The following is a 63978-nucleotide window of genomic DNA, read 5'->3' on the forward strand; positions in this document are numbered from 1 at the left end:
TATGAGCAGAATCACTGCCAGTCTAGACTAAAAGGAGCAAACTGAAGGAACAATGGGAAAATGAATGTGGACATACTTTCCTTCAACAGCATTTCAAATGATATTTAGCATATTCCATATAACTTTTGGTCAATTTTTTCAAATAGGTGTCAAGAAAATTTTACTTATACCTTAATTGCAAAGTTCAAGGAACAACCTTTTTAACATAACTGACTTTGACTTATATTCTTAAATGATACATATTTGACTTTAATATCTGAGACTTTTATATGAACTGAAAACTTAGCTAAAGAACAATATGTCATAGGGTAAGAATTGAGTTTGATGTGAAGGATCATGTTATTCTAGAACTTGATTCCTTACTTTTCTTGATAAATGTCAACTTGTTTGCCACTCTTTTTCCATTCAAAGACATTGACTGACATTAGCCCACATTGCTAGTGTGTTCTTTGTCTTTTAATTATTAATTTGGAGAACTTCTTTGGATATTTTTGATTCTACTTCTCTACTTGGAATGATTATTGATTTTTTCCCCCCAAATTTACACTGTCTTGTTTTCTGGATGTCTTCTTTCAACATAATTAAAACTATATCAGGCAGGCCATGGTGGCTCAGCAGGCAGAGTTCTTGCCTGCCATGCGGGAGACCCGGGTTCGATTCTGCATGCCTACCCAGGCAAAAAATAAATAAATAAATAAAATAACTATATCAATTTAATGTTTAGTTTTCCTCCTCCTTGTTTAAAACCCTTTGCTAAGTTGGAAATATTTATAATCTCATTTATGTTTTCCATAATCATTTTCTATTTATTCTAGAAATTTTAAGGTTGTACTTTTCACTGTCTTGTCATTTACTGAATATGGGAATATACTTTAAAATGTTAAAAATGAATATTATTCTTTACATAAGTAAGTATTTAAAAAATTCTTGGGAGAAGGACTCACAAAGCATTGCATACATCAAGTTTTAAGAACGAAAGCAATTATAAAAAATATGTTAAATAAGTATACCATCAGTTATATATAGAATTCACATCTATATTTACTAAGTTAAAGTAGAGACACTCAATATGGAGTGAAAATATAAGTAGAAAAGTGTGGGAGAGGGGAAGAGAATAAATTGATTGGATGGAAAAGGAATAGGCAACAGGCAGTTGCTTGAAGTTTTAAGAGCATATATTTATAGTTGAAAAATACAGACATTGAAAGATTACAAAATGTTTACCCATACATTTAAAGAAACTATAGATATAGATATAGATATAGATATAAGCACTAAAATATGTAGAGACAGAGCCACAATATGTAAAGATAAGTAGAACAAGTAGGGAAAACATGAAGCAAGAAAATCTAAAGTCAATTGCAAAGGCAACAGAAATTTTTAACAGCTCAGAGGGGCTGGGCTTGTGTAACAAATCTGCCATTCATTCAATCTAGAACATAAGGCTGGGTTATTTGGAGTGATCACATGGATGAAAGGAATAGTTTAGAAAATGCTTCCTTACTATGAAATAGTTCCTTTTCAAATTGCAAAGCTTATTCTTTAAGTAAGTATTATTTTAGAATAATGGCATATATTTCCACAAAGGTAAAGGCTTTGAACACATGTTAACTCATGGCTAAGATTTTAGGAATTAGACCAATTTACTATAAATTTAGATAGCAAATCCCTGTGCTATGCAAAACAAAATACAAGCAAAGCAAAAAAAATCTTCATTTTTTTTATTGGCTTATTTTTACAAACTCTATACAGTTTATGATATCTGGATGTTGAACTTAAGCATCAAATGTGATTTCTTTTTTCTGAAAGTCATTTTTTCCCCAAAATCATGCTATTGTTTTCAAATGTGGATATTAATAATAATGTTTAGGAAATGCAGCAACAATAAAACATACGATTGGAAAATTTAAACAAGTCAAGCAGTATAAAAAGCTCTAGCATTCTCAGTGTGGCTAGAAAACAGATTTATAGTTACTATTTTTTTTTGAACACTGGTCTCCAGCATGGCAGGTGAGAACTCTGCCTGCTGAGCCACCTTGACCCACCCCTATAATTATTCTTATTCTTATTATTCTAAGGATGTTTTCTTTAGAATAGTGATTTTCAGACTTTTTGGTCTCAGGACCCCTTAATCATCTAGAAAATTATCAAGGACTCCAAAGGGCTTTATTTATGTCAGTAATAGCTGGTAATATTTACCATTTTGAAATTAAACTGAGAAAAAATGTCTATTTACACATTCATTTTTAATTATCAATAATTAATTATACATTAACATAAATTATGAATATTTAAAAAATAACTTTTCTAGTTAAACAAGAAAAATTAGTGAGAAGAGTTGCCTTTATTTATATTTTGTGTAACTCTTTAATATGGCTTAATAGAAAATTTCATTTCTACATTCAGTTTGCTGCAATACCACACCTCATATAATCTAGAAATCTCCATTTAACTATCAAGAAAAAATGAGAATGAAGAAAACATATAGTAAATTCATGTTATTATGAAAATAGTTGAGACCTCTGATCCCAGAAAGATCCTCAAAGGCCATTAGGGGTGCACACCAGACTTTGAGAACCACTATTCAAGAATATCAGATTTGAGTATATTTCATTTGCCTCACAAAATTCACCTGAGAGTTGAAAGTTCCAGCCTCCACGTTAATCACACAGTGCTGCAGAGCCTTTTTGAATCTTATCCCATGTCTTTCATATTTATGAATTTTATTTAAATAGTACACTAATGATAATGATAAACACTAGTATTTTAACTTGAACTATAATGTTTGAGAAGCAATGTAGGCAAAATATTCCAAACAAAATTTATCATTATAAACTGAAATAAAAAGTGTTGAATTTTCTCTCTATAAGCTTACAAATAAGAGACACACCTATTGTCTTTGCTGATACAAATTCTTTAATCAATATCTCTTGACATCCTATGTAACACCCCAAAAATTTCATAGAGTGAATATTTTAAACAAATATGTACAGTAGTTATAAGAGAATATTTTGAATAAAGAAAGGAGTTGAGTGTGAAATCTTCTAATAAAGACTCATACATTCTCTCAGTCTTTAGACTTAGAAGACATAAAATAGCAGCCCTAAGAATTCCTCCTTCCCTGGTACAATTTTAGTTGCAGTGGCCACCAAATATATAATTTATATGCATAGAATGGTAAGATCAATTTGCTGGTGGTCAGCGGTAGCTCAATGCTAATATTCAAGGATGTTTGGAACCATGGTAATGAATGCTGGCCATGAAGAAGAAGAAGTGGTCAGTGAGGTTAATATGCTGTTTAAGGTAAAAAAAAAAAAAAAAAGTGTTGTCCAAGCAAACTAAAACATGTTACTGGGTGGTCCAACAGTGGCTCAGTGGCAGAATTCTTTGCCTACCATGCTGGAGAGCCGGGTTCAATTCCAGGTACCTGTCTATGCCAAACCCCCCCCAAAAAAAAACACGTTACCCACAATACTAATAGATGGATTGTCCTCTTCCACTTGGTTACACAACCAAGTACTAGGGGATATGACAGATCCCTCAGTGAGGGAGGATCTTGGCTCCTCTGAAATCAAATTTTTTTCTTGTTTCTTGGTAGCTGAAAGCCCAGTGCCATGAAGGAAGGATGCAGGCAAATGTGCTTGCAAGTCTCAGACTTTTGGCATGCTTTCTACCCCATCCTTTATATTTTTTTTTAATTGCTCCTAAGTTTACTAAAGCCTTACCTAAATTTCATAGATCATTAAATTTTTCAAGCTTATGTATTTAATGCAAATTATATATTGTTTAATTATGTATGTGGTTGCCATCTTGTTTGATTTCTGTATTCATCTCTAGAATGTATGTTCTGTGGCAGTGGTTGGGAAACTCTGGCCTAATGGACAAAATAGGTCCCAAAGTCTGTTTCTCCAAGGCCCAATCATTAAGAATCATTTCTCCACTTTTAAAAGTAATACAAAATAAACCAAGGCAGAACAGCAACTATAAACAGAAAAATGTGCAGCAGAGACTCATGGAGGTGAAATATTAACTATCTGGCATTTACAAAAAATTTGCCAATCCTTTTTAAGTAAACAGGGATCTAGAATGTTAAATAAACAGCTCTATAGATGGTCTCAAGAACAGTGTTTTTCATATAATAGGTGCTCAGTGAAATATTAATGGGTAGGAGTATGTGTGTGTGCAACAGTTGAGTTCAAGACAAGTGACTCTACTCCAAGGTTGTACTACTTAAAAATAGAAAACATAAATATTGATAGAGCACACCATTTATGAGTCTGCTTGGTCCTCTGCTAGAGGGGAAAAATAAACCATATTGGATTAACAAATAAAACTTGTTTACATGTCCTCAGAGGTCTGTCTCATGCCTGTGTTCTACCCACCGAGGAGAGTGTTAGAGTAATACTAAAAGAGTTTCCTCAAGCTCACACTACAAAAAGTAGAGCTAGAGTACAAAGGTTAAGAAAAACTTTTGCTTGCCAGACTGTCTGGGCTCACCATCAAGTCTCTGTGACCATTGGCAAGTTATTTCATCTCTCTGGGCTCCAATCTCCTCCTCTGTAAAGATGTGTGGTGATTGCACCAGTCCATAAAGTTATTGAGAGCATTAGATGAGTCACTGTATATAAGATTGCTTTTTTTTTTTTGCATGGGCAGGCACCAGGAATCGAATTCTCATCTCCAGCATGGAAGTCAAGAGTTCTACCACTGAGCCACCATCGCACTGCTCATGAGTCATTGTATATAAAGTACACAGAACTGGAACTTGGAAACTGCCTGACACATGTCAGTGATATATGGGTGTTCTCATGTTTAATGTCATCATCAAAATCAAATAAGTCCCATAGCAAAATAAAACTTTCTGAGACTAATTTATATTCACAATAATAACAAGTTTTAAATTCTTAGTTTATTTACCTTATAAATGTACAATATACTTTTTACCAGTCACCTGTCCACATGTTGTATGATTAATTTTACAAGAATCTAGAAGAGCCTCTAGAGTCCAAATCCTAGAGTTGTTTCTGGTTTTTCCATATTATTAGTAGGAGAGAGTGTGTGAGAGGTTAAGCAGAGTATCAAGTTTTCTGCAAAGATCAGAACCTACTCTACACTAGGTAATAATTCGTTCTAAAAATGTGTCCTTCTGGGACAACAACTTGCCAAAAATCCAAATACAGCAAAACCAGGAATAAGAAAGGCACTCTGCCATTTTCAAACTTTTAAAAATTTCTCAATTTCCTTAACTTTATTCATATAATATATAAATGAACAGAATAAATATTTCATTGAGAGAATTTCAAAAGTAAAGCCCTAACCCACTAAAAGCTTTACTACGTTGTTTTTGTGCACTATTAAAAAATTGAAACTAGCTAAAAACAAAAGTGACCTATGATGAATTCTATATACCATATTGGAAAAAATGTATAGAATTGGGGGTTATTTTATTATTATGTGAATCTGAGTATATAGATATAGACTAGTACATGCTTATTTTTATGTCTTTTTTTATAAATTGAATAATATGGTACCTTTTGTTTCACAAATTAAAATATATATATTGTTTTTTTTTTTTAGTCAATGAAATTATAGATTCCCTTTAGGGGATTCTGGGGAGTGGGATCTAGAAAAGAGTCAGGTAACATTATTCAGATTGAAATTAAGAAGCAGGAGAAAATACAGAAAAATTCTTGAATAAGACATGAGGGAAATCCTAAAATATCATACAGTGGGAATTCTAAGAAATGTCAGTCTCATATGATCTTGGAGGTATAATTTCACTGCTATCACAAAGGTCTAGTAATGGGGCTCTATCATCATTTGGGTCTACATTAGGCAATTTAAAGTGTATTTTAACTAAAAGCCCACATAGAAAAATAGTCACTTCTAATGGTATCAATCTAAAAAGTACTTTCTTTAATGAAGATAGAGATGGTTAATTCCTAGATGGAGAAGCGGTTTATGCCAGAATTCAGGTACAAATCCTCATGGAAAAGCATGATAGAAAAGAAAAATTCATCTCTAAAATAACCCAGATAAATTTATTATGGATTCAAAAATACAACCATAAGTAAATACAAAAGACAATGGTGAATAAATTTATGCAATATGGTTGTTATCCAGGAACAAATTTATTAAGTACTCACTTTGACCAAGGATTTCTGAAAAGCACTCTTTAATGCATATGCTTGTTGCTGGAAAACTATTACATATAGTATTTCACTAACACTATTGTCATAAAACAAGGAATTGTCTTCATGTGCTGCCACTTACCTAATGCTAGGTTATGTGTTCTCATCTAGGTACATCATGTAACCTATATCACATGCCACCTACAATATATCATAAATATCTATTACCTCTGTGTTACAAATATAAGTCTATTATCACTCTAAATTTGGAGTCAAAATGTTAATCTATTCGAGAAAGAAGAGGAAATTTTTTTTCACATTCATACTTAATTGACATTCTCCCATGGTCTCTTAAGCAAAAAATCCTATATCTTAAAAAAGATTTTATTTAAAAAATTTAAAGAAGGAGACATAAATAAAAGAGTAAAACATCAATGTTTGAAGAAAGAAAATGTTAAACTAATAGCATATATTCTGTATTTTTTATTATCATCATTATATTTTCATTCCTATTTCCCAATCAATACTTTCCTTTAGGCAAATTGGTTTGCGTTATGACAGACAGATTCCATTTGTGACAATCAGCCAACAATACTAAAGTGGCAACAACGCATTAGTTTAATTTATTCCCAGGAAAAGAATATTTCTTAAGACAACAGAAACCTGGCTAGGCTTCAGGTATGTGCTCTTCAGTTTTGACATAGCTGCCTTCACCTCTTTGTTTCTTAGAGTGTAGATAACAGGATTTAAAATGGGAGTAAAAACAGCATAGAATACAGCAAGGACCTTGTCAGCTGAATTACTACTGAAGGGCCATGCATAGATGAAGATGCACGGACCAAAGAATAACGTGACCACCATGATGTGGGCGGTCAGTGTGGAGCGAGCCTTTGCCATGCTGGCTGAGGAGCGTTTCCTGACTGTGATAAGTATCACAGTGTAGGAGATGACCAGCAGGACAAAGGAACCCATAGAGAGAAAGCCACTATTTGCGACCACTACTAGGCTGACGACATACGTGTCTATGCAGGCCAGCTTGGTCACTAGAGGGAGGTCGCAGAAAAAACTATCCACCTGATTGGGACCACAGAAAGGCAGGTTCACAGTAAAGGCCAATTGGCTAAGAGTATGGATGAGGCCTATACACCATTCTATGACAACCAACATGATACACACACGGCGACTCATGATTGTCATGTAGTGGAGAGGTTTGCAAATAGCAACATAACGGTCATAGGCCATGGATACAAGGAGCACCATCTCACCACCACCAAATAGGTGAAGGAAGAAAATCTGAGCCAGGCAGCCTTCAAAAGAAATAGTCTTGTGCTCTAATAGAAGGTCCGAAATCATTTTGGGGTTAGTCAAGGAAGCTAGACACATATCTGTAAAAGAGAGGTTTGCAAGTAGGAAGTACATGGGGGTGTGAAGGTGGGCATCTGAGGTCACAGTGAGGATGATGAGAAAGTTTCCCAGCAGGATTCCAGTGTAAAGTAGTAAAAATATGACAAACAAGAAAGGCTGGAGCTCCTTAGAACTAGAGAGTCCCAGCAACACAAATTCTGTCACCAGAGAATGATTTGTCTCATACATCGACTTTGGAAGGGATTTACCTTCACTCACCTGTGTAGGAGAAAATAAAATATTAATAAAAATAGGGATTATTACCTATTTTATTACCCATTTCTACTTCAATTCTTAGAGATTTGGTTTCTCCTAAGATATTTATTTGGATCTTTAGGCACCTCTAATTGTTATAGAGATAGCTGCAAGTCAATCAAAATGAGACAAACATACTGTTTATAACTTACTGGCTCACAAATTCTTCTAATAAAGTGGAGAAATGGTTAAATGGTCAGTAGAGAGAGTTTCAACCAATTGATTCATTCAGAAAGATGACTATTAGAGATCAAAACAACTAATTTACAAATGGAAGTCTATTTCTGAAAAGTTGTTTTTACATCACAGAAATCCTGTCTTAGAATCTAAAAAAAAGCATCATTTTTCTAACATAATTTAAATAATAATTCTTAAAAAAAGAAAAAGTATGCATTGGTAAGAGAGAATTAGAATTTCACAAATTAATCTTGACTGAGCGATGTTAAACTCAAGGAATTCTAGTTCTATTTTTCTATTTATCTACCTTTCAAATACAAGCAGGACTAATCTATGGCATAAAAAGCTTCAATACTGGATTTCCTTGAAAGAGGAAAAGGATAAGAAGCAGGTTTGGGAAAGGCTTCTGGGGTGCTGGTAATATTCCTTATCTTTATTTAGGTTCACAGTTGGCTCCATGTGTGTGTCAAGAAAGGGATGGGACTTCCTTGCCTTGTCCTGGGTTCTAATGACCTATTCCTGTAAAACCTGAAGTTCTTTCTCACTGCAAAGAAGATAATTTTTGGAACTGACTTAAAAAACATCTCCTTCCAGAACTCAGTATTTATGCAAAGAAAAATTTTACATTTTTATCCCAAACTTTTGGGATTATCTTAATCACTGAGACTTTAATTTTATTTGTAAGTGTTTCTCTGTCTCACACTAAAGGGTTTATGGGTAAAACGGAGACAGTTTCAGCTCACTTCTTGCTTCAGGGAAAATATTGTCCGAACAATAAGTTGATGGATGTGTTTATTCAATCTTCGGTCACTAACTTGATATATTTTGACAAAACTCTTAAATCAAGACTTCACTTTCTAGAATATAAGAGAAAAATGTTGGCCAACACAAACTCTAAGTTTCTTTCAAATAAAAGTCCATTCTTTTCTGTTCTTCCCTCTGAAGACTTTAAGTGCCTACATTACCCTGGGCACCGAGCAGTACATTTATGAGAAGGGAAATTTGCTTTATGCCTTGCCAAATGAAAGCCATTTCCTGATACAATCCTTTGTTCATTTAGGGAAGATCATGTACCTCCATTCCCTTCATCCCTGGGATCTCCTTTCCCAGCAGAAGCAACAATATTTTATGACTTAATAATAGGACTTTTTTTTAACCAAGTAAATTCCTTCTAGTTGGGAAATAAAAAAACCCTGCAAGAATAACATTGTTATAGGATAAAATCACTGCTGTATCTTCAGCCTGCTGTGAAACACTGGAAAGATTTTTTTTAGGGCTCATCATCCTCAAGAACAAAATACATTACTCTCAAAGAAACACTAAAACTATTTCTTAAAAGATTCTGTAAGTGAGAGCTCTTGAATCAATTCTAACGACTATGTATGTAAAACATTAATATTTTTTTCATAGCTGTAATTTGTATTTTTCCTGGTAATTAAAAGTGCACAAAGTAGGGGCGGGCCGCGGTGGCTCAGCGGGCAAAGTGCTTGCCTGCTATGCCGGAGGACCTCGGTTCGATTCCCGGCCCCAGCCCATGTAACAAAAACGGAGAAACAGAATACAATAAAACAAGAAAATGTTTAAAAGATGTTTCCCTTTCTTCCTTCCTTCCTTCCTTCTATCCTTCCTTCCTTCTCTCTGTCTTTAAAAAAAAAAAAAAAAAAAAAAAAAAGTGCACAAAGTAGGTGTGACCTTCCTTATACAGAAATAATTTTTCCATTGCTGGATGTGCTTAAGGAAAGCCAATTCTACTTGTAATATTTTAGAGTGAATTAATGAACACTTAGAGAGATTAGTTAGACAGCTCTTAAATCTCTCCTAAAAAGGTATCCTCTAAAGTTCCCCTCTGCCCCATACCTACCTTTCTGAAATATTGTGAGTGGTAGAAAAAGTGAAGTAGGTGCTAGGTACAATTTGCAGATGTCATCAAACATTAAGAATTCGTAGTGAAGGTCTTCAGAATCTTTCCTTCATTGCTGTCACCTCCTTTGTTACTTCCCTTGTTCTTCCCTGCCTTTCAATGCATACAAGAGGACACTGGCTATGCCCCCTCCTTAGAAATATATTAATGAATTTCTTTCCCTTACCCAAGATGAAATGAGAGAGTGGACACATTGTTTATAATCAGAGAGTCTTGGAAAGTGGTTGACAGCTTTCTGGGAATAACACTGATTGGGCACAGAGAAGATGAGTCATAAAGCAGGTTAGTTTTTAAAAGACATAGATTCAGGATGTCTGTAGTTAGGTTGTGCTCTCTTGCACGTAGTGGGACAGGCCTGGGTGCATTATCCTAGTGGAATCTGCACACGTTAGGGGGGCACTGGAAAATCTCAGGAATCTAACACAAGAAAGGAGATTGGGTGAAAAGAAAAGAAGCAAATTAACACTGCAAATATATTTGCTTATTTCATATGTTTGGAATTTGGCGCAATTGTTGCAACATTGCTTTTGTTTATAGGAAGCAATTATGAAAAGCATTAGCAATCGAGATAACTGGCAAAGACCTCTTTGAAATTAAAGCTAATCATACCTCACTAAGGAGCACATGAAGAGACCTGATTCCTGCTCTCCGTCCTGTGTATATTAGTAAAGTGCACCTTCCAATTAAACCTCCTGAAATATGAATGGAAACCTTCAAGGAATTAAGCAGCGATCTCAAGGGAGGGATCAGCAATTTCAGCTATAGAATGGGTTGCTCATAATGAACGATCTCCAATCAATGGATCATGGGGTGGGGACACTGGGTAACAGAAACTTTACAGTAGAAAAATCTTGCAAACACAACTTGAACCCGCCCCAAATATTTGTGAACTTTAGTTTAATAATGGGCATTTATAACAACTTAAAGAAATATGTTATTCAATAAATGGACTTTGTGGGAAAATAATTATATTTGTACAACAGTCCTATAAACAAGTGAATTTGAGTTGGAGCAGAATTTTTAACAAAATGTGACTAGACATCAGTAAGATGAAAGAGTAAGATATTCTTAGAAGATACCAACCCACAGAAATTAAAAAAGAAAAAAAGATCATGCAGACTGTGTCAGAATCAACTTTCCTGACTTTCCCAGAATAATGGAAAGCAGTCCATTTAAAAACAGCCTAGTAAACACTATAATAAAAATATGTAAAAATTAGATAGAACTAATAAGAAAAAATAATATTTAAACATTTGTTTAAAAACTTGTCTTAAGTAATTCTGTGCAAATAGGTAAAATTTATATATATTTTTCAGTTGTTTGAGCAAAAAGTTAGATTTTTGCATTCTGCACCATTCTGAATATCATCTTCGATAGATTAAATTTATGTACATTTATTTATAGAAATTATTTTATTTCTGCAGTTCTTTGATGTTATATGTATACTGTATATTAGTAAATATAGAACATTTCTTACACAATGTGACCTGTTTTTTCTGCTCTTTAGTTTTCACTTTTTCTTGATATTTTGAAAGTTTATGTTTTTGTTCTTGCTATTAACCATCTTAATCACTTTTGTCACACTTAAGCTTTTATAAGTCACTGTAATTTTAAAATGAAAATTTTTCCTACTTCATATTATGCTGGTTGTAATCAATTCGATTTACCTGCTTTCAATTTTTTATTTCTTTTTTCTCCCAAGGTTGCCCACTGTTTAGATATTGCTATACATTCATACATACATACATATACGTAAAAAACATATATATATATATATACTAGCTTTTCCAGCATGTTTTATTATATGATAATTTTATTATATGATATAATAAGTTTTCAAATTACACAGAAAGATAGGAGACCCAGAGAGTGGACAGGCTTATGTGTGCTGAGAGCGCAGCTGTCAATGCCCCTACATTGCTCACATAGAATCGCCCGCCAATGTTGGCTGAACACCTGCCAGAGAGCAGGGGCGCAGGGATGCCCCATGAGGTTCAGGAAGTGGAAGGAAGGCAGGGCTTTGAGGACAGGCAGAGACAGTCCCATGGTGGAGGGTCTGGGGTGCTGAGGGGTCCTGCATAAGGGAAATCCCTTTGCACACTCCCAGGCTTGCAGGTGGGTGCCTGCATGGGGAGTAGCACCCCGCAGGGAGAGCTCCTGGGCAAAACAGGTGGTGAAAGCATGGGCGGGTGGGAGTGAGGATGATCGTCTCCAAGGGTCTCCGCAGCATTGGGACGCTAGGGCGCGAACTGGGCGAAGGAAGCAAATTGGGCAAGGGGACCAGGCCTTGGGCTGCCGGATAAAATGCCAGCAATGTGCTCAGGCCGATTCTTGTGCTATACGTATAAAAAATTAAAGATTAAATTTACACGGAATTCTTTCAACTACTCTCTCCCTTTAGACTTTAATTTAAGATTTTATATATTACATTCATATCACTAGTCAAACGATTCCCTGGCTCGTATTAAAAATAAAAACAGCATTTGTTTCAATCATCTTCATGCCACATTGCTTAATTGTGCTTTCATAGATGTTATGTTTTTCACAAATAGGTTTGTGGCAAAATGTTTTATTTCAAGCAAGTCTACCAGCACCATTTTTCCAACACGTGCTCACATTGTGTATCTTGCCTCGCATTTTAATTAAGGCATCTACATTGCCTATCTTTTTAGAAATAATGCTACCGCACACTCAATAAACTACTGGATAGTATAAACATAAGTTTTATAAACACTAGGAAACAAAAAAATTCATATGACTCATTTTATTATGTTTAACAATTTATTAGAGTGGTCTGGAAATCAAAGCTGCAGCACCTCTGAGGAATGATTGTATAACAGGGTCTGTAAGGTCAGATACCATTACTATGGTACATGTTAGAGTTGGGTATTTAGAGAAAGCTTTCTCTGGTCAAAATCTAGCCCTTTCAAAACATAAATATATTGGGGTTTTTTCATTCCTGTAAGCTTTTTTACTTAATGATTTTCAGTATTATTTCTGTCATTATTATCTCACATACCCCTCCTTTTCTTCCAGAGAAGAAACACAAAATTTGTACAAAATACAAAGGTATTGTCCGGAGAAGATGGCGGCTTAGTAAGACGCGCGGGTCTTAGTTCCTCCTCCAGAAAAGCAACTAAAGAAACAGAAACAATACGAAACAGCTCCCGGAGTCACGACAGAGACCAAAAAGACAGCGTACCCCATTCTGGAACAGCTGAATGGGCAGGGAGAATCTGCTGCGGTGAGCTACCCGAGGGGCGCGCGTTTTCCCGGCCGGGCGGCTGGCGACTGGGGTCCCCTCCACGCACGTGGCTCCCCGGCCTGACTGGGAACGTTGGATAGCGGGGCCCTCCCGTCACGCTTGGCGTTTCGGGCCAGCTGGGCAATTAGGACCGGCACTCTCCCAAGCCGCGGCAGCCAGCGACCCCCGCCTCCACACGCGGTTTCCCGGGCCGACTGCCGTGCAGACAGACGAGCGCCACGAGCGCCACCTACTGGGCAGGAAAAGAAAAACAGAGCCCAGAGATTTCACAGAAAAAGCTTTCAACCAGCTGGGTAACACACCCAGGGAAATCTGATCAAATGCCCAGACACCAGCAGAAAATAATGGATGACGCTCGGAAAATTAAAGATATGGCCCAGTCAAAGGAACAAACCAATAGTTCAAATGAGATACAGGAGCTGAGACAACTAATGCTGAATATACGAACAGAAATGGAAAAATTCTTCAAAAACCAAATCAATAAATTGAGGGAGGACATGAAGAAGACATGGGCTGAACAAAAAGAAGAAATAGAAAATCTGAAAAAACAAATCACAGAACTTATGGGAGTGAAGGACAAAGAAGAAAAAATGGAAAAAACAATGGATACCTACCATGGTAGATCTAAAGAGGCAGAAGCTACAATTAGTGAACTGGAGGATGGAACATCTGAATTCCAAAAAGAAACAGAAACTATCGGGAAAAGAATGGAAAAACTTGAGCAGGGGATCAGGGAACTCAAGGACAATATGAACCGCACAAATATACGTGTTGTGGGTGTCCCAGAAGGAGAAGAGAAGGGAAAAGGAGGAGAAAAACTAATGGAAGAAATTATCACTGAAAATTTCCCAACTCTTATGAAAGACCTAAATTTACAGATCCAAGAAGTGCAGCACACACCAAAGAGATTAGACCCAAATAGGCGTTCTCCAAGACACTTACTAGTTAGAATGTCAGAGGTCAAAGAGAAAGAGAGGATCTTGAAAGCAGCAAGAGAAAAACAATCTGTCACATACAAGGGAAACCCAATAAGACTATGTGTAGATTTCTCAGCAGAAACCATGGAAGCTAGAAGACAGTGGGATGATATATTTAAATTACTAAAAGAGAAAAACTGCCAACCAAGACTCCTATATCCAGCAAAATTGTCCTTCAAAAATGAAGGAGAAATTAAAACATTTATAGACAAAAAGTCACTGAGAGAATTTGTGACCAAGAGACCAGCTCTGCAAGAAATACTAAAGGGAGCACTAGAGTCAGATACAAAAAGACAGAAGAGAGAGGTATGGAGTAAAGTGTAGAAAGAAGGAAAATCAGATATGATATATATAATACAAAAGCCAAAATGGTAGAGGAAAATATTATCCAAACAGTAATAGTACTAAAAGTTAATGAACTGAATTTCCCAATCAAAAGACATAGAATGGCAGAATGGATTACGACCCAGCAATACCACTGCTAGGTATCTACTCAAGGGACTTAAGGGCAAAGACACAGACGGACATTTGCACACCAGTGTTTATAGCAGCATTATCTACAATTGCAAAGAGATGGAAACAGCCAAAATGTTCATCAACAGACGAGTGGCTAAACAAACTGGCGTATACCTATGATGGAATATTATGCAGCTTTAAGACAGACTAAACTTATGAAGCATGTAATAACATGGATGGACCTAGAGAACATTATGCTGAGTGAGTCTAGCCCAAAACTAAAGGACAAATACTGTAAGGTCCCACTGATGTGAACCGACATTTGAGAATCAGCTTGGAATATATCATTGGTAACAGAGACCAGCAGGAGTTAGAAACAGGGTAAGATAATGGGTAATTGGAGCTGAAAGGATACAGACTGTGCAACAGGACTAGATACAAAAACTCAAAAATGGACAGCACAATAATACCTAAGTGTAATGTAACTAGGTTGGAACACTGAATGAAGCTGCACCTGAAATATGGTTTTTTGTTTGTTTGTTCGTGTGTTTGTATCTTTTGTTTTTGTTTTTTTTCTTTTTCCTTTATATATATATATATATATATATATATATATTATTAGTATTATTATTTTAATTCTCTTCTCTATATTAACATTCTATATTTTTTTCTGCTGTTTTGCTAGTTCTTTTCCTAAATCGATGCAAATGTACTAAGAAATGATGATCATACATCTATGTGATGATACTAAGAATTACTGAGTGCATTTGTAGAATGGAATGATTTCTAAATGTTGTGTTAATTTCTTTTCTTTTTTTTGATTAATAAAAAAATTTAAAAAAAAAATACAAAGGTATTTTGGATACCTTTGTCTTATTCCTTAGTCATTAATTTTCTCCAATTCTTTCATACTTTTTAATATGCTTTATAAGGATTTTAGAGCCTTAATTTTTGTTATTTTTCTTCCTATACTACCATTGTATGAATGTTGAGTACTTTTTAACATTTATTAGAAAGTCTGTGTACTTTTCCTATTAACAATACAATTTGACTCCAGGAACTAGTGAAGAGTTTTCAGGTGTAACCAGAGATTAGCTTCAGAGCACTCCCTCAGTTTGAGAGACTCTTAATGCATGTAAAAACCATCAGTTTGCTTAAACAATGGGAATTTCTTGGATCATGATGTGACAGTACAGAAGTCTCAAACAAGGCATTGACTAGACAGCTTTCTTCTTCCTGAATCAGCAGTCTCCTCCCGGGAGGCAATCCTTGGTTACTTCGACTTTCATGTCACATTGTGTTCCCAGCTCAACTGACATCTGGCTACCAACTTCTGTCTGTGGCATTCTCTCTCCTACTCCATCTGAATTTCTTCTGCTTATCAAGGACTCCAGTAATCCAAATTAAGGACCACCCTCATTCACTGAGGACACATCCTAACTAAAGATAACAACTTCATGAAGTCTTATTTACAATAGGTTCATCATACCCACAAGCAGGTGGATTAAGATTAAGAATATGTCTAAATTGGAGTACACGATTCAACCTAACCCAAGCATCATCTTCTCTTGGTAATGAAGTACAGTTTCTTTACTAAAAAGAACACAGGGCCTTCTGAGGCTGTGTCCTCTATCGCAGCACCTTACAGGTATTTTATTTTGATTCTTCTAAACAGTGCTCTGATGCTCCAAAGTCAGAGTTCTGTCTCCTTGTCTTTCTTCACCTGGATGGGCCCTCTCATTCTGTCTGTACACTTCTTTTCCACCAACCTCTCCCTACTTCTCAGCCACAGAGTGGACTGCAGATCTAACATTGCCGGCCTCAAATATTTTTTTTTCTCCAGTAGATGTGATTTGAAATTTAGAGCATTAGCTTTATTATTTTCTAATTATATTTTGTGCAGATATCAAGGTTGATTTCATTGATCCTGTTATGGATCTTCATTGTTTTTGGATATGTGTAGAATATTCAGATTTGCATACTAATATTATCTATAATACCAGGAATGACAGACAGAATATAGCCGCCTGCTCCAAATCTATCATGCCCTCAATTATATCACCTGATGAGGTCAAGGAGACTTTGTAATTGTGATTAATTTAAGAATCTTGAGATAGAAGATTAAATTGGATTATCCATGGGTGTCCAGTGTAATCACAGAAGGATCAGATGCAGTAAAGGAAGATGTGATGATCAAGTAAAGAAGCTGGGGTGATCTGAAGAAGGGACCACAAGCTGAGATAAACAGGTGTCCTTGTGAATCTGGAAAAGGTAAAGAAATAATTTTTATCCTGAACCTTCTAAATGAAGAGTGCCTACAAAACCCTGTTTTTATACTTCAGGATCCAAGCTATAAATCTCGATAGTTTTAAGCCTCTAAAATTGTGATTTATTAAAACACCAATAATACATTAATATACCATGACATCCAACATCAATATGGTCTCTGGAAATTGTAAGACTTCTTAAAGTAGGCTTTCCTCCTACAAGGATTTGTAATTGTTTTTTCAAGGAGCCAGGATTACATACCTAGGACTATGACTGAATTTTCCATGAACTCTCTGCAGAAAACTTGCCATCTGTGGTTCTAGTGCTTACTTACAGTTTTCCTTTATGCTTAGACATTTTATTTTATTGCCAATAATTGCATATCCCTTAAACTTAGCTCCATTTGCTCTTTATAGCCAATTTTCTTTACAATCTCTTTTGATTTTGGTTAAATAGTATATTATTATGTTTTATTTGCACTCATTTTTATGATTTTATTTTCCTTTCATGATGGGTGTCTTAGAGACTTTTTTTTCTGCCTTCAAACCCTGGTTTGTAATAATTTTTTTCAATTGATGATATGACTGTTTTTTGTAGGATGATGGTATCCCGGATTTTTAGCCTGCAGAGAAGAAAACGATAGTCAAGGTCTCCTTGAATTAAAAAATGGATATCTTATCTTAAATTATCCATGTTAGCTAGACACTAGATGCTCCTATCTTCAACTTCATTAGTTTAGAACCTAAGTCACCATATTCTAACTCCACTACATGTCTTTGATTCTGGAATACTCCAGATTCATGCCCCAGTGACTTTTGTTTGGACTTTTCCTTTGCCTTTGAGCTTCCTGTGATTCAGTCTTTCACTTCATCAGATATCTGTTCAAAATTCTCTTTCTCAGAAAAACCTTCTTCATAAACTTATCTAAAATAGCAGTTCCTGGGTATTTTTTCTCTTTTCCTGATTTTATTTTAGTTTCAGTCCTAAATAAACATAACAGTAATGTTATGCTATTTACTTCTGTGGACAGAAAATGTTGATCACAAGTGGTCTGTGGGAGCATAGCGCTTATCTTCAGGGATGGGTGGAATTATGGTGCTGATTCCTGGCCAAGAGGAAAATAAGATGTAGAGGCCCACCATTAAAATGTGCAGATTCAAGTCCAAATCTAATATATAGGCGTACTTAACTATATTGTCAACATGTGTAGATTGATGGTTAACACTGGATTACTTGGTTTCACAACCAAGGTATAAATGATCACCAGTAAAGGACTTTCTTGGTTCTTATTGGGGATGAATCATTTACCCCACAAAAGACATGATTTGTTTTAAATCTGCTTTCCGTTGGTGTGAAGACTCTGTAAATGGGACCTTTTGAACTTGTTGTTATTAGTTAAGTTGCAACAATACTAAATCAGGGTGGGTCTTAATCCAAATGAATGCAGGTCTTCTAAAGACAAGGAATCGAGGCTCAGTTAATTAGATGCAACACAATATATTGAAGCAACACAACCTTGGAATAAAGTTGACTTTGTTCTCCTTCTCATCCAGTGCCCAGAACACATACATAAAAACCTTAAAACTTTATTGATCATATATTTTATGTCAAACATTGTACTTGAGGTTATCTATACATCTGTGAAAATAAGCAATTAGAGCTGTTCACAGAGAACAGTGACTGGGAAGCTCTTCCTGCAATTGCCAGTTAGTTAATCTGTAGATTCTGAGATCCACATATGTCACATATGTCAGTAGAAATCGGAGGCTGGCAGGAATCAGAAGTCTGAAGAAGCCAGAGAGACAGAGATGGCCATGAGCTGGAGGCCCTCCATCAGCACAACACCATCGACTCTGAGAGAAAGCATGGCATTGGTGACATACTGATTTTCGACTTCTTGACTACAAGGACTGTGTCTATAAATGCTAGGTTTTTAAGCCAAACCAATAGATGGTATCTGTCATATCAGTTCTAGAAAACTAAAACAGCTCCCCAGAGATTAAGGTACGTTAATTCTATCTGGGTGGTTTCTAAATCCCAGGAAAGATGCTGGAATCTGTGTTTGGAAGTTTTTGACTCTAACATGAGCCTTCTCTTTTCCCTTAGTGTACTTTCACTTTTATACTGTATTTATTTTAATTTAACCGTTAAATAAATAAATCTAAAGATACTTTCAATATTTTCAACCACAGTAATTGATGCAATTTGCATAATGTTTACTTGTTTGTGTGTTTGTTTCCCCTCTCTGTCCCCAACCAGAATTATTCACTATAAGAGGAATTAGAAAACTATGACTCCAGGGCTCAAATCTAGTACACACTCTATTTTTGTATAACCCACTGGATAAAACTATTTCTACAGTACTGAGGGTTGTAAATTAAATAAAATGAGAAGAATATGCACCAAAATCATATGTGGCTCTCAGAATCTAAAGATTAACTAACTGGCAATTCCAGAAAAAGCTTCCCAGTCACTGTTCTCTGTGAGCAGCTCTAGTTGCTTATTTTCACAGATGTATGGATAACCTCAAGTACAATGCTTGATATAAAATGTATGCTCAATAAAATTTTAAGGTGTTTGTGTAAGTGTTTTTGGCACAGGATGAGAAGGAGAACAAAGTAAACTATCTTACAAGGTACAATATAGACTATGTAAACATGATTGTGAACACACCTGATGAATATTCATTGTCCATTCCTATGAAAAAATTCACAGTGGTCTAAGAAAAATAAAATTGATTTGCACATCTATTTACTCTGGTTCCTCTCCTGCTATAATTTCTATCCAAAAGATATATATTAGGTTATATTTCAATACTTATCATCTCTCTGTGCTGTACCAACAACTAGGATTATTTGTTAATTAAATGAGTTATTGTATATGAAGGCTGTGGAATGGGGCATTGAAAAGTACTTGATACATATTTAGTATTTTTCAGTGTGTTTGTGATTAATACCATCATCAAAAACAAACAAACAAAACAAAACAGAAAAACCAGACCTGCAGAAGAGTAAAGAGTGCCGAGGCTAAACTAGTTATAATATACAAAAGTCTTGAAATTCTTCCTCCACTTTGTGTGAGTATTCTTAGCAATTACATATCACTGTGGCTTCTTTTTATCTGTTTTCTTACTTTCCTTGCCATTTGAATATACTATAATACTTTCTAGCTGTCTCTTGTGCTCCTGCTCTGTGAAAAAACTTCCCAAGCATTGTCAAGATCCTCTTGAGTCCAAATCCTAAACTTAGTGTTCATAATGGATCTAAGCCTTTTGCATATTATTAGTAGGAGAGAGTAAGAGAGAAGGTTAGGAGAGATTCAACCTTTTTCCAAGGGTCACAACCTACTCCACACCAGACAGTGGTCTATTCTAAAGTGCATCTCTCTGGGTCAAAAAAGACACCAAAAACCCAATGCAGCAAAAACCTGCATATGAAATTCTCTGTGCCATTTTCTAATATTATAAAGTTACTCAATTCCTTAACTTTTTTAAACTCACTTGTATCATGTATAGAATGAATAGAATAAATATGTCATGGAGATGTTTTAAAACTTGAAAGAAACCATACTTGTAACATCCTTGTTGTATTATTTCTTGTGTATTGTTGCTACTTAAAATGCAACTAATACCACTAACACAATATCATGTAATTAATATATCACGTGGTAAAAGTGTTCAAAAATACAGAATTCTGGCATATTTCATTATTTTAAAAAGCATCAGAACATAAGTAAACAAATGATTATGCATACTATTTTTATTTTATTCTTTGTGCTGACCAATTTGGTACCTTTTAACTCAGAAAAAAACTTACTTTTCGATAATAGGAATTATGGAATCCCATTTGGAAACTACAGATGGTCGATCTAGAAAAATGTCATTTTGTATTATACCACATTATGAAACCAAAATGCAGTAGAAAATAACAGGAAATGCATGAATTCAATAAGACAGGGAAAGTCTAAAATAGCCAGTACCAGGGATCCAAAGGAATCATGGTCTCCTAAGTTATTATGGAAAGGTAAGTCCACATGTATTCCCAAACACTTTTGCAAGAGGTCTCTGTCAACATCTGGACCTGAATTAGGCATTTTAATAAGAGTATTTTAACTGAATAAAAGCTTACATGGAACAATGATCATTCTGCCAGGTATCAGTCTGAAACTCTGCCTTCTCTGAGAGTACAGGGATCATGAGGACCTAAGAAGAGAGAGGATGTTCAGGCACGAAACTTCATGAAAATCTCATTTGTGAAAAATACAGTTCAAACAGACAAAATCAGATAAGCAAAAAAACACTTTGGTAAAGAGGATTGTACAGTAAGTTGCTATTCATCAACAATGTTTATTAAGTAGGCTCTTTGAACAAGAATATGTGAAAAGAATATGGTGTATGTAATTGTCTTTTGCTGAAGAGCCATTACATTTTCTTCTATCACTGAGATCATTAAAACAAGAATTATATGCAAGTGCAATGCTCTTTATAGGTCCATCATATATTATAAGTCATCTATGGTATGTATCATATAGATTATTTATAAATAGATCTATTGAGACTGCAGTATAGACATAAACACCTATATTTACTCCAAAGTGTGGATCAAAACAGGTATTTTTAGAGGTGGAAAGGTACAATTCTTACCATTTATAAATAAGTGAGTTTTCCTTTCCTCTTCAAAACCAATAGTAAGCCTACCTCTTGAAAAGTTTCCAAATAAGGAACAACTAGAGGAAACAGAACCAAAAAGGAAGAAAACACTCAATGGATAAGAAGAAGGTTAAAATTGTTAATGTTAATTCTGCAGCTTTGTATTGTCATCAGGACACTTTCATTCAACTTATTCAATCAACCCTCCCCACAGGTCAAAATGTTTCACTTTTAGACGACAGTGGTTGCATTTGTTACATTCGTAACAGTGTAAAAAGACAGAAATAAATTAGTGACAGTCCTGTAAGTTCACTTTGCTTTCAGGAAGGGAACCATTTTTGTGGCTGCAGATAACTGGCCTAGTTTCAGATAACTGCTCTTCAGTTTTGACACAGCTGCCTTCATTTCTTTGTTCCTCAGAGTGTAGATAACTGGGTTTAAAATGGGAGGAAAGATGGCGTAAAACTCAGCAAGGACCTTGTAAACCTAATAACTGCTGAAGGGCCACAGGTAGATGAAGATGCAGGGACCAAAGACTGATGTGACCACAGGGATGTGGGCAGTCCACGGGATGTGGGCTTGTGCTATCCATGCTGGCAGAGGAGAAACCCACCATCTCAGCACCCCTAACCCACACTGTTTATCAGAAATAAGTAGACTGATGGCTTGTCCTGGTCTACGTGTTTACACAGCCACGTACTAGTGAGGGATAAAAGATTCCTCAGTGAGGGAGTCCCTTGGATACCCTGACATAAAGAACCGTTGCTTTGGGTGGGGGCCCGAGCTGAGCACCCGCATGCTCGCGTGGAGAAGCCGGGCACCCACGCGGCGGAGGAGGCATCGCGGACACCTGGAAGCACATGGCCATGCTAGACACTCCCGGCCTAGGTCACCCACTCAGCTCCCTGCCCCGGGAGATGAGGCCGCCCTGCAGGGTCGAGTGGCCAGAGCTGCAGGCACGAAGTGCTCAAGATGACGCGTTGGTGTCAGTGGTCAGGCTGGCCTCAGCACGTGGTGAAGATGAAAGTCCAGGTGGAGTTGGGAGATGCACAATATTAAACGGCTGAAGAGAGTAAACCAAGTTATCTTTCCAGGAATGACAAGTTCTACAAGGATGTGCTGGAGGTTGGAGAGCTAGCAAAACGTGCCTGTTTCACTGATATTGCAGTATGTGCAGTATGCTGTAGGGTGGATCCTTCACAGAAGCAGAAGAGACTTTATGTCGTGATGCTAAGGATGTCTGGCACCTTACCAGAGGCTAGGAATAGGAACTAAAATGTTAGTTCATGTCTTAAACTTCTGTGAAAAAAATGGCACTCCTGACAGCATCTATCTACATGTCCAGACCAGCAATGAGTCAGCAATGGACTTCTACAGGAACTTGATTTTGAGATTATTGAGGCAAGGAAGAATTGCTACAAGAAGATAGAACCTACAGATGCTCATGTGCTACAGAAAAACCTCAAAGTCCCTCCTGGCCAGAATGCAGATGTGCAAAAAACAGATACCTGAACAAATCACAAATGACCTTTCTTGCACTTGTTTGTCACCAAATAAAAGAGAGGCCCATTGATTTTTCCCCTTTTTCTGTTAAAGTTTCCTCCATGGCTATCTTGTTTCTCTCTCTTTCTTCTCTCTTTCCTTCCTTTTTCCCTAAAATTTTAATACTTTCAAGGACTTTAAACATTAATCATATTTGAATTGTTTTAGTTTTCTGACTTTTGTGAGGTGGTTTCATTGAAGGAAGGAGAAGGTATAGGTATGTTTAGTTTCATAGTTAAGATATATGGTCTCAAAGATCAGGATGTCAAATAATGTCAAAAGTTTTAGCTAATTTTTTTAATGAACTGCTTTCACATTAAAGGGCAGAGCCTATAAAATATTGTATATTCAAAAGACAAAAGAAGCAGCAACAATATCTTATTAGTAATTCATAGACAAGTTAGTGTGTTTGAGTTTATTTTATTTATTTATTTATTTTACTTTAATATGGGTGGGCACCAGGAATTGAACCCTGGTCTCCAGCATGTCAGGCAAGTGAGAACTCCGTGAGCCACTGTGGCCCGCACAGTACTTTGGGTTTTTAATACTATTTGTGGAATACTAATCCCTAAACTCTGCCTGCATTCCACCTTTAGTCCTTCTGAGCGCTGTCTCAGGAGCTGGACCATTACTATTATCCTTGTAAGAAATACTTAAGCTTTTGTTGCTTCTTTAAGCAGTTTTTCCTCCCTTCCTTGCTGGTGGTTGAGGTAGATGGGGCAGTTTGGTGAGGTAGTGTTTATACTTCAGTCTCAGCGTTTGGGTTAAACTGCTTTTTCCTGGTGGGTGGGCTGGTTGTTCGCAGCTTTATTTTTCCTGCTGTTGATTGTTCCTAGTAGCATTAAATTTAGAGTATGGGCTGGTTAGATCAATTTATTTTAATATCCCAGCTATAGACATGGCCTTTAACTGGCTGAAAAACATTTGTTGTGATTTACCTTTCTTCCTCCTGTCCTTTTCCTTCAGTGAACCCCAACAGTAGTTTTAGTCCGCATTGTTAAAAATGGAGTCTAGGCCTTTGAAGGTTAAAGCCCTCTAATTAAATCTGAAGCAGATGTTTTCTCTTGGACTTTATTAAAAAGAACTTAAAGGGAAGTTTAGATGGACTTGTGATACAAAAAATTCATTTAATGTCAGCTAATGCAGGCTGCTAAACCTGTGGCCGCTGAGTATTTGACTATATAGGAAAGAATACCAGGACAGTATTTTTGAGAACATAGCTATGCTATTACTTATATGTTGGAGAACATCCAAGATTTAATGTACTCTGTACCTGCAATGTTGAGTTTAAGGATTTAGGGAAGAGTGGAATTGTTAAATGCATTGCTTCTATCCTTGGAAAAGTAGAAGTCTAGAAGTGTTAATAATGCATGTGTCACTATGACCTACTCAACTGAAAGAACTGACTTATAAAGTGGAATATTTTCTGGCATGTAGACAAGTGGCTTTGATTGGTTGATAAAATTTTGTACGATAGGCCTAATTGTAAAGTAATCATGTTAAAACACTGAATGAAGCTGCATCTGAGCTATAGGTTTTTGTTTTGTTTTGTTTTGTTTTGTTTTGATTTTACTATTATTACTTTTATTTTTTTCTCTATATTAACATTCTGTATCTTTTTCGGTTATGTTGCTAGTTCTTCTAAACCAATGCAAATGTACTAAGAAATGATGATCATGCATCTATGTGATGATGTTAAGAATTAATGATTGCATGTGTAGAATGGTATGATCTCTAAATGTTGGGTTAATTTCTTTTTTTCCGTTAATTAAAAAAAAAAAGAGAGAAGGGATAATTGGAGATGAAGGGATACAGACTGTACAATGGGACTGGATATAAAAACTCAGAAATGGACAGCACAATACTACCCAATTGTAATGCAATTATGTTAAAACACTGAAAGAAACTGCATGTGAGGTATAGGTTTTTTGTTTTTGTTTTTTTTGTTTTTTTTTCTTTCTATTATTGTTTTAATTCTTATTCTGTTGTCTTTTTATTTCTTTTTCTAAATCGATGCAAATGTACTAAGAAATGATGAATATGCAACTATGTGATGTTATTAAGAATTACTGATTGTACATGTAGATTGGAATGATTTCTAATTGTTTTGTTAATTCTTTTTTTAATTAATAAAAAAAAATCTAATAAATAAAAAAAAATGATAAGAAAAAAAAAATTTTGTACGATAGGAAGCATCTGAAATTGTTTTGTCTTTTTGTCCCATAGTCCCTTCTCCAATATTTAAAATTTTTTATATTGTCAATACTGATGGCCCAGTACAATGTCCCATTAGATTTTATAACAGTGCACAGGGTTTGCATTTTCTCTCAGTTTACTTTAAAAGGAAAGTTGATTCATAACATTTATCCTATTTTGTAAAATTCTGTTATGAAAACCTCATCTATCCAAATATACTATTTACAAGGTGTTTATGTACATTTTATAATTCTAAATTTTTATTTGAGAATGTGAAAGTATAATAGACTTAAACAGTCTTATTCAGTGCCAAGAATAATACAGAAAAGGAAGGTAGTTGATGAGTGAATATACAGGGTTCTAATTTTAAGATAGTAAAAATCTCCAAAGACCATGCTATTCCTTGAGCATCAATTTCTTAAGCAGTCCAAATCCAGCTTAAAAGAAAGGTTTCATATTAAGCACCTTTAGCCTTCATGGGTAAGCTTCAGCTTCCTCTGGCCAAGAGAAGAGTATTAGAGTTACAGAAGGCATTAGTGTGAAGAATTCATTCCTTGTAGACTTCAGATATCAAAATAGATTTTGATATTTAAATGAGTTTTCTGAGATGGCCCTGCCTCTATTGTAATATATATAGTAATATATGATATATTACCATAACCATTTTGCCTGGACTATCTAATCAGTCCTATGGATGTATCCCTAAGTGTGGTTGTTGAAACCAAAATAGCTGTCTCATTACTAATTAAACACATGTTATTTAAGGAGGGAAAAAAATTAAATTCTGAAATGTGTAGGGTCCCTGTCATTATGGTTTCTCTTTTTCGATACCAGTCGGTAACTTAACCTAAATCATTAATATGTGTAAAAGGTTGATTTTCCTGCCTCAAACTTGTATTAAATAATTCCACCCACTTAAGAACGTAGATGCTGGACACCAATTCATATGCCCGTGAATCAGCAAAGAATGAAGAGTGCCCTATGTTGAGTTGGCAATTTTGATATATAATAAAAGTGACCCTTCTTGGAAGTAATACAGTAAATGATTCTATTAACTGGAAGATCACAGAATGTGGCCATATTACAGTAAAAATTTTACTTTTGGGTGAATAGGTAAAAATTATATTGTATGATAATTGATTTAGGTTCTAAAGCACAGAATCTGCAGATAAATCTATTCAATGTATAATTTGTCCAGATTTGTTTTCATTTGGGTGAGGAAATTCTGAAATATCTCCCAAAGCAGTGCACTTTCCAATTGCAAGTCCTCCAGAAGGAGAAGTATTGGGGAATCATTGTGTGCGGTGGTGGAAGAGAAATGCTCCCTCAGTTTTTTGGATGGAATAACTAAAAAAATACCTAAATGGCTAAGTTTACTTGGTGTAGTTAAGAATTAAACTTGTCAATTTTAACATTTCTGTTACATCAGAAATAAACTTATGCGATGTTCTGCTGAAAAAAAAGAATTTTTTCTTGTTTCTTGGTGGTTCATTGCCCTGTGTCATTGAAGAAGGGCACAAACAACGGTGCTTGCAAGTCTCAGACCTCGGACATGCTTTCTACACTCTCCTGTTTCAACCTTTTTTTTTTAACTCTTATATTTAGTAAGCCTTACCTGAATCTTAGAATATATTGAATTTTCAAGCTCTTTTATTTGATTAAACTTATTTCATGTTTATCTACTTGTGTGTTCACTATTTTATTTGATTTCTATATTCATCTCTAGAATTTATGTTCTGTAGTAGTGGTTGGGACACTCTGGCCTAATGGGAAATTTAGGGACCAAAGTCTGTTTTGAATAGTCCAATTATTAAGAATCATTTCTCCACTTTCAATTAAACAAACAAACAAAATGTGCAGCAGAAACTCATAGAGCCTAAATATTAACTATCTGGAATTTAGAAAGGATTTGCGAATCCCTGCTTTATGTAAACAGGGATCTAGAGTGTTAAATACACAGATACATGGCTGGCCCTAAGAACAATGCTTGTCATATAATAGATGCTCAGTGAAATATTAATGTGTAGGAATATGTGTGTATGTGATGGGAGAGTTTAAGAAGAGCAACTGTACTCCAAGGTTGTACTGCTTAAAAATTCAACAACTAAATATGGGAAGAACACACTATTTGTGAGTCTGCCTGTTTCTCTCCTAGAGGGGAAAAATAAACCATACTGGATGAGTGAAATAGCACTTGTTCACATGTCTTCACTGGCTCTTCTCTTACCTATGTTCTGTCTACCAAGGTGAATGTTAGAGTTCTAGTATATGGTTTCCTCCTTTCTCACTCACAGTAGAAAAGTAGAGCCAGAGTACAGAGGTTCAAAATACCTTAGCTGGCCAGCCTGACTGGGCTTACTTTTCCATTGTGCCATTGACAAGTTGCTTCATCTCTTTGTGCTCCAATCTCAACATCAGCAAATAAGTGTGGTAATTGTACCAGCCCATAGAGGTTTTGAGAGGATTAAGTGAGTCATTGGTATATAAAGTAAGAACGGACATCGAAAAGTGCCTGTTTTATAAAAAAAAAGTACTATATAAGTGCTCTTGCATTTAATCATTAAAATAAAGTAAGACCCACAGCAAAATAAAAATTTCTGAGGCTAACTTATTTCCACAACAATCACAAGCTCTTCAGTTCTTCCTTCATTTCTTGTCTTTTCTTAATACTTGTGCATTACTGAGTTTTGCTTCTGATTTTCTTAATTTCTTTACCAAATGTATGTACAATAATATTTATTCCAGTTACCTGTCCTCCTGCTGTATGACTAATCTTACAGGAGTCTTAGGAGCCTCTTGAGTTTGAATCCTAGAGTTCTTGCTGATAATGAGTCTGACTTTTCCATATTACTAGTAAGAGAGTGTGAGAATCTAAGCAGAGAATCAAGTTTTCTGCAAAGATCAGAACCTACTCTACACTAGGTAAAAGTCCATTCTATAATTGTGTCCTTCTGGGACAAAATGCCAAAAATCCAAACACAACAAAAACCTGGACAAGAAAGACACACTGCCTTTTTCTAACCTTTGAAAATTTCTCAATTTCTTTAGCCTTTCTTAATCCTATTTCTTAATCCTATAATGCATAAAATGAGCAAAAAAAATATCTCAATGAGAAAATTTTAAAAGACCTAATGCAGTAAAATCCTTACTACATGGCTCTTTGTGCTGTGTTAATTGAAATTAGCTAGTAACAAAGTAATAGATCATCTGTTTTATATACTACATTGGAAAAGTACAAAAGTATATAATTTGGGGATATTATATTATTACATAAATCTGAGTAGATACATATACCAAGACAGTAGTACATTCTTGACTTTATTTTTTGAATCCTGAACAATATAACATCTTTCTTTCAGAAATAATTTTTTTGGAACTAAAATTATAGATTCCATTTGGGAAATTCTAGGCAGTGGGGTCTATAAAAGAGCCAGAGAACATTTTTCAGATTGGAATTAGAAAACAGCACAAAAATATATGAAAATCCTTGAATATGATGTGCGGGAAAACATAAAATAATGTACAGTGGGATTCCAAAGCAATTTTAGCCTCAAACGTATTCTTGGAGGTGCAATCCCATTGCTATCACAAAGGGGTAACAATGGAGCTCTGCAATCAGTAGGGCCTACATTAGGCAATTTGACAATGATTTTAAATGAAAGTCCATATAGAAAAACAGCCATTTTTACTGGTGTCATTGTGAAAAACTACTTTTTAAAAAGAAGATAGAGACCTTGAATTCCTAGGTGGAGAGAAGATGTTTATGACAGGATTCAGGCACCAATCCTCATGAAAAGGCATGCTATTGAAGAATAATTCATCTCTAAAATCACCAAATATTTTTTTTTTAATTTTGTCTCTATCATCTGAAAATTTGGTTCAAAACAATGACTTATTTGAGAAAGAGGGAGAGCTTTTTTCTTTTTTAACATTTATACATAAATGACATTTTCTCATGATCTCTTAAGTAGATAATCCTATATCTTAAAAAGATGTTATTTTAAAAAAATTGAGGTATGAAACAAAAACAAAGAAGTAAACCACCCATGATAGAAAGAAGAGAGTTTTAAAATTGCTACCATGTGTTCTGTACTTTCATTTACATAATTACTCTTTCATTCATGTTTCCCAGTCAATCCTTCCCTTTCAGCAAACTGATATGCTTTAACCTCACAGAGATTCCATTTGTGATTGCCAACAATGCTAACTTGGTGACAATGCACTAATTTAATTTATTTCTAAGGAAAGAATATTTCTAAAGGCTGCAGAAACCTGGCCAGGCTTCAAATACTTGCTCTTCAGTTTTGCCATAGCTGACTTCACTTCTTTGTTTCTTAGAGTGTAGATAACTGGGTTTAAAATGGGAGTAAAAATGGTGTAGAACACTGCAAGGACCTTGTCAGCTGAATAACTACTGAAAGGCCACACATAGATGAAGATACATGGACCAAAATATAATATGACCACTGTGATGTGGGCAGTCAGTGTGGAGCGAGCCTTTGCCATGCTGGCGGAGGAGCGTTTCCTGACTGTGATAAGTATCACAGTGTAGGAGATGACCAGGAGGACAAAGGAACTCATAGAGAGAAAGCCACTATTTGCGACCACTACTAGGCTGATGACATATGTGTCTATGCAGGCCAGCTTGGTCACTAGAGGGAGGTCACAGAAAAAACTATCCACCTGATTGGGACCACAGAAAGGAAGGTTCACAGTAAAGGCCAACTGGCTAAGAGTATGGATGAGGCCAATACACCACTCGATGATGACCAACATAATACACACACGACGGCTCATGATCGTCATGTAGTGGAGAGGTTTGCAAATAGCAACATAGCGGTCATAGGCCATGGATACAAGGAGCACCATCTCACCACCACCAAATAAGTGAAGGAAGAAAATCTGAGTCAGACAAGCTTCAAAAGAAATAGTCTTACTCTCTACCAGAAAGTCAGCAATCATTTTTGGGGTAGCAAAGGAAGCTAGACACATATCTGTAAAAGAGAGGTTTGCAAGTAGAAAGTACATGGGGGTGTGAAGGCGGGCATCTGAGGTCACAGTGAGAATGATGAGAAAGTTTCCCAGCAGGATTCCAGTATAAATTAGTAAAAATATGAGAAACAAGAAAGGTTGGAGCTCCTTAGAACTAGAGAGTCCCAGCAATACAAATTCGGTCACCATAGAATGATTTGTCTTATGCATTGAATTTGGGACTTCACTCACCTGTATAAGAGAGAAAAAGATATCAATCAATGAACAGAACATAGGCTTGATTACACAATTCTGCTCAAATATATGCAGATTTTCAGGCATCTGTTAAAACCACATGCTAATCAAAGTAAGACAAACAGTCTGTCTCATCATAGGAAAAAAGAAATCAATTTCAGCCAGTTGGTTCATTCACAAAGATGACTACTACAAGACAAAGCAACTAATTTACAAAGGAAAATCTACATCTGAAAAGTTAATTTGATATTACAGAACTCCAGTCTCAGAATATGCAGGAACAGAATGCCATTTTTCTTCAATAAATTAAATAAGAATTCCTAGCAAAAGGAAAAGTGTAAAACTGGTAACAGAATTAGAATTTCACAAATTAATTTGACTAAGGGGTGTCAGACTCACAGAATTCACGTTATATCATTCTATTCAAATACCTGGCAAAAAGAGATCTGAAAAGTAGATATTCTTGAAGAGAGGAAAGGGACGAAAGGGGGCTTTGGAAAGCTTCTGAAGTACTGGTAATATTCAGTTTCTTTATTTAAGTTGATATTTGGCTTCTTGGGGGTGGCAAGAAGAAATGAGATTTCCTTTGCCTTTCTCTTCATGGGTACTAATGACCTATTCCTGTAAAACTTGAAGTACTTTTCTCATTGCTAGTAAGAATGTTTTTGAAATTGACTTAAACAGACATCTCATTCCAGAACACATAATTAATAGAAAGAGAAATTTTTCATTTTGCATCCCAAACTATTAAGATTATCTTAATACCTGAAAATTTAATTTTATCTTTGAGTGTTTTTTTTTTTTTACCTCATGCTATAGCATTTATGGATAGAATGGGGGGAGTTTCAGCTTACTTCTTTGTTTCAAAGGTCAGTATTGTCCCAACAACAAAAAATATGGTGTGTTTATTTGCTCTTCTGTCATTGACTAGCTTGGTGAATTTCGGCAAAGCTCTTTCAATCAAAACCTTTACTTTCAGAATTTAAGAGGAAGATATTGGGCAACAGAATCTGTAAGTTTCTTTCCAATGTAAATCCAGTATTTTCTGTTCATTCTCTCTGAGGATTTTAAGTGCCTAACTTTAGCATGGGCACTGAGAGATGCATTCAACTAGCCAGTTGAAGACCATTTACAGATATCATAGTCCTTTGTTCATTTAGGGAAGATCATATGCCTTCATTTCTCACATCCCCAGGAACTTCTTTTCTAACTGAAGCAACAGTAATTCGTCATTTAGTAATAGGACTATTTTTTGTTTAAACCAAGTAAAATTCCTTCATGTGGGGGGGGGGAAAAGCTATAGTAATAAATTATTATAAGGTAAAATCACTGCTGTATCTTCAGGTTGATGTATGGCATCGAGCAGTTCATTTAGACTTTTAGGACTCTGGGTCCTCAAGAATAAAAAGCTGAGTATGACATTACTCTCTAAGAAGCATTTAAAAGAAACATTTAAATCACTTACTTAAAGATTCTAGGATGAGAGCTGTTTAATCAATTGTAATGGCTAATTACTACACATGTAAAACATTTTTAACGATGATTTTTTCCAAGTCATATTTTGTATTTGTTCCTTGTAATTAAAAGTGCTGAAGATGGCATGATCTTACTTATTTGGAAATGATTTTCCCATTCCTGGAAATTCTCCAGAAAAGCCAATCTTTCTTATAATATCATAGAGTGAATTAATATATACATAGAGAAATGTGCTAGATGACTCTCACATCCCTCATATAAAGTAGTTCTGTAAAATTCCCAATACTGCAACAGTGAAGTACTGTGAATGGTACATAAACTGGAGTAGGTGCTAATGCAGTTTGCAGAGGCTATCAAACATTAAGAGTTAAAAGTTAAGGTCTTCAGACTCTTTCCTTCATTCCCTTTTACCTCCAGCCTGCCTCCCCTCTTCTTACCTGTCAGTCGCTGTAAATAAGAGGACCTGAAAATGCTTACTCCTTAAAATATATTGATGAATTTCTTTCCTTAACCAAGATGAAATGGACAGAATGGGACACATTATTTACAGTCAGCAAGGCTTGAAAAGTGGTTGACATTTTTCTGGGAAAAACACTGACCTGGTACTAAGAAGATGAGTCATAAAGCAGGTTTATTTTTTACCAGAAATAGGCTCAAGATGTTCGTAGCCTGGATGAGCTCTCTTCCAGGAAGTGGGACAAGCCTGGGCACTGTATCCTAATGGAATCCCCATATATTAGGGGAACACTGGAAAATCTCAGGAATCTAACAGAAGAAAGGAGGTTGAGCAAAAAGAAAGAGACAAATTAACACTGCAAACAAATGCACCTATTTCATATGTTGTTTTGAATTTAATATAGTTTTGCATCATTGCTTTTGTTTCTAAGAAATAAAATTAAGAAAGTTATTTGCAATCATGATAACTAACAAAGACCTCTAGAAATTGAAACTAGTCCTACCTCACTAAGGGCCACACGAAAGGGTCTGATCCCTGCTTTCCATCCTACCGGTATATATTAGTCATGTGCTACTTTCAAATTTAACCTTCAGAAATATAAATGACAATCTTTAAGGAATTAAATCATTGACCTCAAGGGAGAGTTCAACAATCTCAGCTCTACAATAGGCTGCACAAAATGAATAATCTCCAATCAGTGGATCATGGGGTGGGGACACAGGCTAACAGTAACTGTCTAGTAGAGAAATCTGCTAAACACAACCCGAGTCAGAACCACATATTTATGAGCTGCAGTTTAATAATGGGATCATTTATAACTATTTAAGGAAATAGAGGTTATTCAATAAATGGATGTGGTAGAAAAACGATTTTATTTGTACAGAAGTCCTTCAAGCAAATGAATTTGAGTTAAAGCAAAATTTTAAGAAACTATAACTAAATATCAGGAAAATGGAAGAGTAGACACACCTGGCAAATGCCAACTCACAGAAATTTCAAAGAAAGAGGACAAGCAGAATCTCTTAGAAACAATTTTTGCAAAATAATGAACAACAGTCAACTCTAAAAAATAGCCGTGTAAGCACTCTAATAAAAATGTGTAAAAATTAGAACTAATAAGAAAAAATGATATTTAAACAATGTGAGTCAAAAATATTGACCTAATTAATTCATTGCAAATAAATAATTTTTTTGTATTTTTCCCAATAGCTTGAGCACAAAGTTGGAATTTGCATTTGGAGCCATTCTGAAAATCATTTTCTTCAATAGATTAGTTAAATTTATGTATATTTATTTACAAAACTGATATTTCTTTTTTACTTATGCAGTTCTTTTATGCTATATATATACCATATAGCATTAGTTATACAGCATTTATTGCATGTGTGTCTGTTTCTTCTGCTTTTTAGTTTTTTATTTCTCTTGGCATTTATAATTTTAGGTTTTTGTTCTCATAATTATCTACATTAGTAACTTTTGTCACACTTAGGGCTCTACAATTTAGTTATTTTAAAATGAAGACTTCCTACCCTTTATTTTACGTGTTGTAATCAATTAGCTTTATCTGCATTCATTTCTTTATGCTTTGCCCTTTTATCTCTGTATGCTGTCCATTGATTTAATATCACTTTATGTGTTTTATCAGAAGTAAATTCACACAGAATTCTTTCAACGTTTCTCTTCCTTTAGACTTAATTTTACCATTTTGTATATTACTTCATATCACTAGAGAAATGTTTCCTTGGCTCAAATTTTATTTAAGGTATCATAACATTTGTAAGCTAACATTTGTCCAAGAATTCATTGCCTTATTGTACTTTATTACGTTTTCATAGATATTAGGTTTTTTACAAATAAACGTTTGTGACAACAATGTTTTAGCTCAAGCAAGTCTGTTGGTACCACTTTTCTGAAAGCTTGTGCCCACTTTGTGTCTCTATGTCATATTTTAATTGGTTGTACACATTGCCTTTTTAGAAATAATGCCATTGCACACTTAATAGACTATAGTGCAAATGCAACGTTATAAGCACTGGGAAACCACACAATTCACATGACTCACTTTATTGCAGCATTCTTTTTATTACAGAGGTTTGGAATCAAAACTTCAGTACCTATGTGGTATTACTTTATAACTCTCTCTTTAAAGTCAAATGCTTATGATATATCACTGATGTGGCTATTTAGGGAAATCTTTTTCAAGTCAAAATCCAAACCTTTCAAAATGTAGATATACTCATTTCTTTGATTCTTACAAATTTTCTTACTTTATAATTTTAAATATTTCTGTATCATTGTTTTTCATATTCACCTCCTTTATTCCATAGACAACTATATGTATTTTGGATATCTTCATCTGATTCTACAGCCATCAATTTTTTCCAATTCTTTTATAGTTTTTAGTATTCTGAGTCTAATAATTTTATTTCTTAAATCTTTTGTTTGATGATGCTTGATCCATGTGAGATGCATATCAGCTTATTTTTCTTCTTTTATTATCATTATATGAATGTTGAGTAACTTTCAATGTTTGTTAGAATGTTTGTGTACTTTTCATATCAGCAAAAGAACTTGATTTCATAAACTAGTGAGGAGTTTTGAGGTGTAACCATGTTTTACCTTGTGAACACTGTCTTACTTTGACAGACTCTTATAACATATATATATAGAGAGAGACACACAATGATTTGGATTGAACAAGGGAAATTTATTGGTTTATAATTAATGAAGCTAAAAGTCCAAATCAAGACATTGGCTAGAAAGTTCTCTTCTTCCTGAGTTGGTAATCTTCTGGCTGGCAGGTGTGTTAGTTAGATTCAGTTGTCAACTTGGCCAGGTGAGCATACCTAGTCTTGTTGCTGCAGACATAACCCAACGGTACGTGAACCTCATCTGTTGCCAATTACATCTGCAGTCAGCTAGGAGGCTTGTCTGCTGCAATCAGTGACGTTTGACTTAATTGGCTGGTGCTTAAATGAGAGAACACAATGTAGCACAGCATAAGCAGCTTGGCATTTCTCATCTCAGCACTTGTAGCTCAGCCCGGGCCCTTGGAGATGGAGAAAGAAATCACCCCGGGGAAAGTTGTTGGAAAACAGGGGCCTGGAGAGAAGACCAGCAGAGACCATCCTGTGCCTTCCACGTAAGAAAGAACCTCAGTGGAAAGTTAGCTGCCTTTCCTCTGAAGAACCAACAAAATAAATCCCCTTTTATTAAAAGCCAATCCATCCCTGGTGTGTTGCATTCCGGCAGCTAGCAAACTAGAACAGCAGGTAATCTTTGGTTTCTTTGACTTTCCTGTCACATGGAAATGCCTTCTCTATTCTATTCCCAGTTTAATTGACATCTGGCTACCAGCTCTTGCCTATGGCTTTCTCTCATACTTTATTTGAATTTCTACTGCTTGTAAAGGATTCCAGTAATTCAGATTAAGGCCCACCCTCCTTCATTGGAGCCACATCCTAACAAAAAATAGCAATTTCAGGAGGACCTATCTGCAAGGCCTTCATCATTCTCACAAGCACGTGGCTTAAGATTAAGCATCTCCTAAACTGAGGTACATATGTATGCATAGCTTTAAGCCACTACATTTATGATCATTTGTTACAGCACCAGAAAGAATCAAATACAATAGTACATCCAATATCAATGAAAAAAGTTTAATTCATGGGAATTCTAAGGGTTTTTCTTAAAGTAGGATTTCCTCCAAAAGGATCTGCTTTTTCAAGAAGTCAGGGTTGCAACCCTAGGACTAGAAGTGAATTCTCCGTGAACTCTCTGAGGTAATCTTGTCATCTGGAGTTCCAAGGTTAACCTACAGCATTCCTTTATGCTTAAACTTTTTATTTTTTTGCTAATAACTACACATTTTAAAGCTAGCTCAATTTGTTCTTTAGAGCTCACTTTCTTTACAACCTCTCCTGATCCAGTTTCCTAGACTATATAAATATTTTTTAATTTTTATTTGTTTGTATGTTTTCATTTTGTGTTTCTGAGAGGTATGTTTAGAGAGATATTTTTTATAGCACACATTCGTAATATTTTTTTTCATCAAAGATGAATATGCTTTCGGTAGAATGAAGATTTTCTGGATTTTTAGCCTGTAGAAGTGAAAATCATATTCAAGGTCTCTTGAAATAAAAAAAATGTTATCTTATCTTAATTATGTATGGTATCTTGTCCTTAGATGCTTCAATCTTCATCTTCGTTTATTTAGAACATCACTCACAGTACTCTAATTTAACAAACATTCTTTATCTTTCTGGAGTACTCTAGATTCCTATCCTAATGATGTTCGTTTTGACTGTTCTTTGCCTTTGAGCTTCCTGTGATTCATTCTTTCACTTCATCAGATATCTGCTCAAAATTCGCTTCCTCAGAGAAACCTTCCTCATAAACTTATGTAAAATAGCAGTCCCTAGGCTTTTTCTCCTTTCCTGACTTTATTTTAGTTCTAGTTCTTGCTATGTAATGTGCTATTTACTTGTGTGAACAGAAAATGTTGGTCTGCAGGTGGTCTGTGGTAGCTCAGTGCTTATTTTCAGAGATGCGTGGAACTCTGGTACTGACTCCTGGCCAAGAGGAGAATAGAATAGTCACCAGTTATTTATGATGTGCTGTTTCAAGTAAATCCAACTGGTAGGCACACTTAACCATGTGGTCTACTTGTTCAAGAGAAATATGTACATTGATGGTTTTCCCTGATTTACTAGGTTACACAACCAAGTAAGTACTAGCAAGGTACAAATGATTCCACAGTAAAGGATTTTCATGGCTCTTATTGGGGATTGAATCATTTAACATGCAAAAGATGGGATTTACTAGTAAATGCATTCCTATGGCTTTGAACCCTTTTGTAACTAAGACCTGGTCAGCATGTTATTATTATTTAAATGGTGGTCAAATTGAATCTGAGTATCTTAATCTGAATGAATGTAGGCCTTATAGAAATGAATTTCAGTCTCAGTTAAGCAGCAGCAGCCAGAAATCTGTATAAATCAGGGACTGGGAGAAGCCAGAAGTCAGAAAATGCCAGAGTGGAGACTGAGAACCGTGAGCTGGAGGACCGTCAGCAGCAGAGGTCTTTGACACTGAGAAAAGCATGACCTTGGTGACATCCTGATCTGCAACTTCACTACAAAGACTGAACTATAAATTCTAGGTTTTTAAACCAACCCAATATGTGATATTCATCATATCAGCTCTAGCAAACTAAGACAGCTACCCAGAGTCCAAGATGTGGTGAATAATCTGGGTGGATCCCAATTAAAGGCCACTGAGAAAAGTCACTGGGATCTGTGCATGGAAATTGCTGACTATAACGTGTAACTTATACTTTCCCATGAAGTTTCTTTCACTCATATTTTATTTATTTTAGTTAAACCCTTATGCAAATCTCAAAAGTCTTTCAATTATTCAACTATGTATAATTGACATAATTGTGTAATGTTTAATTATTTGTTCCTTTGCTGGCTTGTTTTCTTTTGCATTCCCAAGCAAAATTATTGGCTACAGCAGGAACTGGCATACTGTGATTCCATAGGCCAAATCCTGCACGTACTCAATTTTCATATGGCACACAGAATAAAATATTTTTTACACTACTTGATGGTCATTAAAATACAGTAAGAAGAATTTGCATCAAAACCATATGTGGATCACAGAGTGTAAAGATTAACTATCTGGCAATTCCAGAAAAATGTTTCCCGCTCACTGCTCTCTGTGAACAAATTTTGTTTGCTAATTTCACAGATGCATAGATAGCCTTAAGTATAATGCTTGACATATAATATGTACTCAATAAAATTTCAAGATGCTTGAGCATGTGTTTTGTGCACTGGATGAGAATCAGAAAGAAATCAACTTCATTCAGAAGTCATGTAGATTAAACACGGATGGTGTAAACATGATTGTGACCACATCTTATAGATATCCATTGCCTGTTTCCATGAAAAATCTCACAGTGGAGTAAGTAAATAAAATTTGCTTGCACATCTAAAATGGTTCCACTCCTGCTACTTCTATCCACAAATATACATGTTAGGCTATACTTCAGTAGTTACATGTTTCCTAAGACTCACACTACAAAAAAGTAGAGGCAGAAAAGAATATTGGTTGGTAATACCATTGGTCACCAGATTGCCTGTGGTCACATTCTTGATCTGTTGCCACTTGCTGTGTGACCTTTCTAAAGTTACTTCATCTCTCTGTGCTCCAACAACTAGGATTGTTCAGATAATTAAATGAATTATTATACATAAGGACTATATAATGCATATTGAAAAGTACCTGGCACATGTTTAGTATTTTTAAGCATGCTTATAATTAATACTGTCATCAAAGAAAACAGGCCCACAGAAAAGTAAAGAGTTCCAAGGCTAACACAAGTCTTGAAATTCTTCATCCATTTTGTGTTTGTGTTCTTAGCAACTCATATTACTGTAGCTTTATATCAGTTTTTCTTTCTTTCCTTGACATTTGAATATGCTTTCTAGCTGTCACCTGTGCTTCTGCTCTTCGAAACATTTCCAAGGATTTTAAAGACACTCTGGGGTCCAAATCCTAAACTTGCTGCTGATGGATCTAAGCCTTTTGCATATTATTAATAAGAGAGAGTGTGGGAGAAGCTTAGCAGGGAATCAAGTTTTCTGCAAGGGTGTCAACCTACTCCACACTGGGCAGTAGAGCATTCTAAAAGTGGGTCTCTCTGGGCCAAAAAGACACGAAAAATTCAATGCACCAAAACCTGTCTATGAAATACTCTGTGTCATTTTGTAATATTATCAAATTCCTCAATTCTTTAAAACTTCTTAAAATTATTTATATCATGTGTAAAATGAGTAGAATAAATGTCATGGAAATGTTCTAAAACTTGAAAGCAATCATGCTTCTAAAATTCTTGAATTATTACTTCTTGCATATTATTATTAATTTACTTGTAATTAATGCTTCAACCATAATATCATATCATTTAATTAATATATCACAATGTAAAAGTGTTCAAAAATACCAAATTTGGGGAGATTTGCATTATTTTATAAAGTTTGAGTACATAAATATACTTAGATGATTACACATTATTTTTACTTTATATATCGTGCTGATCAATTTTATATCTTTTAACTCAGAATTTTTCTTTTTAATCATAGGAGTTATAGAAACCCATTTGAAGACTCAAAAGCCTGAAGTTAAAAAAAATGTGTGGAGTCTAAAAGTGAAACAGTTTGCATTATACCACGTTATCAAACAAAACAACAGAAAAATATGGGAAAAGGCATGAATTCAATAAAGAAGTGAAAGTCTAAAATGACCTGTCATAGGTAGTCTTAAGAAATCAGGAGCTGATATGGAAGGGTAATTTCACGCCTATTCCAAAATCTCTTGCAAGAAGGCTCTGTCATCACCTGGGCCTGAATTAAACATTTTAATAATAGCATTTAAAAAAATAGTATTCTAACTGAATAAAAGCTTATATAGAAAAATGAGCATTCTTCCAGGTATCAGTCTGAAACCCTAACCTCTCTGAGAGTATAGGGATCATGAAGATGTAAGAGGAGAGAGGACATTTTATTCTAGGGTTCAGGCAACAAACATGAAAATCTCAATTATGAAAACCCATTTATTTTATTATGTTCAAACAAAAATATACATAAATTTGAAACATCTTTGTAAAGTGGATTCTGCAATAAGTTGCTATCCATACACAATATTTATTAAGTAGGCCCTTTGAACAAGAATATGTGAAAAGTATAGGATGAATGCAAATTACTTTTGCTGAAGAATATGTGAAAAGAATATGATGAATCTAAACATCTTTTCCTCTATTACTGACACCATTAAAACCAGAATTATTTTCAAGTGCCTTCAGTTACAAACACAATGCTCATGGGTACTTATATATGTCCATCATAGATCACACATCACCTATGATACATATCACGTATGTTTTTATATATATATATATATATAATCAATGCAGTATAGAGATAAATATTTTCATTCAAAAGTGTGAATCTCAATAGTTGTTTTTTTATTGTGATGCAAACATTCAATTTCTTTACTGCTTATGAATAAAAGAATTTTCCTATTGTCTTCAAAGACAATAGAAATCTTACCTCTTAAACAGTTTCCAAGTGAAGAATAACTAGAAGGAACAGAACCAAAAAAGGGAGAAAACACTCAATGGGTCAGGAGAATATTAAAATTGCTAACGTTTATTCTGTGGCATTTTATTGTTATCATGACCCTTTGTTCAAGTTATTCAGTCAACCCTTCCCACATGACAGTGGTTCCATTTGTGACTGTGTAAAAAGACAGAACTAAAGTAGTTAGGGTCCTATAAGTTCACTTTGCTTCCAGGAAAAGAGCAATTCTTATGGCTGCAGATACCTGGCCAGGCTTCAAATACCTGCTCTTCAGTTTTGACATAGCTGCCTTCATCTCTTTGTTCCTTAGAGTATAGATGGCTGGGTTTAAAATGGGAGTAAAAATCGTGTAGAACACTGCAAGGACCTTGTCAACTGAATAACCACTGAAGGGCCACACGTAGATGAAGATGCATGGACCAAAGAATAATATGACCACTGTGATGTGGGCAGTCAGTGTGGAGCGAGCCTTTGCCATGCTGGCAGAGGACCGTTTCCTGACTGTGGTAAGAATCACAGTGTAGGAGATGACCAGGAGGACAAAAGAACTCATGGAAAGAAAGCCACTGTCTGCAACTATTAGTAGGCTGATGACATACGTGTCTCTGCAGGCCAGCTTGGTCACTAGAGGGAGGTCACAGAAAAAACTATCCACCTGATTGGGACCACAGAAAGGCAGGTTCACAGTAAAGGCCAACTGGCTAAGAGTATGGATGAGGCCAACACCCCATGGGATGAGGACCAACGTAATACACACACGACGGCTCATGATCGTCATGTAGTGGAGAGGTTTGCAAATAGCAACATAGCGGTCATAGGCCATGGATACAAGGAACACCATTTCACCACCAGCAAAGAGGTGGACAAAAAAAATCTGGGCTATGCAGGCTTCAAAAGAAATAGTCTTGTGCTCTACCAGAAAATCTGAAATCATTTTTGGGGTAGCAAAGGAGGCAACACATATGTCTATAAAAGAGAGGTTTGCAAGCAGAAAGTACATTGGTGTATGAAGGCAAGCATCTGAGGTCACAGTGAGGATGATGAGAAAGTTGCCCAGCAGGATTCCCATGTAAAGGAGTAAAAATATGATGAACAGGAAAGGTTGGAGCTCCTTAGAGCTAGAGAGTCCCAGCAACACAAATTCGGTCACCCGAGAAAGATTTGACTCAATCATCATCATTAGAAGGGATTTATTTTCAGCTACCTGCATAAAACACCAACAGAGATACATCAATTTTCTGAACTTGTTTGATTTCCCAATTCCACTGCAGTCCTTAGAATTCTAGTTTCTGCTCGTATCTATATCTGTATTTTCAGGCATCCTTAAGATTTTAGAGGTAACACCTAGTCATTCACAATGAAGCAAATAGAGCCAGAAGCAAACACTGATCCAAAACACTTCAAGAAAAGCAGGGATTTGGTCATGCATTAGTGGGGAGGATTTCAACCAACTGGTCATTCAGTTACCTGAAGCTAAAAAATTAAATCAACTACTTATAAATGAAAATTCATATTGAAAGTGTATTGAAATCTATTCTCACAATCTATAGACACGTAACCTGTCATTTTTTGTTGTTGTTGTTCACTAAGTCAAACAAGAATTCGTAATCAAAGAAAAATTGTGCATGCTACCAGAGAGGAAAAAAATTTCACAAAATTAATGTTGAGAAAAAGATTTTAGACACAAAAAACTACATGCAGTGTGATTCTCTTTCAATAAAAATTCCAAGTCAAGTAAAATTAATCTTTGCTATAAGAAAACAGTTTGTTATCTTTGCAGGAAGGAAAGGGACAGGAGGGAGTCATGGAAGGGATCTTTTGGCGTGATAGACATGTCCTGGTGCTTGAGGCAGTTAATGGTTTTAATTGGCTTCATAGGAGATCCAGGAAAAAAGGAACCTTCTTTTCTTTTCCCTCCTGTTCTTAAGGTCTCCTCTTATGATAAATTTGAAGTTATTTTCTTATTGCTCATAAGACAGTGGGACAACTGGTTTCTTCAAAAATTATCTCCTCCAGAACTCAGTATTAACAGATAATTTCACATTTTATTTTCCAAAGAATTGAGATTTTTCTTCATAGATGAGCATTTAATTGCATCTTTGAGGGTTTTCTTTCTTACACAAAAAGGTTTATGGGTATAACAGGAAGTACTTTTGCCCACTTCTTAGCTCCGAAGTAAAATCTTGTCTGAGGAATAAAATAATAGGTATGATCTTTCCCCCTTTTGTCACAGACTAGCTTGGGGAGCTTGGGCAATGCTCTCAAATCAAGACCTCCATTTTGTAGAATGTAAGATGAAAGTGTCGAGCAATAGAAATTCTAAGTTTCTTCCCAATATAAGCCACTTATTTTTTGCTTATTCCCTATACAGGTTTTAAATGTCTACTTTACCCTGAGCAACCAGCTAGGTACCCTTGATAAAGAAATTAGTGTTCTAACTTGCAAACTGAAGATCATTTAATAATATCTTAACCTTTTGCTCAAGTAGATAGATGATGTATCCTTATTTCCCTTCAACCCCTGCACGAATCGATCTAGGCCAAGTAAGAGTAGCTTTATCATGTAATAAAAGAATTGTCTTTCTATGCCAATAAATGTTTCCCTCCCTATCAAGGATGTGATATGCAATATCATTTTAGTTGCATCAAACATTTTGCAATGTGTTAACATAAGGGATTTTGCCAAAAAAGTGACAAGATTCCCAAGGTAGGAATTTTATATGGAGAGCATTTTTTTCATAATTACAAGCACAGCAATGTTTATTTTCCATTATTCTAAATTACAGACTTTAAAATAGGCTGAAGTCCATATTCAAGAATAAGGTCCAAATACATCATGGCCCATAGACAGAATGTTAGCCTGGGATTTAGGAAACTTTGGCTCTACTTCTCCATATCACTAAATAGCTTTATAAAATTTAGGCAAATCACATACCCTCCAAAGCAGTCAGTTTTTGTTAAAAAAAAAAGAATTGTCTCTTATAAATACTAATATTCTATGTCCCTTTTACTTTTGAAAACATGCTCCAAAAGGAGCAAGTCAATTGAATGTTAAGAACAGTGAAATTGGTTGCATTGATGAAAAGAGTACAAGCAACTAAGTGAATAAAATAAGTCTGATTTTAGTAAAGAAATTGAGGTGTCATTCATTCTTCAGTGTCAAGCAGCCATACAACAGTTAACAGACAAGATGGGCTCAGAACCTGAGCAGATTAAAGGCAATATTGGAGGATGATAGCCCATCTCTGCTCCCTCTCTCCCATGCCTTATGCTATCTCCACTTATAAAAAGAAACAATTTTTCCAAATCCATTCAATAAGTGCCAAAGTTAGAAAACCAAAGACTTTTCAGACTTCACTGTAGCTGGTTATGCTCACTGGAGAGAAAGAGAGAAAAGAGAGAGAGAGAGAAGAAATCTTGAGATTTTATATCGTGTTACATATTGTGCACATTGTCTTATCTCAGGAAAAAAATGTGAGATTTCTGAAAATGTTGTAATTAATTTCTTAATGTCTTAATACAGCTTCTATCTTCCCAAAATCTAATGTATAATAAAGTTGATAATTTTCATCTTTCAAAATAAAGAAAACAGCTACAAAGTCATCTTCACACTAACTTTCCAACAATCAATTAAAAAGTGTTATGGACCAGATTGTTGTATTTTTTCTTTTTAATAATTAAGGTAGGCACACTCTAGTAAAAAGGAATAATATTCTTCTACTTACCAGCTTTGAAAATAGAGCTAGACTATCGCCAACACTATTTTCATGGTCAAAATCCTAAATTCAGTAGCAGCTGTGTAATGGGAGCATGTAGAGTTTAAATATTTACACTCAGTTCCTTGGATGTATGTGCTCAGAACATTTAGCAGTTCTTTGTATTAATGAATCATTTATTCTTTCATTGCTACTGAACTTATGACAAAAAAAATGCTTTCAAATCACAAAATGCATCCAAAGAGAATGTCTTCCCCTGATTTAAAATAAAATTTAATTTTTTAAAATGGAATCTTACTAATGCCCACCTCTAAAATGTGTCAATAGAACTCTGAAACTCTAAGCATAGATAATTTTATTGTACTTTTTAACATTTTAATGCTCAACTTGCTATAATCCTAGAAGCAAAAAGAATTAAAGGACATGTTGACCATTAATCTACTTCATGTAGCTAATCCTTTCTTCATTCCAGTCAAATTTCCAGAGTAGAAATATTTGTTTAGCAAATGGCCAAAATCTCTGAATGAACATGTAAGGCACGTGCAATGATTATAACATACTTCCTTTGTCTTATCATGTTCTTATCGTATAGCAATCCGTCATGCCCCTAAACCAGGGAAGCACGGGAATCCAAGGAAAAGAGGAGAGCAGAACAGGTATTTACCTCTTCCAGACGGAGTGTCCAATTTAAGTAAAAGAAAAAATGACCCCCCCTCGCTTCCTTCTAGTTATCACATTTACAACCAGAAGACAGTTCAATCACTAGTTCTCTATTCCAATCAAATGTGTTCAAAATTCATTTGCAATACTTACACATTGTAGTAATTTCCCTCAGACCTCATTTTCTCTAACATTTCTAAACTTCCCCTTTTCACCTGTGAGTTTTCATACTGAAAATGTTTGTAATATACTCTTGATGTAATTAATGCATATTAATCTAGTTCCCTGTACTAAACTCAGTTAATGTAATCCCCTCACGTTCTGTCCTGGGGTAGTGTGGACTCTGTTCCTCTTGCTCTTGACCACACAATTGCAATATCTCAAGTTAAGACAATATAAAGCCAAAGTTTTTTATCCTAATGCCAGGGCACTGGCCTCATTATGGGAGCATGAAGTCACCTGCTGTGGGAGTAATTATGTTTTATGCATATTTTTTCCTAGGGACAGATTAATAAAAACGACTTTTTACCAAATAGTATGGCTGAATATAAAAAGTTACTTGATTTCATTTGAACTCCCAGTTAGCTAATAATTTTTTGAGTTCCCAATTTTCTGGCAATAAAACAATCACGCAATCTTACAAATGATCACCTAGTTTCAGGTGGTTTCTTCCAATCAGAAAGAGCCCACTACTTCCCAAGGCAATTTGATCTATTTTTAGTGTGCTCAAATGTTTTTACAATCTCCTGCTCAAAAAAATTTAAACACTGTTAAATATGATAGTTATTCAAATATTTGAAGGTACTCTCATTTTTTTCTCCCTGTAAAGCCTTCTATTTCTAAGGGGGAAAAAAGTCAGCTATTTGTTCAACTAGATTTATAAAATATGTTTTCTAGGCGCCAAAGGATAGACTATCTCCAGAGGTTCTGATATATGTTTTATGGATCATCTCTAAAGGAATTGAGGATGAGATTCTGTAACACTCAGCAAACTCAGCTCTCTCTATATATTTATAAACACAGGATACATGCACAATGGTGTTCTCTGAAGCACTGTTAGAGAGAGAAAGGATAGTGGAAACAACCTAAGTGTCTTTTAATTAGAAAAAGGAGAAATGAATTATAATATTTTATTGCAACATAAGACTACATAGTGATTAAAATTAATGAATAGTATTTTATGTGAGAACATGACAAGATGAACAGTAAATTTTTAAAATGGCAGAATTATTGTGATCACATAATCTAACAACGTATAAATACAGGGAGCCCAGAATAAGAAAGAGGTCCTTTAATCCTGTATAGTTTAATGTAATGCCGGGATACATCCTAGAGTATATTAAGCAGATAATCAAAAAGAATTGGTAAAGTCCCTTGAGGAATGGGAGAAAAAATATGGAACTATTAAACTTTACTGTCAGGAAAACCCTGATACTGTGTCAAATTTAGAGACATCCAAATCAATAGGCTATGCCCTTGATCTTGAGGCTTACTCTTGTGAAGCTTATGTATGTAGCAGAGAAGTTTAGACTACCTATAGGAATGACTAAGAGTTACTTCTGGAGGACCTCTTTGTTGCCCATATGTGGCCTCACTCTCTCTAAGCCCAGCTCTGCAAGTGAAATCATTGCCCTCCCCACTACGTGGGACATGACATCCAGGGGTAAAAGTTTCCCTGGCAGGATGACTCCCACGGATGAGTTTGGCCCTGACACCATGGGATCAACAATTCCATCCTGACCAAAAGGGCAGAAAGAAGTGTAACTAATAAATTATCAGTGGCAGAGAGAGCTCAAATAAAGTTGAGAGGTTACCATAGAGGTTGTGCTTATGCAAGCTTCAGTCAGACATGGTTACCTCTCATGGACCAACCAGGATCCCCAACCAGGACCATTACAGCCAGCCCTAAAGAACACCTAGAGCAATATATAAGATTCCACAAGGGTTCCATATACTAGAGCAACTTTCCAGAAACCTACAGCCTCTAGAAGGGTCCTTGGACCAGATAAGTCCTGAAACTTAGAGGGTCAAGCCTCTCCAGAACATCAGATAATTCCATCTCTCTACCTCATATTATTGATGGACCCTTCATCATGAAAACATTAGAATGGCCATAGCTCAAATAACCCTAAAGATAGGGATAGAAAGACCAAAGGTAATGGTGGAGTTATACAGAGAAGATAACAAATCACAGAATACAGAGAAGGTTAACAAATGAATATGAATGCTGAATCATTAAATTAATGCTTCTTTTGGTCTCCAGTATCGTGGAGCAGCTAGAAGTAAAAACCTAAAATTGTGGAATTATAACCCATGTCAAACTCTGAAATATGTTCTACAACTAATTGTGGCTCTGTGCTTTGAAATTTACTGCTTTTTTGTATGTACGCTATTTTTCACAAAAAATAAGAAAGAAAAAATCAATTGTGGTGACTTTTTAAAAAATATTTTCTAAATATTTAAAATAATATTTAAATAAAAGAACTAAAAAAAAATATTTAAGCCCTCTAACCTCCTATATTCTGGAGCAGCTAGAAGGAAAAACTTGAGAGGATCGTATAGTAGCCCATGACATAATCTGGAATCTGTTCTGTAACTACATGTTGAAGAGTGCTTTGAAAACTCTTGCTTTTTTATTTCTTTGCTTTCTATGTATGTTACACTATACAATAAAAAAGTTTAAAAAACAGAATTATTGCAATCACATTTTCACAAACCAAATAAAAATATGTATATATCTTTATGAAATAATAGTTTAAAAACACCCAGGGGTAGAATACATACCAAATTTAAACAGTATTGAAAGGCAGACAAGGGAATAGATCAAGAAATAAATGAAACGGACTTCACCTGCATCAGTATTTGTAGTATTACGAATTTGTAATATTTGTAAAGGTTTGAAGCAACTATGGTAAAAATGACAACATTTCCTATATGTGGGGGTAAATGCAGGAAATTATTTTAAAAATTTTCACTTATGCTTTTCTTTATGTCCTAAACATTTTGCCCTAAAATAGAACTTCATACTATTCTGTATGGTGTAGGGCTTATAGACACCTATCTGTATGCATTTGCTAAAACTCATAGAAGCTGTTTTTTTTTTAAACTCATAAAAAATTTAACTCATGAGATTTAACTTTAATATTTGCAAATGTAACCAACAATGAACAAGCAGACAAGAAAAACATCAACTAGTTATTGATATATCCCGGGATGGAGTGATGGTGATGGCAGTTACAGATAAATGAGAAAGGAAAGCTAGGATGATTCCTTTAATACTGGATTAGAGTTGCAGACATCAATATAAACTCATGTTTAGCTTAATATAGATATAGAATCAATTATAGATGTGTGTATACGTGTGTTAGTATCCATACATATATTGCCTTGCTCTGTCTGCTGAGAGGGCTGTTGTTTTCTGTTGATTTAGCAGCGGGGTTCAACCTGAAAGAACAATAGGGAAAAACCCAGTATTGATTGCCCCTCAACAACCCTATAAATGGGACCAATTGAAATTCTAAGGAAAGAGAAATTAAACATGAGGGTGGTCAGTCCAATACCATTTATTATGGTAATGAATGCACAGAGAGCTGTAACTACCTTGCAATGGACAGCAAGATAGCAAAAAGTTCACTTAAATATGTCCATATCCTTGACTTCTTTATAGGCTGTATCTGGTTGAAAAATTATGGTAGCTAAGTGCCAGGAGCTAACCTGCAAGTACTGGGAAAACATCCTGGTATGTGTACTTTTTACAAAATAAGATGGGTTCAGAGTAGGCTGTGCTCAAGGTTATTACAACCAAAGCTCACATGTTCCCAGGATGATTTGGGAGGGGATGTCAAAGTAAGAGGACAGGTGTGGCATCAAACCTCAGTCAGGTAGGAAATGCTGTATGTATCAAGCAAGGTCCTAGGAGCAATGAGACCCAAGTAGCAAGGAGCACACACAGTGCCCAGATATTGGTTTCTAAACAGCAGTCCTAATGAAGGAGATCCCTGGAGGAATGGCCAGTTTTGGGACTCGACCAGAGAACACAAGATTACCCTGGAACTTTTTATAGTGCAGAAAACTGAGATATAATATGCAAAAAAATAAAATATGGAGAAATGTCAAAGGGACAAAGAAGTCAATGTGAGAAAGCACCCAATAACCAAAACTGGAAAACTTGGACTAAAGTAAACAATGCAACATTGGATTAATTACAAGGAATAAGTAAAAATCCACAATTCCATGCTGCATACATAAATAATTGGATGATGAAATAAATGGGAGGTAAGGGATGTACCTTCTTTAGAGAAAATTCAGATAATTTGTGTAGTTACTTCCCATTCAAAGAGGTGGAACTTAATTCCAAATTCCCTTGAATGTGGACTGCACTTAATGACTTATTTCCAAAAGTAGAATATAGCTTATAGGACAAGAGAAACAGTAACTTCACAGATGAGAAACCAAAAACATAACTTTGGTTAGGTAATCATGTTAGAATTATCTGTGATAATTTATGCTGCTAGATTGTACATTTGATATGATGTCATGAGAAGGCCCTTCACATTTATTATATTTTATCCAAAAGCCTCAACCTTGGTGTAACCATCAGAAAAAAAAATCTGTAAAAGTCACATTTAGAGGTATTTTGTAGGATATCTAACCAATACTCTCCAAAACTTTCAAGATTATAGAAAACCATGAAAGACTGAAAATTTATTACTGACCAAAGACGGCTAAGGAAACATGACACTTAATTGTAATGCAGAATCCTAGATGGAATACTTGAGCAAGAAAGGGCCTCATAAATACTTACAGAAAACCTATAAAATACAAGTAAGGTCTAGAATTTGGTTTATGTTACCAATATCGAATTCTTGCTGTGACAAATATACCATAGAAATGTAAGACATTAACATTAAGAGATGCTGGAGAATAAATTAACTCACTGTAATACTTTGTAACTTTTAAGTCAATCTAAAATAATTCTAAAATAAGAATTATTTTTGATAAGTTTATTAGAAAATGAATGTATGAGGATAGGTAGAAAAATCTTAAAACAAAGTATGATCAGTGAGTAGTAGTAAGGATACTGAAATATATAAGAAAAGTGCCTAACTGAAATATTTTGATACTAAGACAAAATTAATCAGTCCAATAAGTAGAAGAGAACAGCACTCAGAAACAGAACCAAATACTATGAAAGATAGTTTGTAATAATGGAGACATTATTGATAACTTAAGGAAGTATAGGCTATTCAATAAGTGGATTTGATGAGAAGAGATGAATTTGTATTTGTACAACAGTCCTAAAACCAAAGTGAATGACATATGGATAAAATATTTTTTAGAAAGCCTACAAAGCAAAAAAGAAAGCTACAAAAAACTTCATGAACTATATGATTAAAATCTTGTTGCTGGCCACTCTTATTAAGCAAAATAATAAAGACCATAATGGTAACATTGATCAATTTAACTGCATATACTTTTTTACATTCTGTATATGTTTAAAAAATAGTCAATATGGAATAAATATAGCAAACTGTGAAAATATTTACAACTTATGACTGACAAATAACTCTAATTCCTTATAATTGAAAATTCTATTACAAATGAGAATGAATAACCATTAATAACCATTTTATAAAATAAGCAAATCATATATATAAACACTACACAGAAGCAGACATACTTTCCAAATGATCAGTAACATAAGAAAATTATTTCCAACTCAGTCATAAATACAAACATGCTAAGTTTAAAAATAATGATAACTCTTTACGTTATAGATTGACAAAACTTCAAAATAATTAGGTAGGATTTGGGGAACATATACTTTGATTCACTGTTATTGAAAGTCTAACTAGAAGCGCCATTACCAAAGGGCAAATTTCATGTGTTGATTAATATCTTTACAGTATTTGTGAATATTCGTGAAATATTCTTATTTCAAAAAATAAAAATACCCAATTAAAAACCTCCTTCATATTCAAATAAATGAAAAAAATGAAGAAAAATGGCTTTCTTTTTTGCCAATTAAGAAGTTGGCAAAATGACCAAACAAAAGGTATGCTGCCCAGAATTTGCCTTGGTAAGACATTTGATAAAAATGGAAAGGCACAGAGATTAGCATGATTGTTGCACACCGTTAATGGTAATTGATGAACCATTATATATGTCTTAATGAAAATGACCATTAAAGACATTTGTGACACTGAAAAAACTAGCTAATATGTACTTGAAATCTGAGAAGAAGGAAACAGAAAAAGTAGCATTTGTTGAAGAGATCCTGGCTGAGAGTTTTAAAAACCTGTGGTATAATCAAGACATAGTTTTAACAATTTCCCTATAAGCCATTAGCAAAATAAGCATAAAATTAATAGTAAAAACTTTTGAAAACAAACAAAAAGAAAAATCTAGAATGAGTTCTAAGGGTAAAAAGATACATTATCTTCAAAGCAACAGAATAAAACTGTCAGCTGTCATTGACAGAACTAGAAGGTAGATGACAGTGGCAGAATTTCAAAAAGCTAAAGTAAATTAATACTAAACCAGAATTTGATTCCCAATGAATATTTATTTTAATCTGAAAATGAAATAAAGACAAAAACAGAAAAATTAAAAATGAGGAAATTTTGTCAACAGGAGACCTGTATTAAAGGAAAACTTAAAGATTGTTTTTCAGGAAGGAGTTGAAATATCCCAAGTAGAGTTACCAGAAAGAAGAAAATAGTGAAAAGCAACAGAATAGGTAAATATGTAAATAAATGTAAATGAATATTGATTATATAAAATGAAAACAGTATATTCTGATGTGGTTGTTATGCCAATATTATAGTATACAACAAAAATAGCACATAATTTAGGAAGGAATAATTGAAATTCAAATGTTTTAAAGCCACTGCATTTTCTGAAAATACATAAAAGTACCAATTTAGGTACTTCTAAATTTAGAATTTGCAGAGTCAAGGAATTGTATTTTAATTTCCAGGAAGCAACATGAAGAATAGAAAAACAATTCATAATTACCCAGATATCAGAGGGTAATAGTGAAATTAAAAAGAATCAACCATAAGAAAAAAGAGAAGACTGAAAAGACATAGCAGTCAGTGAAAATAGAAATCAGATGGAAAGAAATAGATAGCAACCAAATATGCAAAAACAAAAAAAACAGAATACAAACTGCCATTAAAAGATATAGTGTTGAGATGGATTTTTAAGAAAGTCAACAATACACTGATATCAAGAGACATATTTAAATTTAAGGACACAGAAATGTTGCAGATGTATGATAGAAAAATACTAAACCATCACCACAACGACTAAAAAGAGAAGCCAAAAAGTTGGTATAACCGTATTAATATCAAGCAAATTAAACTTTGTGGGGAAAATATTATTAGAGATAAAAAGGGACATCAATAAAAGACCTAATTTATTTGAACACAGTAATTCTGTTGTATCTTTCCATCCACTGCCTCAAAAATATATAAGGCAAAAAGGAGTTAAAAAGGAAATATGTAATCCACAAGCATAGGTGCCAATTAACACATCTTTAGTAATGAATATGAAAATGAAAAAAAAGTAATATGAAAGATTTGAATAACATATTTAAAAACTTGACCTAAGAACTCTGGACAAAAATATATTGTTTCCAAGTAAACATAGATCATTATAAAAACTGACTATATTAGAAGCAAATCTTCAGTGCAAAAGATTGAAATGACACAAAGTATGTTCTGAGATCATTTATATAGTAACCTAGAAATAACTTGAAAATCCCAACATATAATAAAATAATAATAAATAAGCCAAAGAAAAACACTATAAATGGAAATTATAAAACATTTTAATGTAAATAATAATGAAAATATTACCTATCCAGTTGTCAGAAGTAGTTAAAAACAAGAAATATTTGAAGGCAATATATTCGAGTTGTGATTCCAGTGGCGAGAAGTAAGGGCATTGGAAAAGTAAAACATGGAAGAAGAAACTCTACGAAGTTTATAGACGGACTGGTTAGCACTAGTCCATTAATAAGCTCGATGTTTCTGAACATCTCCCTGATTAACCATGCAAAATGTATCTTGGGAGAACCTGGGGTATCTACCTTCTGATTTCCAACACCTCCCCCTTGTTTAGGGTTGCTTTCAAGAGTATGAACTCCTTTTCAATTCTGGTTGTGTCTGTGTGATTTGGGAAGCATTAGAATTATTCCTGACTCAACAAAGCAGGGGTGTTTGAGGGCATACACTTGATGTAGACCACTGGCTATATGACACAGTGCTGAGATTAGGTGGGTCAAGAGGTTGAAGTGCAATGCATAACAAATATTTGATACCCCTTGTATTCCTAATATCTGTTTGTGCCTCACAATAAGCCCACTCCGTCACTGACTCTCCAAGTGACTGATGAAACTATTTTTAAAAGAGTTTTGGAATAAACTATAGTACAATATTGCAGCTTATCTTCAGGACAAATTTATATTCACAGGCTCTCTCTTTCACCATCTATGTCACATAATCCTCAGCACCGGCCAGTACTTCAGCTGGTCCTGGTTGAATGGCTGTTTGGGTGACTTAAACCTTTGTCCCTGAGGTATGGTCAGGTCAGATTGTTGCAACTGATGTTTTTTTTATTTCTTTAGGCATGAAATGAATAAGAAGCAGCCTAGTGAATCCCCTAAAATCCAGCCAAATCCTTCTCTGCTCACATTATTTACTATGAACTTTAGCTCCTTATATAAGCCATGTCCACTGTTCTTCCCACTAGAACCATTCCAGTTTCTGTTGTTGTTGTTTTCATCTTTTGGTCCATCAGCATAAGGAATCCAATGCTTCCAGGTCAAAGCTTTGGTTCAGAGGAAACCAATAGTGCAGGAGTGTTGTCCCTCTGGACATGAAGACTCTCGATCCAATAAAGCCTAGAATTGCATTCAGAGGAAGCACAAATGGATCACTTGAATCATGGGGCAGGTGATGATTTTAATTCTATTCCTTTTTCCTGGATATGTATATTTTAGCTGTTGATAACACAACATCAAACATAACTGCTAGTTCAATACCTGCCAAAGGTCTTAGAGTTCATCACATACCAGGTGGGTGTAATTGCAATGCTCACCTGTTATCTGAACCTTTAACAAGCCACTCATTTTTCTTTGATATTTCCTTAAAAATAATTTTTTTATTTGTATCTCAAAATTATGTGTCTGTTGTCCCAACCTCTCCATTGTAAAATACTCATTCCATGCTAGAACCCCTTTTTGTGGAATCCCATATCCCATAAATCAGATACTCAGTAAGCCTAAGAATAATAATTCATGGAATAATAGTAATGTAGGCTGGGGAGAAGGGGAGAAAATTGTATCTGGAGTAGGCATCAATTCCAATAATGATAAATCACCCTTCTCCATTGAGGATCAGATATAATGTAATTGGACTTGTAAACTCCATGGTTATTTCACTCATGGACCCATTGTGTAAGCACTGAGGCAAGAGAGAACAAAATTCCCTTCTTTTCCACATCTTGATTGCTTTCTTTGTGAAGCAGTATAGACCGGGCATTGTTTTTAAGACCCATAAGTTGTGTGCCCGATCATTTAGGCCTTCCCTGATTCTTATTCTCCAGACTGCCTTTCTCTGATTTTCCAATGCTATTCCTCTGTGGTCCTTAATAAACTAATCAAGCCATCTCCCCCGTTTAGGAATTCATAGTTATTTGTACCTAAGAACAGTTCTCTTTCCAAAGTTGATAACTAAGTAAAATGCTCAAGGCTTTGCCCGTGAAAAGGATTTTCCCACACTAAGCTTATTTCAGGTCACCCAGAGTGGGGTTGCAATGCAACAATAGACTATTTTTTGGCAGGCACCAAGACAGAGAAAGACCTATCCATAAATCAAGACAGAACTCTTCTTCCTCTTTCAGCTGATTATGGCAACTTTCCCATGAGCTGATAAATTTGATCTGAAGGAAAAGTGATAATGCAACAAAATTAAGATTTGTGGGTCTACCTACCTGTCCATGTGGATTTCTTGTGCCTTTGGACCTTCTTCAGCCTGATCCCAGATGTACCACTTTGCACCATATAATAGCTTGGTACTTTGATTGCTAGAAATTGTGACAAGTGATGAGGAGTCCTAGTCACAAAATTACTTAGTAGCCCACAGTCAGGAACTCATTTCCTATTAAAGTCAAGTAGCATTCTGAGAACTGCTTTAAAATCAACAGGTAGTTTTCTGTTTCAGAATGCAGGCTTTTCTCCAGAATTATATGAATCAGCACTATCACTCAGCTATTTGGCTTTTGCTAGAGAATAAAAACAATGTTTTTATTCATCAATTTATTACCTCAATTTAATCGGGTGACCTTGTTCATAAGTGGAAGGACCTGAGCATAAGTGCCACTTTTTCTGGAGACTGGACTGAACATAGGGGCACCCTGAAAATTGGCAAAACTGTGAGTCACCCAATAACTGAGTCAGAAGAGTGTGTACAGAGTGCTCTATTGTGAAAGCAGGAGAGTTAACATAGAAAGAGGCAAAGCAGTGCATGCACATATTGCTATTAACATTAAAAAATTATTTTTAAAAATAAGTACTTCCTTATTTACATTAGGATAAAAATATTCTATTAATTGAGATCTGAACAATACATTTTCCCCCATAGAAAACCCAACGTACTTAAACTTTACAAATAAATGTCATATACTTCAAAGCCAATAACTCTTGATCTTAAAACTGTTTAGTTTTTATAAAAGAAGAAATAAAGCAAAATGGAAGAGAATGTTAAAATTACTAAAATTTGTTGTGTGTTTTATTATCAACCTTGCCATTTAATTTAAGCAAACATCACAGAGACCAATATTTAACAGTCTAGAGGCAAGACTCAAGTAACAGTCTTTTAAATTTACTTTGCATCCAGGAAAAGAACATTTCTTATGACTGCAGAAACCTGGCCAGGCTTCAAATACCTGCTCTTCAGTTTTGACATAGCTGACTTCATCTCTTTGTTCCTTAGAGTATAGATGGCTGGGTTTAAAATGGGAGTAAAGATGGTGTAGAACACAGCAAGTACTTTGTCAACCGAATAACTACTGAAGGGCCACACATAGATGAAGATACATGGACCAAAGAATAACGTGACCACCGTGATGTGGGCTGTCAGCGTGGAGCGAGCCTTTGCCATGCTGGCAGAGGAGCGTTTCCTGACTGTGATAAGTATCACAGTGTAGGAGATGACCAGGAGGAGAAAGGAGCTCAAAGAAAGAAAGCCACTGTCTGCAACTATTAGCAGGCTGATAATATAAGTGTCTATGCAGGCCAGCTTGGTCACTAGAGGGAGGTCACAGAAAAAGCTATCTACCTTATTAGGCCCACAGAAAGGCAGATTAACAGTAAATGCCAACTGGCTAGTAGTATGGATGAAACCAACACTCCAGGAAATGAGGACCAGAATAATACAAATTCGGCGGCTCATGATTGTCATGTAGTGGAGAGGTTTGCAAATAGCAACATAACGGTCATAAGCCATGGATACAAGGATCACCATTTCACTGCCAGTGAAAAGATGTACAAAGAAAATCTGAACCAGACAATTGTTAAATGAAATAGTCTTACGCTCTACAAGAAAGTCTGCAATCATTTTGGGGGTTGCAAAGGAGGCAATACATATATCTATAAAAGAGAGGTTTGCAAGAAGAAAGTACATGGGGGTTTGAAGGCGGGCATCTGAGGTCACAGTGAGGATGATGAGAAAGTTTCCCATCAATATAGATAGATAGAGTAGTGAAAATATTACAAACAAGAAAGGCTGGAGCTCCTTAGAACTAGAGAGTCCCAACAATACAAATTCCATCACCCGAGAATGATTTGTCTCATTCATTGACTTCGGAGGGGATTTATCTTCAGTTACCTGAATAAGAAAGAAAGACAATAATCAATGATTTGAACATGAGTATGATTTCCCAATCCACTTCAGTCTTTAGGGATTCTAATTCCTACTACTATATATGTGTCTTAGTTTATATGCATCATTATAAATTGTAAAGACAGTATAAAGTTCTATTAAAAAAGAAAGATTGGGATGAGTGAGGTTGGGAGGGGAGATGTTCAACAAATTGGTTCATCAAATTAAATGAATTTAAGGAATGAAGTCATCTAAAAAAGAAAAAAAGAAATGTGGACTCCTACCACAGAGGAATAGAATTTCATAATCTTAATGTCGAATAAAAACTTAGACACAAAAGAGTAAATACTATATGAATCTATTTAAACAAAATTAACAAATAAAGAAAATTAATTATGGTGTTAAAATTCTAGATAGTGATTATCCTTGTACAAGTATTTAAATACCTCCTTTCCCATAACACTGTGCTAGGAACTGGTGATAGTAGAGTTAGTTTCAATACTTGCTTGTTGTGCATAGATTATACAGTAACAGTCACATTTTTTTCTTCATTTAGAGAAGATGATGGGCCCTCATTCTCCTGCATATTCCTTACTAAATGAATCATGAGTAACTTTATCATTTATTAAAAGGACTGTCTTTATAAACCCCATAAAATTACTGTACTAACATAGAAACATAAAGCTATTGGAAGAAAAAAGAGTCTAGGTTAAAAGCACAGTTTTATCATTGGGAAGATACATGATATTGAGTGGACAATGTAGCTTTTTAGAGCTCATTGTCTTTGAATACTAAGTATTGAGAATAATATTACCTTAAAAGTCTTCCAAAATATTTTAAAAAGTTATGCAATTGAGAACCCTTTCATACATATTGATGACTATACATATGTAAACACTCTTAATAATGAATATTCACATCAAAATAAACCCTTTTCTGAAAATTAAATCTGCTCAAATGGTGCAGTCTGACATGTAAGAATAATTTTCCCATTAGTAGATGCTCAAGTAAAGGTCAACTTCTCATTTATTATAATATTTTAGAGTAAATTAATGAGTGCATATAGGATTGTGCTAAGTGGCCTTCTGGTCCCTTCCATTTTGAAATTCTGCTAAATAAATATTTCCCTAATAATTTTGTCTGGGATATATATTATGAATAGCAAGTGAAATAAATTAAGCATGAGTATAGCTTACTTGAGCCATGGAGCTCTACCAGCTCAAAACTGCATCTTTCACAAGCATTTCTGCTGTCACTAACCTATCCCTTACTCATTAAATCCAGGTCAGAAGTATATCAGTCACTGTGGAGACAAATGATTGCTAGTGGATTTCAGAAGTATACTGAGAAAATGCTTTCATTTACCTAAGATAAAATAGAAAGTGTGGAGATATCCTATAGCCTATAGCCATTGAATCTTAGAAATATTTATTTGTGACTTCTACCTCTTCTAAGAAAATACTGACCTGGTCCTGAGGAAATGGGTCATAAGGAGGTTTGTTTTTAAGGAAGGAAACAGGCCCAGAGTATCCTGTAGCCAAGATGGGCTGACTTCAAGGAAGTTTGACAGGGTTGGTTGAAGTGTCCCAGTGGAGTTCCCTGGAGCTGGAGAACACTTAAAGGAGTCAAGAATCTGAAAGACAGAAAGGGAGCAGATCAAAGGGAAGAAACGAAATCTCCTATTTCACAACTTGCATAGGATTTAGCCTAACTGTAGCAATATTGCTTCTCTTTACAATAGCCATAAACTAGATAATGACAACTCTCAAAGAAATCTAGAAATAAAAACCAATCATAACTCACTAAGGGTCACATGGAGATTGATTCCTGGCATTCATTCCAGTGTCAAGTAGAAAGGATTTACCCACATATGTAAGAAACTGCTACCTTGCAACTAAACCTCATCAAACAGGTCCAGAAATATGATAGAAATTCATCTAGAAGTTAAAACAGTGTTTTCAAGGGGAAGCCTCAGCAACCCCACCTACAATGTTTTCATATAAGCTTTTTATAATCAGAAAAAAAAATTTAGCAAGAAGTATCACCAATGACAATGATTGGTATATGATTTGCGGTCTGTAAAAACAGTGATGTATCAGGAATGTCATGTCATTTTATCAAAGCCACATATAGGAATTATTAAGACTTCTCTCTTCATCTCACTTTCTCTCAATTTAAAGTATGATTTTCGCCCCTACTTCCTGGGGATGTGCTGTACATAAATGCCATATAATTGAGTCAAACATTTTGAACAGTAATAAAATAATGAATTTTACCTTAATATTAATAAGATGCTAAAAATAGAAATCATATATGGAATACATGTGTTTTTTTCACAAGTAGTTAGACAGTCAAATAATTTGACTTTTAGAACAAACTTATGTTAGAATCTTCTTGTCATTAATTAATAAGGTCAGTTCTAAATTAGAAGCCCAATCCAATAATGATGTCCAAAGATATTATGTATTATAGAGTATTAGCCTTGGATTTAGAAAATAACAGCTCTACTTCTCTAACTAAAAAATTTTACAAATTTTAGACAAATCACACACTCTTCAAGGTTCTCAGTTTCACTTCCAAAGAAAAGATAAGAATAAGAATTATTTTTCCTAAATTGTCATATTCTGTTCTTTTCTGGCTTTAGAAAACATAATCCAAGAAAAGCAAACTAACTCAGTGCTGAAAATAATTACAACAAGCTGCATTGAACTGAACAGTATATTCAATCAAATATTCAAACAGCTGGGTTTGCAAAGTATTATAGCCATCAATCACTTTTCAGAGTCCAATATTTGAGCAATAGTTAAATAGACAAAATGCACACAGAGTTTTCAAAATTTAAGTGTGGGTTTTGATGTTTGCCTATCTGCCCTCTGGTCTGACTGAATCTGGAGGCTAGAAAGGACTGGCTGCTTTCTTGTCCCTGCCTTGTAATATCTTCTCCTACCTGGAGCAAAATTCTTCAGAATCCATTGGGTGGGGACAAAGGAAGAGCACCCATGTATTTCCAGACTTCAGTCTTCACTCTTTTCAACTGTCATTGTCCTCAGTATATAGATATAAGAAAGAAAATCACTATGATTAAAAGCTAATTAGGGACTTGACGTCACAAATTGTAGTGACCAAGAGACCCAGAGGAGGCAGCAGAAATTTCCTTCATTAGGGATAATTACATGAGTGATTTTGTTTGGAGCTGTTCAAAAGAAACATAGTGCATTACCTTGAAGATTTTACAAATGGACCAAGCAGTAGAAGTATAGAAATGCATTGTTCTGTTGAGAAAGATATTACATGGTAGAAATAAAGATAGAAGAATGAATAATTTTGCTGAGTAGGCCATTCTGGTTCAGGAGCACTTTAGAACAGCATCATTGGAAGTGTCAAAAATTGATGTGGACTGAGACCTGGGTTTGATTCTCAGCCCACGAACTTCTCAAAACAACAAAAAAATCAACAAATGGTGCTGCAATAACAGGATAGTCATAAAAAGAATGAAATGTGATCCCCACCATACAGTATACAAAAAATTTTGACATGGATTAATTATACAAGTATACAAAAGTTCTTCCATGAACTAGAACAAATGTATATCACTATTACCAGTGTAAATAATAGGGTGACATGTGGGAAAATATTAAAGGAAACTGAAGGCTATAGTGAACAGTTACTGAACATTCTTTCATCAATCGTAACAAAGGTACTATACTAAAACTAAGCATCAATAACAGGGGGGTATAAGGAGCATGGGATTTTTTTTCCCAGAACAATGAGAATGTTCTCAAATTGGTTGTAGTGAATATACCAAGAGTCACTGATTGTATACTCCAAAAGATTTTATGGTGTGTGAATGTATGGTCTGTTTAAAAACAGAGCCGATGAGCCCTCAATATTGGGGTTTGTTCATGTGAACCTTATTCCTGCAAAAGAGAGGCTGAGCCTACTTAAAATTAGGCCCAAGAGTCACCCCCAGAGAAACTCTTTTGTTGCTCAGATATGGTCTCTCTCAGCTAAGATAACAAGTAGACTCACTGCCCTCCCCCTCTCTATGTGGGACATGACTCCCAGGGGTGTGGTCCTTCCTGACAATGTGAGACAGAAATCCTAGAATGAGCTGGGACTCAGCATCAAGGGATTGAGTAAACCTTCTAGACCAAAAGGGGGAAGAGCAAAATGAGACAAAATAATGTATCAATGGCTGAGAGATTCCAAACAGAGTCGAGAGGTTTTCCTGGAGGTTATTCTTATGCATTGTGTTGGCTTGAAATGATGTATGTCCCCTAGAAAAGCCATGTTTCAAAATCCCATTTCATACAGGCATAATAATCCCTATTCAATATTGCATGTTTAAAACTGTAATCAGATCATCTCCCTGGAGATGTGATTTAATCAAGAGTGGTTGTTAAAGTGGATTAGCTGGAGGCATGTCTCCACCCATTTGGGTGGGTCTTGATAAATTTCTGGAATCCTATTAAAGAGGAAACATTTTGGAGATTGAGATTCAGGGAGAGCAGAGAATGCTGTAGCACCAGGAAGCAGAGAGTCCACGAGCCAGCAACCTTTGGAGGTGAAGAAGGAAAACACCTCCCAGGGAGTTTCATGAAACAGGAAGCCAGGAGAGAAAGCTAGCAGATGACACCATGTTTGCCAAGTGCCCTTCCAGATGAGAGAGGAACCCTGATCGTGTTCACCATGTGCCTTCTCACTTGAGAGAGAAACCCTGACCTTCATTGGCCCTCTTGAACCAAGGTATCTTTCCCTGGATGGATAACTTTGATTGGACATTTCTATAGGTTTATTTTAATTGGGACATTTACTTGGCCTTAGAACTGTAAACTAGCAACTCATTAAATTCCATTTTTTAAAAGCCATTCTGTTTCTGGTATATTGCATCCCCGCAGCTGGCAAAATAGAACATGCATTATATAGGTATCACCTTTTTAGTTAAGGTGTAATGGAGAGGCTGGAGGGAACTGCCTGAAAGTGTAGAGCTGTGTTCCAGTAGCCATGTTTCTTGAAGATGAGTGTATAATGATACAGCTTTCAAATTGTGACTGTGTGATTGTAAAAACCTTGTGTCTGATGCTCCTTTTGTCTACTTATGGACAGATGAGTAAAACATATGGATTAAAAATAAATAAATAATAGGTGGAACAAATGTTAAAATAAATTTAGTAAATTGAAATGCTGGTGATTGGTGAAGGGGGAGGGGAATGGTATGTTCAAATTTTTTATTTTTTCTTTTTATTTCTTTTTCTGCATTGATGCAAATGTTCTGAGAGGTGATCATGGTTATGAATATACAATTATGTGATTATATTGAGAGTCATTGATTATATACTAAGAATGCGATAATCATATGGTAAGAATGTTCATGTTTGCATGTTGTTATGTTTAAAAAAATTAAAAAACAGGGCTGAAATATGACTTAAATGTAAGCTATGAGAGAAAAAGAACTTTCAGGATGACAACATCATCCTTCAGTGAAAACAAGAAATCACAACTGAAGGATATGACATGAACTTTTTGCACAGGGGTTATCTCGAAGATAAGACCTCATTATCATAGAGTCTAACATCAGGAAAGCAGTGAGAGCCAAGTTACAGCTTCGGACTAATATATGGGCATGTATTTATCTTATGCAGGATGAAATGGATACGAGATAAAGGAGGCAACCTGCCCACTGCCACCAAAGGGGTATTTACATGAGCTTCCAGGGCGTGGTGTTAACTCCAGTGGGGAAAGAGGGAAATGGAAATGAAACAATCCTGCCTGTGTCTGGACTTGAAGACTGAAATGTCTGAGAAACCACTGGAGTTGATTCTGTTCACCTAGAAATGAATAAATACTATTTTATGTGTCAGGCAGAATAAGCAGGGTATGGAAGTTAAGGGTAGGGGTATGCAAATAGATGTCATAAGTCAACATGTGTTTTAAAATATAATTAACTTATATTTCTAGCATATGCACACACACACACACACACACACACACACACACACAATTGAGTCAGAGAAATTATGTGTCCCTGCATGCCTTATATCAGGGCAAACACCCTGGTATTTTAACAACTCAAGAAACAGCACATGTTTAATTTCCACTGCAGGGATTCGAAGGTAGGGAAACCAGACCTGTTTTGCAATAGAGACAAAGCATCCTGCGGAGTGAACTCTGGTAAAGGGACTCAGAAATTTTACAACACGTTGATCTAAAAAAAAAAATAAAGATCAGGAACAGGACCAGTATGTCTCCTGTAACCACTGCTATTCAACACTGCACTAGACGTTTTTGCCAGAGCAAGTAGACAATAAAAAGAAATAAAAGGCATCCAAATTGGAAGGGAAGAAGTAAAACTGTTACTATTTGTAGATGACATGATCCTATATAGAGAAAACCCTGGAACTAGCAAAGCTCATAGAGCTAATAAATGAAATCATCAAAGTGATAGGTTAAAAGATCAATACCCCAATATCAGTAGTGTTTATATATACAAAGTAGTGAACAATCAGAAGGAGAAATCAAGGAAAAAATTCCATTTACAATAGCAATTAAAAGAATCAAATATCGAGAAATAAATCTAATCAAGGATGTAAAGGACTTGTACACAAAGAACTACAAAACATTACTAAAAGAAATCAAAGAAGATCTAAATGAATGAAAGGACATTACATATTCATGAATGGAAAGACTGTCAAGATGTCAGTCCAACCCAAAGCAATTTGTAAATTCAACACAATCTCAACCAAAATTCCAAAAACCTTCTTTACAGAATTGAAAAGGCCAGTAATCAAATTTATATGGGCAGCTAAAAGGCCGTGAAAAGTACAGTCACCATGAAAAAGAAAATAAAATTGGAAAATTCACATTTCCTGAGCTTAGAACCCATTACAAAGGCACAGCAATCAAAATACCATGGTGCTTGTTTTGTTTCCTCTCTCTCGAAGTCAACTCAGTAGAGTACACTTAACACCCTCTCCCCTACATGAGACATGATTCTCAGGGGTATCAATCTCCCTGATAACAGGGGACAGAAATCTTGGGTTAAAATGGGGTCCAGCATCAAGGGATTGAGAAAGGCTTCTTGACCATAAGGGGGAAGATAGAAATGAGACAAAATAAAATTTCAGTGGCTGATAAATTTCTAACAGATTTGAGAGGTTATCCTGGAGGTTATT

At 35.1% G+C, this 63978-nt stretch overlaps 4 protein-coding genes across 4 annotated transcripts; all 4 read right to left on the reverse strand.

The window, feature by feature from the left end:
• Nucleotides 1–6749: 6749 nt before the first annotated feature.
• LOC143655351 (olfactory receptor 4K15-like) lies at nt 6750–7724 on the reverse strand. The gene has a single exon (XM_077126705.1). It carries the CDS (start codon nt 7722–7724, stop codon nt 6750–6752), a length of 975 nt encoding a protein of 324 aa, XP_076982820.1.
• Nucleotides 7725–11809: 4085 nt separating this feature from the next.
• On the reverse strand, nt 11810–30442 carry LOC143655352 (olfactory receptor 4K15-like). The gene is made up of 3 exons (XM_077126706.1): nt 29532–30442; nt 27990–28061; nt 11810–12224 (listed from the first exon to the last, which is right to left on the reverse strand). The coding sequence occupies exons 1-3, from the start codon at nt 30440–30442 to the stop codon at nt 11810–11812; spliced, it is 1398 nt and encodes a 465-aa protein (XP_076982821.1).
• Nucleotides 30443–40742: 10300 nt separating this feature from the next.
• On the reverse strand, nt 40743–41720 carry LOC143654988 (olfactory receptor 4K15-like). Its single transcript, XM_077126573.1, has one exon. It carries the CDS (start codon nt 41718–41720, stop codon nt 40743–40745), a length of 978 nt encoding a protein of 325 aa, XP_076982688.1.
• Nucleotides 41721–55807: 14087 nt separating this feature from the next.
• LOC143654989 (olfactory receptor 4K15) lies at nt 55808–56815 on the reverse strand. Its single transcript, XM_077126574.1, has one exon. It carries the CDS (start codon nt 56780–56782, stop codon nt 55808–55810), a length of 975 nt encoding a protein of 324 aa, XP_076982689.1. The 5' UTR covers nt 56783–56815.
• Between the last annotated feature and the right edge of the window lie 7163 nt (nt 56816–63978).

Source organism: Tamandua tetradactyla, chromosome 14 (genome assembly GCF_023851605.1).
Source record: "Tamandua tetradactyla isolate mTamTet1 chromosome 14, mTamTet1.pri, whole genome shotgun sequence".
Taxonomy (NCBI): Eukaryota; Metazoa; Chordata; class Mammalia; order Pilosa; family Myrmecophagidae; genus Tamandua; species Tamandua tetradactyla.

Coding starts and splice junctions, on each gene's coding strand:
- LOC143655351 (XM_077126705.1), bottom strand. CDS start 7,724: ATGTATGAGACAAATCATTCTCTGGTGACAGAATTTGTGTTGCTGGGA.
- LOC143655352 (XM_077126706.1), bottom strand. CDS start 30,442: ATGCATAAGACAAATCATTCTATGGTGACCGAATTTGTATTGCTGGGA. Junction 28,062..29,531: donor ATGGCAAAACTGAAGAGCAA/GTATTTGAAGCC, acceptor ACTCATTATCAG/CAAGAACTCTAGGATTCAAA. Junction 12,225..27,989: donor GTCATACAGCAGGAGGACAG/GTAACTGGAATA, acceptor TTATACGTATAG/CACAAGAATCGGCCTGAGCA.
- LOC143654988 (XM_077126573.1), bottom strand. CDS start 41,720: ATGATGATTGAGTCAAATCTTTCTCGGGTGACCGAATTTGTGTTGCTG.
- LOC143654989 (XM_077126574.1), bottom strand. CDS start 56,782: ATGAATGAGACAAATCATTCTCGGGTGATGGAATTTGTATTGTTGGGA.